Source organism: Nicotiana tabacum, chromosome 2 (genome assembly GCF_000715075.1).
Source record: "Nicotiana tabacum cultivar K326 chromosome 2, ASM71507v2, whole genome shotgun sequence".
NCBI lineage: Eukaryota > Viridiplantae > Streptophyta > Magnoliopsida > Solanales > Solanaceae > Nicotiana > Nicotiana tabacum.
Window position 1 is genome coordinate 105,966,501 of NC_134081.1, and position 72,089 is coordinate 106,038,589.

A 72,089-nucleotide genomic window follows, 5' to 3' on the forward strand; every position below is an offset into this window, starting at 1 on the left:
ATTATTTCCTCTGATTGTACTGTTTCATCTGGATTTTGATTTTTGACCTCTTGTGAGATGCTACTGCCTTCTCGAGAACTCTGGAGCAGCTGTGTTTCTGTGTTACTGACTTTTCTTTTCTTCCCTTCCTCAGTCTTCTGAGTTGCATCAGGATTCATGACTTGTGTCCTTTCCTTTGTGTCTGCAAAATTGTTAGGGTTTGACCATGTCCTACCTGGTGGACTATCATCATGATTTGTGCTAACATCTTGCGTTCTGTCTTTTCCTGTATCTGATTTTACTCCTTGTTCTGTCCTTTTCTGGTTATTGATTTGTGCCTCTGAATCTTTAACTTGTTGAACTTTATTGGTCATTTCTATCCCATGAACTTCCTCATCAGGTTTTTTCTTCACGTCCATGCCCATGTCCTTGTCTTTCTGATGGCCCATTATTTCCAGTTTACTGCCTCCAGCCCTCTCGATCCTTTCAGTTCCCATTTTTACTTTCAAGAATTTTCTGTTTCTCATGCTTGCAATTCCACGACCTTCAGGATGCATGCCACTTTCATCTGCCTGGCGCTTAGCAATTGTTTGCCGTCTCTTCCCTCTTTTTTTCCTTATGTGGTCCTTGGTTACTCTTGATGTTCCTCTGCTTGAATTCTCTTGCCTTTCTAACTTCATCACAGCTTTATCATTCACTCCAACTTCATTGCTTTGCTTTTGCACTTGATTTCTATCATCCTCAGTTTCCTTTGATGCATTGTCATTAGTGAACCGTTTGTTGTCTAGATAAGATTCTTTCTCATTCTTATAACTGTTATCATACTCTTTTTGTCCTTCATTAATGTGAGAAATGGTGTTGTTTCCTGGAACATCTTCTTGAAAAGTTTTCAGCTGCTGAGACTGCTCTTCTCCAGTTTTGCCGTTCGCGTTTTCAAATCTCTCTCCATCTTTTCCGGTGTCATCAACATGCCCGGTGAATTCCTCATTTCTCTTATGGGCAGATTCATTGACACTGCTGTCTATATCTTCGGCTGAATTTTTCTGATCTTCTCTTTTGATGGATTCATGCAACTCTTCAGTTCCTCTTCTACCATCATGTCCAGCAGCCTCAGTGGTGAAATTTGTTGCAGGATTTGGGTCATCTGCACTTACTGACCAGACCTTTACAGGTGATAATTCCAGTCGGTGTTTTAAATCCTCAATTTCAGCCTCTTTCTGTCGCAAGGTTTCAGAAAGTGATGTAACTTGTGAATCATCTGACTTTGTTTCCATGTGGTTTTCCTGAAGCATCTTAATTTCAATCTGTTTTTCCTCAAGAGCACCTTCAACTGTTCTTTGTTCTTCTTTAAGGGAAGAGATTGTCGACTTCATCTCCAAGATCCTACTATCGAGATCCATTTTCTGCGTACGAAGCAAGTGTATATCGGATTTCATGTCCTCTATTTGCCTTCTGGCCTCTTTTGTCTGTTCTCTTTCTTTCTGTCACACAGGTGAAGGATAAAATGTTAGCTTGGGTAGCATAATACGTTCGAAAGTTTGCCAATGGCAGAAGATATAACGATTGTTATTTGTCTCATTAAAAAACTCTACTGATCATGGGTGGGTTCAGCGGGTAATGAAGGGAAGGCCCACAACCTAGCTTGGTAACTGCATTACACTTGCGGTATGTCATAATTTGAAGAACTTTATTGATCATTGATTGCTCTGTACAACTATTAACACGATAGAATTAGAATTGTCATCCATCTTTTCCCTTACCAAAAGAATTAAAATGCACTTCTATTAATTCAAGAATTGATTTAACGTCCGGGCCCAGCCTGTGTTTTGTCACCTGAGTTAATTTAACATCAGATTTTGCTGAAAAATTGTTATATAAAACGTTTTTTAACTGTATACTTCTCCATTGAGAAGTACTGATTCCTGTTTATTTTGGATTTCATTTCTTAGTGAAGAAGTGAAGACTGAGTGATATATATTATGTAAATAGAACTTCGCCATGGACAAGCTCCACACCAAACACACACACACACACACACACTATATATATATATATATATATATATATATATATATATATATATATAGAGAGAGAGAGAGAGAGAGAGAGAGAGAGAGAGAGAGAGAGAGATGCAAGAGGAGTTGAAGAGCGTTGAGCTCGCGATCTTTCTCCTTGACAAAGAGGCTGCAGATGCGCCTGTCCCTGAGCTTGTGGAGAGTCATAACTCCAAAAACGGCAGCACTAAATGCGAGCAGCAGCAGAAGTCCATATGATCTTCCTTTGCTTCCTGCTGTGTTTTGACTGTGCCTCATGCTTTTGCTCTATCTATGTCCTTAAGGAAATGTGTAAAGAGTTGTGGGCAAACAAACAAGAATGGCCTTACTAATTAGCTCTTTCAGTAAATATAATTCTAATGTGTCATTCTGCTTGTCATCTCAAATTGGTTTCTCAAACTGCTCTCACGCATGCAGAAGAGCCACATAAATTGTGTAATTCTGATTTATAAAGGAACTAAGAAAGAGTAGCGAAAAACACGAGATTTTGAAGGATACATGTGCATGGCATGGGGACTGTGTACAAAGGGCAGCTCATTCTGCCCACTTTTGTCCTTTGCAGTCAATCAAATCATTCTGCATCTCTTGCGGTATAGGTTAGAGTTTCCTATTTGAAGGCAATACAGTTTTCCATACGTTACAATATTTTTGTAATTCGCACATACTCTCGTCTGTCCAAGATTTAGAAGAGTAAAATGATAGAAAACTGTAAATCTCTAGATCATTTATTGGCTGCGCACTTAAAAATAGAATACAACAACAGCTGTGCCTGATTAATCCTAAGCAAGTTGGGAATTGACTATGAATTCTAGGGGTGGCAAATAGGCGGGTTGGGCTGGATTTGGGCAGGTCAAAGATGGGTTAGGTCAATAAATGAGTCATTGTTCAACCCAGTCCAAAGTTTACTTGGGCTAAGATGAGCTAGGTCAAGATGGGCTAAACAATGGGTTATAGCCCAACCCGCCCAACTTGACCCATGTTTTAGAACCATGCTCATTTTGCATAAACAAAGTCTTTTACCTTTTATACACCTATGTATAAAAGGTAAATAAATGCTATTAGTATTTTGAGAATCAAAATATATTTTCTTAAATAACAAATTAGTATTTAAAATGTGTAAATTGAAAAATATTTTACGGGTGGGGTTTGGGGAGGGGGGGAGGTGCAGAAAAACATAAAAAACAGAAAACAGAAAATTGAAAATACAATTTTTATTTTTTGCGGGCAGGGGGTTGGGGTGAGTGGATAGTGCAGGGAAACGAAAAAACAGAAAATTGAAAATACAAAAAAAAAAAAAAAGTAAAAAAAAAATGCGGTGGTTGGGGAGGGTAGGTGGTGCAGGAAAACGAAAAAACAGAAAACAGAAAATTGAAAAATTAACAACAACAACGACCCAATAAAATCCCACTAATGAGGTCTGGGGAGGGTAGTGTGTACGCAGACCTTACCCCTACCCCGAAGGAGTAGAGAGGTTATTTCCGAAAGACCCTCGGCTCAAAAAAATAAAAAGATAAAAAGACAAAAAGGAGACAATATTAGTATCACAACAACAATCATAGGATAAATAGGAACACCATGAAATCCAGAAGAAAGATGCAAAGCAAAGGGAGACAATATTAGTAAATATTAGTATCACCACAACAATCATAAGAAAAATAGGAACACCATGAAATCTAGAAGAAAGATGCAAAGCAAAAGCGATAGCTAGTAAATAGGACATGCACTGAAAAGCGAAATAGTAAGCCACAACATAGCCACTAGATATCTTAGACAAAAACCTTACATGGCTAGTCCCACAATGGTACGAAATAAGGCACGGCTCAACTACCTCCTAACCTACAACCCTAATGCTCGACCTCCACATCTTTCTATCAAGTGACATGTCCTCGGAAATTTGGAGTCTCGCCATATCCTGCCTGATCACCTCTCCCCAATACTTCTTAGGTCGCCCTCTACCTCTTCTCGTGCCTTCCACAACCAGCTGCTCACACCTCCGTATCGGAGCATCTGGGCTTCTCCTCTGAACATGTCCGAACCATCTAAGCTTCGCTTCCCGCATCTTGTCATCAATGGGAGCCACATGCACCTTCTCCCGGATATCATCATTCCTAATCTTATCTATTCTAGTGTGCCCGCACATCCATCGCAACATCCTCATTTCTGCTACTTTCATCTTCTGGATATGTGAGTTCTTAACGGGCCAACACGCAGCCCCATACATCATGGCCGGTCTAACCACCGCTTTATAAAATTTACCTTTGAGTATCGGTGGCACTCTCTTGTCACACAGGACTCCAGATGCTAACCTCCACTTCATCCATCCTATCCCAATACGGTGTGTGACATCCTCGTCGATCTCCCCTCCCCCCTAGATAACCGAACCAAGGTACTTGAAGCTGCCTCTACTCGGGATGACCTGCGAATCAAGCCTCACATCCACGCCCTCTTCCCCTGGCTCAGCGCTGAACTTACACTCCAGGTATTCCGTCTTCGTCCTGCTCAGCTTGAAACCCTTAGACTCAAGAGCATGTCTCCAAACCTCCAGCCTCTCGTTAACACCGGCTCGCGACTCATCAATCAGAACTATGTCATCGGCGAATAACATGCACCATGGCACATCCCCTTGAATATGGTGTGTTTCATGAGTTGTATTTAGGCTATTTCATGGGTTAGAATGGGCTGCAAAAAATAATGAATTAACTTGGGCTAATGTTATAACTTATAATCCAACTCATTAATCTCTAGAGGTTAGGCGGGTTGCCTAAGCAAATTGAGGATTAACTATATGAATTCTCACGGATTATGCTACAATGAAATAGGTATGTAGTTGTAATACAATTACCATTGTTTGCATCAAATCATTGATAGTACATACCATTAATCTTCGACACAAACTTTAATCACCTATAACAACAACAACAATAACAACCCAGTATAATCCCACTAGTGGGGTCTGGGAAGGGTAATGTGTACGAAGATCTTACCCCTACCCTGGGGTAGAGAGGCTGTTTCCATAAACTTCAATCACCTAACGATAATTAATTATTATATGTATATTCTTTTAAGGATAAACATTTGGTTTGAAATATAAATTTGTTTATCCAAATTCGTGTTTAAGGTCAAAAGGTTTGGCCTTATATTTAGGAACAAGCAATTTATCTACTTGTTTCAGTACTTCACTGGTCTTTTTGTTGACCTTTATTAAGGATTAGAATAATTGGGAGCAGTAACTTAAACCCAAACCTGAAGCAAAGATATGGTTGAGTAGAACCAAACTGATCTGATACAAAAGCCTAGCTTCACTCTCAAGTATAAATCCTTTGAACTATTCTGCTCCCTGCTGACACTTGATTTTCTTTTTCCTTTAATAATTTTTACTTTGAAAGCGATATTCTTATTTCACGTATTTATGAACTATCATATGGATCTTGAATTGAATGGTTGATTGGCTGATGGAAAGAAAGAAATGTAACTGCAACACTGAGTATGCTAATATATACTCCCTCCATTCCAATTTTTGTGAACCTATTTAACTGGATACAAAGTTTAAAAAAGAAATAAAAATTTTAAAAGCGTATGGTTCTAAATAAGCTATAACATTTGTGTGACTATAACTCTTTTGAAACTTGTGGAGTTAAACATGTCACAGTGTTTGGGTGGTTATAAAAGCTTGTCTGTGATGATAAAATTAAAAGTTTAAGTTATATTTTTTTCAAATTTAGAAAGGGTTTATTCTTTTTGAAACGGAACTAAAAAAGAAATAAGTTAACATAAATTGCAACGGTTAGAGTATTATTGAGCAACAGTAAAGACACTGCTATACCGAGTATTAACACCAAAAATGTTGTGTGGGATTTGCAATGCGAAAGTTTGTCACGACCCAATTTAGGATCATGGCCGTCGCTTAGGAGCAAGTGCTCCCAAGTAAGCCTCATCGATAATTTACAGAAAATCGGACAGAGTTTTTCCTATTTTAGGACTATCCAAAAATAAACTTGTCTCAGAAATCAACAACACAACCAACCTATATCGACCAAACAAGTTATAATCCTCATTCACGAAGTATTTCCAACACAATGATACTAACTTCATCTCCAAGTATACGATAGGAAAGTCTAATACGAGTAACAAGTCTATATCAATAAAAGAATATTTATGACTCATAAAAATGACTATGGAACGGCTTTAAGAGTTTTAAGAAAGAGACTATAACAAATAAATAACAATCTTTGCTCACGCGAATAAATGCGAGGCTCACCAGGAATTGTCAACTCGTGTACTCTAACTAACGAAATTCTCGCCTGCGTCTACTGTTGTCTCTGTAAAAATAATAGCGGGGAGTGAGTCGCTAGCTCAGTGAGTAATAATACTTAATCACAACTGTTTTTAATTGGGGACAAGTCAGAAAACATGCTAGTATATCAAATAGAAAATATCATAAGAATGCTCTTTCTAAAACGGTAAATATAATCAGTCTTTTTAGTTTCCTGTAACATAAATCAATTTAATAAATCGGTAATAAACTCAGTAAACACTTTATCATAGCAAATCTTTATGTTTGGAAGGTTTCCAAGAAAGGATCATGTAATCTGTATCATTGTGTGGACCCCTTCGTAAAAGGAGTCAAATATAACTATAGGTCCCTACTAGAGGGAAAACTGTAACTGTATGCTAGTTCTACCTTCCCTCCAGCGAGGGCTATAACTGTACTCGGTAATCAGTAAATACAAGGTGCACCAGGTCTAACGAACCCGCCGTTAGCTACAGGATCCTTCAAAGTCTCCTCCCATTCATACTTTTCTTTGTAAACAGTAAATCTTCACATGGAAGCATTTTCAAAACAGTACAAGGCATTTTAATTTTTATCAAATCATGTAATCCAATTTCGGTAACGGTAATCATATCTCTAGTAACAGTAAAACATGTCTAGTAACAGGAAGAACTTTTTAAATAACTATAAGCATCTCAAGTCAACTATTCAGTACCATATCAAGTAAAGGACTTGTCCCACATGTAATTTTAAATATTTGGTAACATATTTTCTTTTTAAAATAATATGTAAACCATGCAGGGTATGAAAACACAAATTGCAGTAAGATTACTACTCACAGTACTCGTACCGAAATACCAAACTCGTCATCTCGAGCAATCCGTACGGCTTCCTTCAATCAATCTATGATTGCATCATATTGATCTCATGTTAATTTCCTTGTTCAGACTAATTCATAAGTGAATCTGAATACCCACCTCTCGGGATCACATGTTTAGTTCTCAATTCGTCAAAATTTTTGTCTATCCATACTACAGTTAACTTAATCGAGTCCATAATCTTCTAAACAAAGATCATTCATATAGTTTATTCATTGTACAAATTAATCATATGAATACTACAAAAATCAGATAATATTATTGTCCATGATATTCCTTCTTAATTGGTATTTAAATCTTTTTTTTGTACACAACGAAAGCGTACACTATGGAAAGTATCTCTAGCGAATTCCAAAGAAGGAGAAATTAATTTTTTTGTTCTAAGCCGTGGAGTATTTTCACTGAAAGCAACTACAAACTTCACCGGACCTGGTTGACCAAAACTTTAGTGATCAAAGCTTTTTATTTTCTCAAATTTTTCTTTCACGTTGGTGAAGCTTTAGGCTTCTTTTGTTTCTCAAATCCAACATTTTCTTTCTTTAGGGATTTTAGTCATCTTTTGATTCTACAGAAGTTTGAATATGGCGCTTCTCCCTTTTCAAATTCCCTAAACTTCATCTTTTAAACTCTTAATCCAATCCCAACATCTTCTCTACTCAGTTCCATAAGGAATCATGAATATAAAATAATATTGTATCAAAAGAAGAAGAAGAATTACATGTAATTACCTGGAGTTTATTGTTGAAGCTCAAGAATATATGCCGATGACGAAGTGAAACACGATATTCGGCGCTAAGAAACACTAGAAACGTTTTCTTTCTTTTCCCGTTTGATATGTGGTTGGCTAAAAGGATTTTTTGTTTTCAAACACTTTTCTAGCTTCGTCACTTTGAAGCAGATGGGCTAAGGCCCATTTAATTGCCTTCCTTCTTTATTTTATTGTCATTTTCTTTTTTTTCTTTTTTTTTTTGTCTTGTATTATCTGGTTTTTTTTTTGCAAATTATTTAACTATCCATTATTTAATAGGAAATATTATATTCTCCCCACCTTATAAAATTTGTCCCCAAATTTAAATTAAGTACATACTTGTAGACTGAAATAAGTGGAGATACTTCACTTGCATATCGTTTTTCTACTTCCTAAGTAACTTCTTCAACGGTATGGTTTCTATATAAGACTTTAACGAACACATTTTCTTTTGACCGTAGCTTTCTTACTTGTCTATCAAAAATAGTCATCGGCTCCTCCTTGTAATACAACTTCTCATCGAGCGGTATAGTCGGTGCTTCAAGCACTTGAGAGGAGTCTAATATACATTTTCTTAGCATAGAGACATGAAATACTAGATGAATAGAAAACATCTCAAGAGGAAGTGCCAAACGATAAGCCATAACTCTCACTCGGTCTAGTATCTCATACGGTCCTATAAACCTAAGGCTCAACGTGCCTATTTTTTTTTTATGAATCATATTACGTCTTTCATAGGGAAGACTTGTCGAGACACTCTGTCCTCAATTGAAAACAAACTAAATCCATCTCGTCTTATCCGAATAAAACTTTTGTCTATTTTGAGATGTATGCAATCTAATTACTAGACCTTGTCAATATTTTTTTGTACCAAGTCGAGTCCTAATAAGTTAGCCTTATCAGCTTCAAACCATCCAATAGGAGAATATCATCGTATACTATACAAGGCTCCAGAAAGTGCCACCTCAATACTGGACTAAAAGCTATCGTTATAGGCAAATTCAGCTAAATATACATACAAGCGTACAAACTACCTCCAAACTCAAAGTGCAAGCTCTCAACATATCTTTCAAGATTTCTATAGTACATTCAAACTGCCCGTCTATCTGTTAATGAAATGCGTTACTAAGATCTTCTAGTGTGCCCAATGTTTCTTGGGTAGATTTTTAAAATCGTGCAGTAAATTATGATCTTCTATCAGAAATGGTAGATAATAGACCCCAAAGAGTTGACAATTTCCCATTCATGTATATTTGTGCATATTTATCCTTGATATGAGAATCTTTAACTAGCAAAAATGCTCCTACTATGTAAGCTAATTTATAATTTTTCACATATAATTATAACCTCTAATTGTTTGAGATAGTTTTATCATAAAATTTACTATAATTCTATTTCATTTCCACTTTGAAACTCAAGTTGTTGTAGTGGTCCTGCAAGTCGCAAACACTTACCTTAACATGTTAACAAGTCAAATAGTCAGAAACAAGTAAAAAGATCTTTCTTCTTCTTTTCTCACAAATACAATTTTCTTCTAGTTATGGTACATCTTATTGGTCCCCGAATATACAGTGTAACTAGAGTTGTGAGCTCCTCAAGAATAACTTATATTAACCAATCTATATCAGGTATACATAACCCGCTACTTAGCTAAAGAATACCATCACTATCAATAGTCATATTCTTGCTTTTACTAGTTAGAACCCCATCTCGTTACTTACATAATCTCTCATCTTCGTATTGAGTAGCCTTTATGCGTTTTATCAATGGAGACTTTACTTGAACTCAAGCCAACAACGACTCTGATTATTTTTTATACTAAATCTAATGCATGTACCATTTTGTCTGTGCATACACTTAACCATAAACCTCTTTATAGGAGTTATATTGTGATGACCTGATATGTTATATTTTTAATTTTAAATTTTCTTTATGTATTTCGAGACCTCGAATAGCTCCATTCTATCTTTCTCGATTTGCGTGCGCAATCTGTATCTTTTTTCGAAAACTTTTATGTGAAAAATCAAAGAAAATATGAAATTTTGCCTTTAAAACTCATTTGAGTTGACTTCGGTAAATATTTTGAGAAAACGGATTCGGATCAGTGTTTTAACGGTTCCGGTGGGTCCGTATAGTGATTTGGGACTTGAGTGTATGTCCAGAATCAAATTTAGAAGTCCCTAGCTGGAATTATCGCCATTTGACGAAAACTAGAAATTTAAAGGTTTAAAGAATTCTTAAATTTGGCCATAATTGGATATTTGTTGATACCGGGTCCCGATTTGGGTTCCGAGAGTTCTATCAGCTTTGTAACAATATTTATGACTTATGTACAAAATTAAAAGTTATTCCGAGGTGCGTAAGCATGTTTTCCGTTAGTTTTTGAAAAACTAAAATAAAATAAAAGTTTTGATTTTATAAAGCTTGAATTTCTAAAGTTTGACCGGAATTTGACTTTTGAGCAAATGACTCCGGAATGGATTTTTTATGATGTCAATAGCTTCGTAAGGTGATTTTGGACTTAGGAGTGTGTCCGGATATTTATTTGGAAGTTCGCAATTGATTAGGCTTGAAATTAAGAAAATAGGAAGTTAAGTTTAAAAGTTTGACCGGGGAGTTGATTTTTTCATATCGGCATTAAAATCCGATTCTGAAAATTGGAATAGCTCCGTTATGCCATTTATGACTTGTGTGCAAAATTAGAGGTCAATCGGAGTTGATTTGATAGGTTTCGGGATCGAATGTAGAAGTTAAAATTTTTTAGTTTCATTAGGCTTGAATTGGGGTATAAATCGTATTTTTAGCAAAGTTTGATGTGATTTGAGGTCTCGACTAAGTTCGTATGATGTATTAGGACTTGTTGGTATATTTGGTTGGGGGCCTCGGGTGTGTTTCGGATGTGTTTCAGATCATTTTGGGCTACTTTAGATGCTGATTTTCTAATATCTGGTGTTGTTCTTCGCGTTCGCGAGGAGCCTCTCGCGTTCGCGAAGAAGGATTTGGCTTCTGGGATTTTGTTCTTCGCATTCGCGAAGAGACTCTCACGTTCACGAAGAAGGAAATCTCTGTTGTGATGGTCTAATTTTGGAGGCTCATATCTTGCAATCTATAAGGAATTTGGAGATGATCCAAAAATAAAAGTTGTAGCCCTTTGTGTCTAGTTTTCATAAAGTTAAACCATTTGTTATTTGAAATTATATACCAAAAGTTATGGTGGATACCCTTCAGGTTGTCTGGGAAGAATTTGGAAATCTCTGTTGTACAGGGCTAATTTTGGAAGTTTATATCTCGCAATCTATAAGGAATGAGGAGATGAGAAACAAATGAAAGTTATAGGCCTTGGAGTCGAGTTTTCAGAAAGTTAAACCATTTATCATTTGGAGTTTATTACAAAAGGTTATGGCCATTACACTAGAGGCTGTCGGAGAATAGTTTGAAAATGGTTGTTGGAGAATTTGTTCATCGCGAAAGCGAGGGAAGGGTCGCGAACGCGAAGAACAAACCTCTGAGCAGCAGAATAAAGTCCAAATTCGTCTCATTCTTCCATTTTTGGACCAAAGAAGCTCGGGTGAGGCGATCTTTCGAGAGTTTTTCAAGAAAAATATTGGGGTAAGAATTCCTAACTTGATTTTGGTTAAATTACATGAATCTGTTATTGTTTTTATCACTAAATTAGTGATTTGGGTTGATAATCGTAGAAATCCTCTATACTTTAATTTAAGATTTAATTGGCGATCCGTTATCGAAATTTGATAATTTTGGTATGGTTGAACTCATATCGGAATGGGTGTTCGGATTTCGTAAAAATTTTGCCGGGTTCCGAGGGGCGGGCCCCGCGCTGACTTTTTAGAATAAAATTTTAAATTGGTATTTTATTATCCGAAATTATTTTCGATGAATTTTAATGAAGTTGTACAATTAATTTTGATAGATTTGAGCTGTCCGAAGGTCAATTCAAGCAAGAAGGCGATTTTGGAATATCGACATAACTTCAAAAAAGTAAGTATCTTACCTAACCTCGAGTGGGAGAATTACCCCTTGGGCATTGAGTCTTATGTGGAAATTGTGTGATTGAAAGCCGTGTACACGAGGTGACGAGTACGTACTCAGGCTTATATGTACAAATTTTATTGGTTTAAAGTTTTAGGCCTTTTTATGTATTAAATTGGATAATTGTTGGAATTAGTAAATCCTTGAATTATCACGCCTCATTCCTTATTTGTCAAGTTTGTATTTTATATAATAATTTGGTGTTATTGTCACTAGAATTTTATGTGAATTCTGTGTGTTTGTTGATTTGATATTTTCTTGAAATTAAATTCATGATGGAATCCTTATCTGCAAATATTTATTAAATAGGTTTAAATTGATGAGTTAATATAATTATCAAGAATTTGGATTAATGAAGGCATTGCCCTATACTGAGTATTTTTCACCTCTGTTGATTGTTTTGAGGTTTTATATACGTTGTGTAGAGCCTTGGTTTATTTGTTGAAAAATTTATTGATTCTGCTACATATTTGGAATTTGGTTGTGGTCATTGGTAAATTGTGATATGAATTGTTGTATTGTGTTATGGTTTAAACACTCTTCTTAATGTTAATTATGCTTCCTACATTGCTTGTTAATGATATACATGTGCTTGGTAAGGAAGAGTGTAAAGCACAAAGGGTGATGCCGTGCCATTTGAGAGTGTAAAGCACGAAGGGTGATGTCGTGCCATTTGAGAGTATAAAGCACGAAGGTTGATGCTGTGCCATTAAGAGTGTAAAGCACGAAGGGTGATGCCGTGCCATTTCATTTATATTATCAGGTGAGGATGAGAGTAAAAGCACGAAGAGTGATGCCGTGCAATTATTTTTATATTATCATATATTCATGGCATGAATGGTGTTTCCGTGCAGGCGAGGACGAGAGACATACATTATATTGTGATATCGTTTTGTTGTGTATACATTCATGCCTTTATCTTGAGATGTTATTGTGCACCTATGTTTTCTATGTGACTTGTAGTCGTTGTTGCTTCCGGTGTGCCTCCACTTTATTTCTTTTATTGTTATTGATATTTCTCCCACCTAGTTGGTACTGTTATATGCATGCACGGTGACAAAGATATAAATACACGAAGGGTGTTACCATATAAATTGATTTGATCTACATATATATATTGGGTGAGAATGAGACAAATACATGAAGGTATTGCCATGCCATTTAATGTGATATGTTGAATATATTTCTCATGCTAGAAAAGTTAAATGAGGTGTCACATGGTAACTTTTATTTGAAAGAATTATATTAGAAAGATATTTACTTGCTATTTGAAAGATATTTACTTGAAAGAATTATATTTGAAAGATATTTACTTGAAAGAATTATATTCGGAAGATATTTATTTGAAAGAATTATAATAGAAAGATATTTATTTGAAGGAAGTATATTCGAAATATATTTATTGAAAAGGATTATATTCTAGAGACTTTTATTAAAAAACTTATAGATAAAAGATGTATATTTTGAAGGACTTGATTAATTAGTTGTACCTGTGTTTATTATTCGTTTGAGTAATATTTATGGTGTTCCTGTTGCCTTGCTGTTTAAATCACTAGTTGATTGGTATTTCTGTCACTGCTGTTTATTTTCTATTATTTTGTATGTTATATTGCACAGATTATTTGATTAGTGAGTGTCTTGACTGTACCTCGTCACTACTTCACTGAGGTTAGTCTTGATACTTACTGGGTACCGACCGTGGTGTACTCATACTATACTTCTGCATATTTTTGTGCAGAGTCAGGTATTGAAGATATCAGATTCAGACAGAGATTAGAGTATGATCGCAAGGATTCAAGGTAGGACTGCATGGTCATCGCAGTCTCTTGGAGTCTTTTCATTTTATTGTACTGTTAATTTCTTATTCGATCAGTACTGTATATTCGATCAATAAGATAATTTCATGTATTCAGTTAGAGATAATTTCATGTATTCAGTTAGAGTTCGTGACTCAGTATTACCAGTCTTGGGAGGTTGTATTAAATTTTTTTTTTTTAAAAAAAATGGCTTGAATTATGATTATAATCGGCTTACTTAGTCTTAGAGACTAAGTGCCATCACGACGCTTGTGGTGAAATTTTTGGGTCGTGACATATATGTGCCAAACTATCCCACAATTGTTTTTAATTAATTGCATTGCCTACAACAATGGACTTTCCAAGATAATATAGAATAGTGCAATTATAGTCCTTAAATAGTTTTATCCATCTATGTTGCTGAAGGTTTATACGTATTTCAGACTCTTGTAGTCTATATAAATTTCGCAAGTTTCCCAGTATAAGTAATGCCTCCAAACCTTCAAAAGCCAAAACCACTGCAACTAACTCTAAGTCATGAGTAGGATAGTGTAGGTCGTCCTTCTTGAGTTGTCTAGAAGTATAAGGTATAACACGATCATATGCATGAGGACACATCCTAATCCATCCTAAAAGCATCACAGAATATCGTGAGTCCTATAGAACCTGATGGTTAGGCTAATATTAGTATAGTTGTTAAACATGTTTTGAGTTCCTAAAGCTCTGCTCACATTCCTCTGTCCACTGGAACCTTATTTTTTGGTGTTAACTAGGTTAATGGCGCTGCTATTTCGGAAAAGTCCTATACCAAATGTCAGTAGTAGTCTGCCAGGCCAAGTAGTTGCAGATCTTTATAGGAATAGTTGATCTTTGACATTTATGAATTGTTTCTATCTTACACACATTTTACACACATAGAACCACAGAGCCCTTGTTGACCTCTAGTTGCCAACATAGAATCACCTCAAAGTATCTCCCTAATTTTCTCAAGATCCCATTTTTCTCTTCTCTCTCTCTCTTATATATATATATATATATATATATATATATATATATATATATATATATATATATATATATATATATATACACGTGTTCTTCCTGACTACGAGAATATACCAAAATATCAAAAATAAAAACTATGATCTTTTTTTTTTTTTTGAAATAACTCAATATTCATTATATCTATAAAAGCGGCTGGAGCACTAGCCAGTCCAAAAGGCATTACAAATAACTCATAATATCTTTACTGAGTTCTAGAGGTTGATATCAAAATATCTTCCTTTATTATTTTAAGCTGATAATAACTAGACTGGAGATCAATCTTTTAAAAGTGGGAGGCTCTTTGTAACTAATCAAACAAGTTATCTATAAGAGACAATAGGTACATATTATGTATCGTTATCTTATTCAATTGTCTGTAGTCGATGTACATTCTTAGGGACCTATTCTCCCCTTTTTCTTTCAAATAACATTGGTGCACCCGTTGGTGAAACACTTGGCATAATAAAACTCTTATCCAACAAGTCTTGCAATTGTTCATTTAGCTCTCTCAACTCCGTTGATGCCATATGATATAGCTTGCATATTATGTGTCAAATCAAAGGCGGCGTCTATTTTTCTTACTGGAAGTAGTCCTAGTAATCCTCATGAAAATTCTCGTACTACTGGTACCTTTTCCAAACTAAGTGTCTCATCTCTTGTATTGACCATCGTTATGAGACTCCTACCACCTTTGTTCAATAATCATTAAACATTGATAAATGATATAACTTTGCCCATTACTAGTAAATGATCTCTTTTAGTACAAAACTAATTTTATTTGGTATCTCAATCAATCTACCTTTATGTAGAAATCAAAGGTAATGTGGTAATACGATAGATAATCCACACCCATCGGCATGTCACAACATACCACATCAAGTACAAATTGGTCATCTAGAATATTTTTTCTCTAAACTCAAATTTAATAAGCTCGTATACACATGTTTACTACTGTAGGTTTTTTTTTACAAAAGTGGCAACCCAAGAAGGATTGCTCAATATTTCAAAATATTCGTGATTTTTAAATCTTCAACCCATATTAAAATCCATACTGAAACGTTTCCTAATCTCGGTCCTCTTACGTGCACGCTAACCATATCCATATTTTTCAATCTTTCCGCTAAGTATAACTTTCACATAATAGATCAAGGTTTTCGTATGTGTAGTTACTACCTTGTTTAAATGGTTAACCAATATTTTATCAAGCCTCTAAACTTAATATATTGCTTATCTATACAATTGAGAAAGTTAGGTGCTATATGTCGTTACACCCATCGTCTAAATTAATTTCTTAACTATCTTGCAGGAAAGTTCATATTAGAAACTTGTCGAGAAGGAAGTGATTCATAAATAATTTAGTGAAATCATTCGCAAATTATTTGTGTTTGTCTTGTTGGCATACCTAAGAGTATGGTATCAGTTCATGTATTCGACATGTTCTGCGGTCTATAAGTTGCTTGTTCCATAGACCATTCCATGAAATATCCTATAGCTCGTAATGTGGTAAATATTTTATCAAAAACCTTTAAGGATCGTATGAACTATCAGAAATAATATACTTGGTAGTTTCAACTTTAGGAACTTTATTAAGGATACTTTTATGTTCCCTACAATCTTCTACGTGCATGATGACTCTAGAGAACTATTCTGTTGCCCATTCTTCTCATGTCTATCTATTATTTCCATCGAGATCTCAATTTCTCTTTGCATTGAGGTAAGTACCTTTGTGATGACACTTTCCTATTGCTATGATGGTAAAACAGTACTAATTTCAGGAATGGACACGACTAAACATGTTAGCGGAAAGAAAGCTCCTCATTATGGCACAATGACCCTTTCATTGTCCTTGTCTACTATTTATGTCGCTTTCCTTTGCGGGAGACAATTGCTTGTCTAATATCATTATTTGATATCTTTGAACCTTTAGCCAAATTTTATTATTGGGTGAACCATACAGGAACAAGATAACAGTGACACGTGTAATTATTTGACCCTAACCACCACATACGTTAGGAGGAATAAGAAAGAAAGACAAGACATATCCCATCACGTCCTTGCAGAATCACGATTATGGGAATGGCCGGCTACATAATCATAATTGAGATTCTACTACCGACGTGTGCTTCATTAGTCAGAAGAATAACCTAAGCTCTGATACCAACTTTTTCACCACCCAATTTAAGATCATGACCGGCGCTTAGAAGCAAGTGCTCCCAAGTAAGCCTCATCGGTAATTTACAGAAAATCAGACAGAGTTTTCCCTGTTTTAGGACTATCCAAAAATAAACCTGTCTTAGAAATCAACAAAATAAACAACCTATATTGACCAAACAAGTTATAATCCTTATTCACGAAATATTTCCAATACAATAATACTAACTTCATCTCCAAGTATACGATAGGAAAGTCTAATACGAGTCACAAGTCTATATCAATAAAAGAATATTTATGACTCATAAAAATGAATATGGAGAGACTCTAAGAGTTTTAAGAAAGAGACTATAACAAATAAATAATAATTTTTGCCCACGCGAATAAATGTGGGGCTCACCAGGAATCGTCAACTCGTGTACTCTAACTAATAGAATCCTCGCTTGCGTCTACTGCTGTCTCTGTAAAAATAATAGCGGGGAGTGAGTAGCTAACTCAGTGAGTAATAATACTTAACCACAACTGTTTTTAATTGGGGACAAGTTAGAAAATATGCTAGTATATCAAACAGAAAATATCATAAGAATGCTCTTTCTAAAATGGTAAATATAATCAGTCTTTTCATGTGTTTTCTGTAATAGAAATCAATTTAACAAATCGGTAATAAACTCAGTAAATACTTTCTCATAGCAAATCTTTATGTTTGGGAGGTTTCCAAAAAAGGATCATATAATTTGTATCACTGTGTGGGACCCTTCGTAAAAGAAGTCAAATATAACTGCAGGTTCCTACTGGAGGAAAAACTGTAACTGTATGCTAGTTCTACCTTCCCACTAGCGAGGGCTATAACTGTACTCGGTAATCGGTAAATACAAAGTGCATCAGGTCTAACAAACTCGTCGTTAGCTACGGGATCCTTCAAAGTCTCCTCCCATTCATACTTTTCTTTGTAAACAGTAAATCTTCACATGGAAGCATTTTCAAAAAGTACAAGGCATTTTAAGTTTTATCAAATCATGTAATCCAATTTCGGTAACGGTAATCATATCTCTAGTAACAGTAAAATATGTCTAGTTACATGGAGAACTTTTTAAATAACTATAAGCATCTCAAGTTAACTATTCAGTACCATATCAAGTAAAGGACTTGTCCCACATATAATTTTAAATATTTGGTAACACATTTTATTTTTAAAATAATATGTAAACCATGCAGGGTATGAAAACACAAATTGCGGTAAGATTACTACTCACAGTACTCGTGCCGAAATACCAAACTCGTCCCCTCGAGCAATCCGTACGGCTTCCTTCAATCAATCTATGATCATATCATATTGATCTCATGTTAATTTTCTTGTTCGGGCTAATTCATAAGTGAATTTGAATACCCACCTCTCGGGATCACATGTTTAGTTCTCAATTTGTCAAATTTTTTGTTTACCCATTCTACAGTTAACTTAATCGAGTCCATAATCTTCTAAACAAAGGTCATTCATATAGTCTATTCATTGTACTATTTGGTCTCCTTAATCATATGAATACTACAAAAATCAGATAATATTATTGTCCATAATATTCCTTCTTAATTGGTATTTAAATCTTTTTTTTGTACACAACGAATGTACACTATGGAAAGTATTCTAGCGAATTCCAAAGAAGGAGAAATTGATTTTTTTGTTCTAAGCCGTGGAGTATTTTCACTGAGAGCAACTACAAGCTTCACCGGACCTGGTTGACCAAAACTTTAGTTATCAAAGCTTTTTATTTTCTCAAATTTTTCTTTCACGTTGGTGAAGCTTTAGGCTTCTTTTGTTTCTCAAATCCAACATTTTCTTTCTTTAGGGATTTTAGTCATTTTTTGATTCTACAGAAGTTTAAATATGGCGCTTTTCCCTTTTCAAATTCCCTAAACTTCATCTTTTAAACTCTTAATCCAATCCCAACATCTTCTCTACTCAGTCCCATAAGGAATCATGAATATAAAATAATATTGTATCAAAAGAAGAAGAAGAATTACATGTAATTACCTGGAGTTTATTGTTGAAGCTCAAGAATATATGCCGATGACGAAGTGAAACACGATATTCGGCGCTAAGAAACACTAGAAACGTTTTCTTTCTTTTCCCGTTTGATATGTGGTTGGCTAAAAGGATTTTTTGTTTTCAAACCCTTTTCTAGCTTCGTCACTTTGAAGCAGATGGGCTAAGGCCCACTTAATTTCCTTCCTTCTTTATTTTATTATTATTTTCTTTTTTTCCTTTTTTGTTGTTTGTCTTGTATTATCTTTTTTTATTTTTGTAATTATTTAACTATCCATTATTTAATAGAAGATATTACAAACGTTAAATTATATTGCAAGCTCAAGCAAACGAATAATTTTTGCATTCTTAAAGCCCAAGCAAACGTTTGCTCAAGCTCAATTCTTAAAGCAGGTAATATCTCCTATTCTTAAAGCCTAAGGGTGTCTTTTTTCTCTTCATTGCAAGCTCTATTATATTGTTAAACATACGTTTTTTATTTCAAATTCTTCTAGCACAAATAATTTCACATATACACAAATAAGTTATTGTGAAATATTTATGTGGGAACGGAAATGGTAAACCAAATTGTAAGTCGGTAAAAGTGTTCATACATACGGTGGAAATAACACTGTGTAGTCACTTTAAAGCATGTTGTTTAAAAGATATCTACAATTTAGAATGTATTTAAAGATTAACCAATTTGCTTAAATTTCAGGATACGATATCCTGAAGTTTAAGCTTCAAAGTTTAAATTTCAGGATATTGTGTCCTAAAATTCAAAAATTATGTCCAAATTCGAATCTTATGCCCTGAATTTTAATTTTGCAGTTCAGAAATTCAGGACACTTAGTCCTGAACTTCAAAATAGCAGCTCAAAAATTTAGGCCACTAAGTTCTGAATTCCAAATTAGCAGCTCAAAGATTCAGGATACTTAGTCCTGAAGTTTGGATAAATTGGCAAAATCTTTAAATACATTATAAATTATGAATATATTTGAAACAACAAGCTTAAAAGTGGCTACTGGTACACTTCACCCATACATTCGTTGCTCAATAAAAAATTACATTTCACTAGATGGACTTCCAAATGGGATGGGCTTTAAGAACAACTAAAGCCCACTGGACCAAAATATTAGGAAATAAACCCAGAGAGCTGGCCCAAACTCCACAAGAATAATCTCAAAAATTGTGTGTGGTGTAGAAATGTTCCATGATCAATCTCTTTCCTACACTCAACCCCAAATTCTTTCTTTTTTCTAAGAACAGTAACAAGAAAATGCTAAAGTTGATGTTGGCTTGCTGTAAAGTGTACATATCAGAAAGCAGAAACAGGGCAGCTCTTGAATCAATTGAAAAAGCTGCTAAGTTATTTCCAGAGGTTCCCATTGTTAACAAATTTGAAGATGAGATTTACAACAGAGTTGGTTACACCCTTGTCTCCAAATTATATCCCAATCCCTCAACTGAATCTTGTCCCTTAAAAAATGCTTCTTTTGCAATGGTCAAAGCTGCATTTGAGACAATTGATCTTCAACAGCATTGTGGAACTCATCCTAGGCTTGGTGTTGTGGACCATGTTTGTTTTCACCCCTTGGCTATCACTTCTTTGGAGTTAGTTGCTTCCACTGCTAAGTCTTTGGCATTTGAAGTTGGTTCTAATCTTCAAGGTTTGTCATTTATCTTTTTAGTCATACACCCCCTTATAAGTGATATTTCTGTTATAAAGATTGAATTTTGGTATTTGCATTAATGGAAAGGCTAATTGTATGTTTGGTATCTTGGAAGTGGATTTGCAGCTAAAAAAGATTGAGTCTTGGTTTTGCATCAACACAAAGATTAATTGTACGAATACTTATCTTTGGTTGATACATTTCTATCTCCGGTTCTAAATTATAACCAATCTTTAACATTCTTAGCACCTTTAGTCATAATATTTTGTGCTTAATATGATAGCGAGCATTTGAAAATTTAGCACTTACAATGGTTTGATTTGGCACCATGAAAAAACTATAGTAAATTATAAGGCTTGTTGTTTCTTTAATGTAGCTAAATGTTGATATATTAGAAAGGAATGGATCCTGTTGTATCAAATGCTATTTCATTGTTCATTCATTTAAATTGAAGAAACGGGTGTTTGTTTCGCAATAAGAGTTGTATTGGCTAATTCAATTTTTATGTGGTCTATATTTAACTAATTTGTTTGAAGGCTGCTAAAAAAGACGCAATTCTAACAAAAAATGATACTTTTTGTTAGGAATTTGAAGGGGAAAAAAAGATTATATACAAATTGAGCATAAGTTTTAAAGCACTGAATATTGAAGGGGTTAGTCAAATTAATCAACCTCCACTCTTGACTAATATTTGCTGCTATGGATTTGAAATCAGCTTGTTGAGTGGTATAAAGATCTTACTTTTGGAGGAGACACATGAAAAAAAGCTACCATTGGAATGGGATTAGGTGGAATATTTGGTGGTTGGTTGCTCTATAACGGACTATTCTGCTTTTAGCGAATAACAATACTGCATTAGTTATTTGTCCATATGATGCAACGAAGCTACCTCAATCCTTCCCTGTCACATTCATCATAGAATAATAACTTGTACTTGGTGCCTTTCCAAAAGGTAATCGGCAAGTTTAATACAATCACGTTGTATCGATCAATACTTTCCGGGGCTTATTTTTTCTCTTTTCCAGTACCTCTCTTTTAAGATGTGATCGACTAGTGTAAGGAAGCATATCTGATATGTATGGTTCTGTTTAGTTATTCCATCATTAGTTCCATTATGGGAACTTCAATCAAACCACAGAAATCATTGTGTGAGATCACATGCATAGCTCTACATAAGCTTAGGATCTAGTAGACAAGGTATTCCTTATCAAAAGAAAAGAAGAAAAAAACAAGTAGACGAGGTATCTGGACATCTGTGGATAGCTGCCCTTAATGGATCAATTTATTCAACAAAATCGATATGTTTAACACGAGCCCTTTCTTGTTTCATACTCCTCAAAAGAGCTTATATAAAGCTAGGTTTTAACTAGATCGTAGTAATAACCTCTCATACGTTCTATCGTGCCTTTAGCTAAGTGCTACTTAAAGTGTTTGAATACTAGTAGCTAGTGTCTTTTGTTGCATTTCGCTAATATTCCATGCAGAGACCTACACAAACTTGAGATCTGGTAGATAAGGTATTTGGACCAACTTTGATGGATCAAATCATACTACAGAAGCTGTTGCTTTAGATAAGATATTTATTTTTGTATCTCCTGGAGAAGAGCTGATATTAAGCAAGACTATACTAAATTGTAGAAATAACCTCTAAAACCTACTATCATAGTCTTCAATTAAGTGGAACATAAGGTCTTTGGAACTTATAACTTTGTGTCTTCATTGCATTCTACAATTTGCCAATAAATCCATATCGTGGTAATAGGATGAAGCTGTGCCTTATATTGTGAAAGTTGTTGCTGCTCTATAAATTTCAAATGTTATTAAGTGGTCTTAAACGTAGACTGCAGTCCCGACCTACTTATATGGAGCAGCACATCAAGAGGGAAGGTCACTTGATTCAATCAGAAGGGAGTTGGGATATTTCCATCCTAATTCAAGTGAGAACCAGTGGGCTGGTGGGCCAAAATCGCAGACTTTGCAATTAAAGCCCGATGAGGGTCCTTCCCGAGCAACTCAAGCAAAAGGTGTGATTACAATCGGAGCTACCAGGTGGGTTGACAACTATAACATTCCCGTCTTCACCAATGACATATCCATTGTTCGTAAAATTGCAAAGAGAGTCAGTGGAAGAGGAGGTGGACTTCCGTCAGTGCAATCCATGGCACTAACTCACGGAGGTGGCACAATTGAGGTTGCTTGCAACTTACTGGAACCAGCTAGGATTGGTGGCGACCAAGTACAGCTTGAAGTTGAGCGGCTTGCTAGGGAAGAGGGTATTGCTGTCGGAAAGGGATATTATACAGATTTCTCAGAAGAAAAAATAATTGAAAGCTACTTGAAACTAGTTCAACATTCTGACTAGAAGCTAGAGGAGCAAGTTATTCTATCCCCGTTCCTTTTTTCCTTCTCTTTTCGCTGTTTTGGCTGAGATTTTCGAAGCCTCTTGACTTTGAGCTCCAGAGGTAAGCAATATGTGTGTACGGGTAAATTCCTCCGGCTTATCTACATTTTATTATAGCACATAATATCATTATCTTACTGCATTTCTTAAACATTCTTATTCTCTTCATATACATAGAGAGAGCTGTCTAAATAAAAGGTTTCTTTCTTCATTGTAATGTGGTTGATTGGACATTCTTGATCAGGAATAGGACATGTGCAAAAGTATCAGACAAGAGATGGATATGGATTCTTAAATCCAATTTGCATGGAAAAGATTAAGCTTTGTAATAGACAGTGAGTTTGTCATAAAGCTGAATACCAAATGGTAATAGATAAGATTAGGTGCATGGAATTAATTTGTTATTTTCTGGTTAGTCCTTCTCATTGCCTTGTCACCCCAGCAACTCATTTGTTTCTTCTTGTATTCGTGTACAGTACCATGGTCTGTTCTTGACAACTGAACTTGTGACTTCAATTTCTTCCAAAATATCTTTTATCAAGATTCTGATATGATCTTTTCAAGATGATTTTTTCCAGTAATAGATTGCATATCCGTGTAATCAGAAACTATACAATCTGACTAACATATGTTTGGAAATGTTTTTCCTAAGTGTTTGCATTACATACTCAAATATTTGCCATAAGATCCATTTCATCATCACCACCACCCCCTACACCCCCCCCCCCCCCCACAACCACCCCCAAAAAAAAAGAAAAGAAAAAAAGAACTGTACTATTCCCCCGGGGGAGCTGGCATTGGGATAGGGTGGGTGAGGAGGATAAGGAAACCCCATGTAAAGCAACTTTATTATGCAATCATAGAATTCAAAAGACTATAATTTAAGTTAATGGATTACCATTTATTCAAATTTATTCAATTAAACAGGGACTAGGATTCTTTATCTTCGATTTAGTGCCTTTTGTTTACGCTAGCCTTTCACATGTTTTTGTTTGTATCCAATATCTTTCATCAGTATTTGAAACCAAGGCTGGCCCATTTCGATCAGCCATTTCATAACAAAACTGTTGCTTGACTATGTAACTAGTATTAGTACCCGTGCGGAGCGCGGACATTAATTATGTCAAATATTTAAGTTATTTGGATAGTATGTAAATAATCTTAAAATTTGCACTTTCTTATTAAATATAGATAATTAAGCTTTGCCAAATGTCAAAAGGCTTTTTTCCCTCAATGAGAGATGGGGTTGACAAAAACGTTCTAATCCAGCAATATTTTTTTTTTCTTAAACAAAATGATTGAATAATATTGAAGAAGATATGAGAAGAATGTTTAAACAATAATCGAAATAAAAACAGTCAGTTTCGCGTGAGGCTAAAAAATACTTGCTGATATTAAAGTAAGCAATATTGAACATAGCATGTGTCATGTGCCGATTTTTTTTAATATTTGTCAAAGCAGTTTTCTTTCTTCTGTTGTTTGGCTTTTGGATTAGGCTTATGGATTATTTTAAGAAAAATTGGTATTGCTTACTTAATAGGTTGATTGGAAGGAGAGCCTTTCGTATGATTTATACGTAATGGGTTCGAGTTATGGAATCTGTCGTTGACGCTTGCATCAGAATATACTGCATATGTTATACTTTTGGGTTACGATTCTTCCCCGAACTCTTTATAAACGCGAAATATTTTGTGCATGATCTACGTAATAGTTTGAATAGGATTTTCATTGTGGGGACATTTGATTTGTAATGTGTCAGCATCATTGCTGAGTCAATCAAACCAATAGCTACAAGCAAAAGCCTTGTATCCTATATAACACCTTCTTCCCCCTTTCCATTCATCATCTTCAAGAAACTATTCATCAACAAAATACAAAGATAGAAGAAAAACTCAACTTAAAGCCACAAGTCACACTTCAAAAAAGATGGATTCCAATTCAATCTCCAAGGTAAGGAGTACTCTTCTCTCTACCCCTTTTCCTCTATTGTTCTTTTTTCTCCATTGAAGTTATGCACATTTTGGGAACCTTTGGTTTCCAACTTCTAACATTGTTGTTACTGGAGTCTGAATTTTTATGTTATAGGTGTAAAATTTCTAATTTTTCTTGGTACTTTTCTTCTTTCACTTGGTCTAAATCAGCTGCTTGTCTTTCAACCTATGAATTTTCTTTCTTAGTGTTTTATGATTTTGCCTTTCCTTGTTATGACTATGAGTTATGACATGAATTGTTAGGAACATCCATTATAATTGAAGTACAAAAGATAGTTAATCCAATTTATGGATCCTATATAGAGAGTGACTGCTGAATTTTTTTTGTTGGTGGGGCATCTGTGTTCTTGTTTTCTAATTTTCCTTAATATGTACAGTAATCTTTCTCTTTTTTAAAAAAAAAAAATTAAAAAATCTCTCTATCTTTTCCATTCTTTTATTTTTTATTTTTGTCAAACCATTCCGACTCGCTCTATTTTTTAAACTAAAGGATAAGATTTCCTTTGGCTATTTACACTAAGAAAGAAAGGCCAAATTTTACTAAAGTAATTTTAATTTCTGTTTTCCTTTTTCTACTTATACATACAAATTTAAGAGTGGAAAGAAGAGAGGAGACGGAAATAGATATTGCAACAGGGAAGGGATACCGAGCGCATAACACGTGTGCACTTACTAGTACTATCTTAGTCAGACACGTGATCCTCGTTTGTCTGAACCTTTAACATTTGGGCTTCAAATTGGGCCCTTTGCTTTTGTGGAAAAGATTGTTGTCTTCTCCCAACAAATTAGCTTACCATACTAGAAGAAAAAGTTTAAAGCTGTCACATTCTAAGTTATGCAGATTAATATTTTAACTGTAAACTTGAGATATTTAGAAATTACAATTAAAAGTGAAAACTTTGAAATGTCTTTTGCCGTTGCACAATGGCATCGCATATACTCCCTCCGTCCTATTTTAACTATTGTTTTAGCTCTTTTCATTCCCATTAAGAAAAAAATTATAATTTTCTAAGTTACACCTATTAAATGCTTTTTGAGAATTGAACAGTGTTCAGAAAAACTACTACTGTTTCTTTAATATTAAGAGTATAATTGGAAACAATTAACAAATTTAGTAATTATTGCTGGACAGTTGTTTTAGCTTAATTTGGGACGGAAGGAGTAGTTCCAAAATACAAAAGAAATCTTGAGTTACAAACATTTTCTTGAAAACACTACATCACCTTGAATTGATAGTAGTGCCATTATTATTGCTAGGACAAGAAGAAAAATGTAATGCAATCTATGCTGTTATGCTGCAAGCTGTACATATCCGAATCACGCAACAAAGAAGCTCTTGAACCCATTGAGCGCGCTGCCAAACTTGATCCAGAAACAGTCATTATTAACAAATTTCAGGACCGCGATTACAATCGCGTGAACTATACTCTTGTATCGTATGTTATTCATGACAGCACAGGCTGCCCTATTTACAGCCCCTTGCATCAAACTGTGGTGTCCATGGTTGCTGCTGCCTATGACGCCATAAACCTTGAGCAGCACTCGGGTGCTCATCCTCGCCTTGGTGTCGTGGATGACATTCTCATTCATCCACTCGCGCGAGCTTCATTGGATGAAGCTGCTTGGCTTGCTAAAAAGGTTGCTGCTGATATTGGAAACCGGTTTCAAGGTTAGTAATGACCTTTTTTTTTTCAAATGATATGCTATACTGACTCGAAAATGCAAATGCATACAGTTAGAGGCAAATCTAGGATAGGTTCTATGGGTTCAACTGAACCTATTGCTTTAGGCACAAACTACGTATATATGTGTAACAAAAAGATAAAAAGTATACATCTAATAAGATCACACTCATTCTGAACCCAATGACTTTAAATCCTTGATTTACCTTTGGATGCAGTACCTGTTTATTTATATGCTGCTGCTCACCCAATGGGGAAAGCACTGGACACCATAAGGAGGGAGCTAGGATATTATCGGCCTAACTTCAGGGGCATCCAATGGGCAGGATGGGCTCAACCGGAGCATGTCCCGGTTAAACCAGATGAAGGTCCGGAAGTGGTGTCTCGAGCTAGAGGTGTCGTGATGATTGGAGCTCATCAATGGGTAGCCATGTACAACATTCCAATCATGTCGACTGATCTCTCAGCTGCTAGACGGATTGCTCAGAGGGTGAGTGCTCGAGGTGGAGGCCTCCCCACCGTGCAAACTTTAGGCCTGTTTCACGGTGAGGACTCAACTGAGATAGCTTGCATTCTGCTGGAACCAAACCAAATTGGAGCTGATCGCGTCCAGAACCATGTTGAGACACTGGCATCTCAAGAAGGCTTGGATACGGAGAAAGGGTATTTTACTGATTTGTCTCCTGAAATGATCATTGAAAGATATATGAAATTAATTTCTAATTCGGCCTGATTTATCTGTAAAAGCTGTGAATAAACTTACTCACTCTTGCTTTAAGCTTCTGTCAATAAGGGAAATCAACTCACCCATTTTTTCCTTTCATTCTAGATGCTATTTGAATGGATCTGAAACTGCATTTTGGCATATCATTCTTTCTGAGTGTAATAAAACACTGCGCGATAGAATGGTCACTTTCTAGTGGTTCATTCTCATATTCACTGTACGATTGTTGTGAGATTTGCATAAAACACATGTACAGTCAGAAATACGAAAATGACTATTTTTGGAAGTTAATAGTTTCATTACTACAAAGCCTGACCCTTATGATAGAACAAAACGAAGTGAGATGTTTTAAATAGGTCTCATAATTGAGCATGAAAACCAGTAAAGGAGAGCAAAGTGATAGCTTAGCTTCGCTGTTAGATCAAATAGCCTCTCTGAATACTGGAAGTTGGAACTAAGCCTCAAACATGGCGTCTCTAAGTTGTTACCTTTATGCCTCAGTCATATCGATAATTCAAACCAACCAAATCATGCATCCTTTTGCATGCATGTTACCATTGGAAAGTTTTTTCAATTGTAACTCAATGTCCAACTGATACTAGGTGTTAGTACTAACTTGAAAGATCATTACTGAAAAAAGAAAAGAGCAAATTTTACAATTGAAACTGTGATCTATCCATACAACCATGTACACTTGGGTCATCTTTGAACTCTCACTTGTGAGAAAACACTACATCTAAAATGGTACCTAATCTTTGCAGCCAGCAACAGCCAAGTCACTGGTCATTTCTTTGATTAGTTATATAGAGAACATCATGAACAGGGCGAAAACAACGTTAGCAATCTTAACTCTTAGTTGAGCATTGTTTACTACGAAAATCTTCAGATAGCAGTTTGTTCATTAGCTCATGCAACCTGTTGGCACCAGGACCAGGCCTAAACACCGAATCATCTCCAACCACAGAGCAGGGATCAGCTCTGTCAGATGAGCTTCCATTACACCATGCTCCTGGTGCAAAACGATTTGTACGACCAAGCAGCTCTTTATCAATCTTGTCTAAGACAGGATCATCCTTGCGAAATTTTCGAGCAAATGGTGCACTGCTATTAACCATTTTGTTGAAGTCCTTCAATGTCAGTGAAATAGGATGTTGCTTGGGAGGGGTATCCCAAGCAATGTAATGCAAATCATGGCCTATTGCAGTGCTACGAAACTCTTCGGAGTTGCAAATTACCGTGTGAAAATAGCCTTCTGGTGAAGAAACAAAATTTGTGTAGTACATGAGCAGAGTCCTTGGAAAGTTATCCCATCCCCATATGCAGTACTCCACAAAAGAGCGTGTCAGTATCACCCATGCGGAGCCTAACCACAAAAAAGAAGAATTCTGGATATAAGCATGAGATGAAAAGAAATTGCACACTGCATCCTGCTTTAATAAATTCAAAAAGAGAGAAAAATATAAACTAGGGGTTGAAGAAAAAGCCCGTGGCAAGACATCAAGTTCTGTTAATAATGTATATCATCACAAGCAGAGCAGTAATGAAAATATAAGCAAAACAGAGAATCCCAATTTTGGTTTGAGTCTCTAGTTAGTAGGTTCTCATATTTCAAAACACAAGTAAAACACGCAAACTGAAGATAACAGGTAAAGAACATAATCCATGTGACATTAGTTGGGTTCATTTCCGGCTACTAAATGAACTCGCCTGTAAACAATGTAAAAGCTGTAGGTAGTGATCGCCGTTGAGAAGTAGTGGCAATGTCAGATTTCTTAGACAAATAAAGACCAGGATCAATAATGATAGGTTTAGCTCTCTGGTTCCTGCAACACAACAACCGAACCCAAATTAACATTGCAAGTATTTTATATACAAATACAAAACATATCATGCCTGGGCACTTTAAATTGAAAAGTTAACTCACTTACAGTTTCCACCCATGAAGCAGCATGTTTTCAATGAAATTCAGATTTCTGGACAAATTAGAGAAAACATGGAGCAAATCTGCAACATTTAATAGCCAAAATGAATCTCATTTTCCATGAAAAAGAAAGGAGTAATCGAAGGAGCGAAAAAGTTCATAAATTACACAATGTCCTAGAACCTAACATTTACTATGAAATAAATTTTAAAGACCAAACAATGAAATTCTTGATTTCTTTCATATGTATTCTTGATAAAGTATCTCCCAATCAAACTTCTTTCTGTACACTTATTTAATTTGGGATAAACACCTCATGGTGGTTGAATTCATTTTTGCGGACAAAATCAGTAATAAAGGAAGTATTAGATCCTGAATTGAAAAAGTATCATGAAGCTACAGATATTGCCATACCCATGAACATAAAGGTTCATCTCCACAGAGTGTCTGATTCACATGTTACACAATAGATAAGTCTATCCACATGGGACATCTACATGGTGGATGAAAGCATAAATAGGTAAGTGCATTGGAAAGAGTAAATGCATTCCAAAACCCAAATAGAAAAGGACATTCCAAAAGACATACTTAAGACTGAAAATTGGATCCCAGTATAAGGAAATAACCATTTGCAATACTTGCTAATGTATCATTTCTAGTAATCTCTTTAATTTTTTCGCAGAAGGTTACAATGTCCACATGAGACCTGCAATCTTTTTGTTAGCAAGTTGTCTTATGATAGGGTGAAGTGCATCAGCCCCTAATAATTTTGCATTGAACATATCTCCTTGCCCTTCCTCGACCCATCCTTCCACTCGCCTTCTATGAACCAACTACCCCCCCACTCCACACCCCCCCCCCCCAACCCCTGTACCCAAAACAAAAAAAAACTGGTCCCGATTTTCTCCAATCTCCAACATATGCTCCCTATAAGCCACATCCCTACTTCTAACTTCCATACTCCACTATCTCTTTCCCCCTTGGGATCCAAAATACCACCTTATTCCCCCAATTTTCCATCTTTAAATCAAATGCAAGCGCTATGATGCAGGAATAACAGATTTGGTGAACTTTACTAGTGGGGACAAAGGAATTGGGGGAGTAAGGAAGAAGGTTTTGCAGGAACTTGTTGTTTGGTATGGTAGAGGATGAGGATGGTTAGATGATAGAGCGGCGGCAGGGTTGGGGAGGATGGTCGAAAACAAGAGGGGAGAAAAGACTGAGTAATTTGGAGGGAAAAAAAGACTCAAGGAAGTCTCGTTACGGAACTGAGAAAACACATAGTTTCATGCTTGGCTGCCCCTATATTTTCAAAGTTCACATATCCTCATGCCACAGCAATATTATTTAGGCCACATGTTCCATCTTTGGTGGCTAAACTTCTCAATACTTTTAAAGCACGGTGTTTGCTTCTGCATTATCTCCATAACATTTGATACTTTAGCTATCGCTAAACTAAACATTAAGATGGAGATATTCTCATTTCATGATAAATAATTTGGGAGTTTAGGGGAAGACAAGATGGGGAGTTCTGATGGTAAGCAACCTCCACTTTCAATCAAGAGGTTGTGAGTTCGAGTCACCCCAAGAGCAAGGTGGGGAGTTCTTGGAGGGAAGGATGCCGAGGGTCTATTGGAAACAGCCTCTACTCCAGGGTAGGTGAACAGAATTTCACAAAAATTATTTGTGCCCCTCAATCTTTATCAAGTTTGGACAAGGTGGTTGCTCTGATGGTAAGCACCCTCCACTTCCAACCAAGAGGTTGTGAGTTCGAGTCACCCCAAGAGCAAGGTGGGGAGTTCTTGGAGGGAAGGATGCCGAGGGTCATTTGGAAACAGCCTCTCTACCCCAGGGTAGGGGTAAGGTCTGCGTACACACTACCCTCCCCAGACCCCACTAGTGGGATTATACTGGGTTGTTGTTGTTGTTGTTGTTGTTGTAGGGGAAGACCTTTCCCGTCCTTGACAATCAACCTACCAAACTTCTCAATCCAACATTTTCTTGCATGTTTCTAGAACCAAAAAAATATGTTCACTTACTCCCTGCTAGATGAAGTGTGATATTCTTTCATCATTCCTCACATTATTTTCATAATACTTTTTTCTTCCTTGGCCTATCTCACTATTATTCAGCATCAGTCAAAGAAGTCTTTCCCTATTATTTTCTAAAGATGTTACAAAATAATAGATTTTTCCTTGCACTTGCCAGTATCTATCATTTTCTCCACTAAACTGAAGGGCAAAATTGGTATGGTTACAATTGTATTATGATTTGTATTTATAGGTGAGCCTTGTGCCATAACTTGAACAGGATTTTTCTATGTTCTTGCGAGGAAGGAAAAATGTAGAGGACGGTAAAAGGACAAAGTGACAATACATTGATACCAAAGGATCTTAAGTGCTAGATTTATTTAGTTTTAGATGTCGGAATAGTAGGAATATCTAGTCAAGTTTGATTGGCTGAGTGGTAAGTCGCGGAAGATTTGCATTTGCTGGAATAGAGACAATTCGCTCTGTGTATTCACTAAAAATTGGCATGAAAGAGAAATTGAGAATCAAAGAGTAAATGAGAAATAGGAGAAGAAAAATATTGATTGCTATCAATTTTTTTTGGGTATAACGAAACTCATCCACTAGAAGATGCTTCTATAGAGGAACAAGCGCATTTCACGAGTTCTATGCCGAGCCTCAAAAGTTCATTGTATAGATATGTTGCTCCTCAAATTGCATTTTCCCATCAGAAATGTGAATACTTTTAACCATATATACGTCTAAGCGAGTTTCTTAAAACAGAAAAAGAACCTTTGTAATGCAATTTTAATATTAGAGGTGATGCCCATGCATTCTTAAAGTGTTCCTTGAATTTGACTCTACATATTTATCACATCAAACTACACAATTCCAGCTCAATTCTGGTTATTCTTGATATCTCAATCGATTTCCTGGAGAACCCAAAATTTTCTTAAATCTTAACTAGCTCTAAATCAACCAAGAACCAAGAATTCTATACAGTAAAGTAAAACTGAAAGCACCAAGAATAGCCCCCTTCTTTCCTATTTTTCTGTTTTAATGCTCCTGTCACCTTCATCAAACCTCGGCTTCAGTTATTTTTCAAACTTTGAGCCACAAGATCCAAGGATTTAAAGCCCCAAGATCCCTCTTAGAGATGAAGTCATCATATGATTTATTTGGTTTAACACGAGTAAAAGCCTCACAACCAACATGAAACTATAACTAATTTCCGTAAGAAACAGCCTTTAAACATGATATGCAATTGACAGCCAAACTGACCTGCCATGCAAGGTTGATACTCTCCCAGGGCGGATGTAGCATTAAAGCTACGAGTTCAATTGAGCCCATAATTTTCGACGGGGAACATAAATTTATGTGTACAATCCACTAAAATTGCAACAAATAGTATATATGAACCCAATAGATTTAAAAATATAACAGGTTGAAAGTTAATACTAAAAACCTTAAAGATTGAACCCATAGACAATAACATCATATAAGTCCGGTGTATCACCATGGATTGCCATATAATCAGTCTTGTGTTTAGATTGGTAAAGGAAAATATACAGTGAAATGGCATGTTTTTTAACCAAATTAAAATGGAGCTTGACCTATATGTAAATTGATCTTTACTTCCATTTTGTTTTAAAGCAGAACCAATTGCATCCTTGTGGTCATGAGCTTGCAAACCTCTAACCACATTACATATTCATCTTCTTCTTTTTTTTTATAAGGATATTCATCATTTTGTTCTTAATTGTACTTTATCAGTAACTCCATCCGATATTAACAAAACCTGCTTGACTAAAGCAGAATATGAGAGAAGAAAGTCCAAATGGACTGTTACACTTGCTTTATTAATGAATATATTCCTTGACCAAAAAAAGAAAGTGGTAGTTGAAATATTTGAGAAAAGTATAGTATAAGATTGTAATGCATCTCGACATTTGGAGTGTCATAAATTTTGTCATTTAAGGAAGAAGAATTTTTTTATTAGTCCAATTAAGTGGATCGAGCACCAAAGAATTACCCGAATGTCAAACAGATCAACAATATTCCATTTATTGATTTAGTCTCCACTTCATGTGCAATCCTATGAAGCACTACAGAACAAGTTCCTAAGAATGTCTGCCAGAAGGTAGGCACACCAGCAGCGATTATGACCTAGGAACAATAGAGACTATTGAATTATTTCCCAAAAAATAGAATCTATCGAACTAAGCTCATTCATTCAATTTTTTCCTTTACTCGTTTTTAGACACCCTCCAAAAGAGAGCTTTAAGAAATAGATGATAAGCTTACTTGCAGGCCCCCTAGAGAATAGGAACTTCCTTTGTAAGCTGGTGAAAAACATGTTACCCTAACCATTTTAGTGTCTCGACACTGTAACAATAATTCAGCCAAATATATCATGCTAAATCATCCTAAAGACAGAGTCCTAAATACGCACTAATATATGGTAATAAACAATGGAGTGTCATGCTCATGCAAATTAGGCATTTTCAATGAATTTACCTAATATGCTAGGGCACTAATGACTATCTATCAATCACATCAGGCAAAACTAAGTAAATCGGTAATTATCAAATGTTCTTGCAAAGGTGAAGATGAAAGTTTAAAATGGTGTTGTCAGTCTATATCTTTGGATATTGATAGTCTATAGGAGGAAATATGTTGCAAAGGGACCTTCAAATAACCAAGTAAAAAAGATACATAGAAATATATGATCGACGACCCATAGCATATGGAAGAAAGCACACTTACCATCTTGAGTCACTAGCGGATAGTCTGAAGCACTGAGATTGATAAACCAGTCCCACTTTGAACTTTCCTTTAGCAGAATGGATATAGCTTGAAGGGTACAAGCAATCATCGTAGGGCCCTTATACGTCACTAAATTTGACTGAGCCATTACTCGAACATTCTCTACTTTGCGGAATATGGGATCATTCTTCACCGAAATTGTTAAGTTCAATCTTTCTCGAGGTGGAGCCTCAAGATCCATATGTAGAACATACTGATTTCTCGGGTGATAAACCGCTTGCAAAGTCCTCATCATTCTGTGACTGTCACCCTTTGTGCCTGATATGAGATAAGCAAATCTAGGTGGTTCACTTTTCGCAAAGCCATTTGATTGAAATGACTGGAAATCGGATTCCACAAAATATCCATCCGATTCTGCTGGCCTAGCAAAAGAAGAAACCATATCCAACTGCATTTGATCTCTTCCATATGATGATGAATATAACCCAAAAATAGTTGCTGTGAACAGAGTAATAGACACAAGCAAGCTCACAAAGAATGGTATTTTCCAATGTCTGTCGCTAAATACCCTTCCGGAATGAGAACTAAAATTTTTATCATTAAATACTCTTCCTGAATAAGAATTGGCATATTTCCTCATGCTCAACAATTGCTTCTACCAAATATTTCAAGGGAAAAAGAAGCCAAATTTCATGAGTTGGAAGCAAAAAGTTTCTAAAGACTTGAGCTTTTCCCTTTGATCTTCTCAAAGGAGAAGAAAGAAAGAAGAAAAGAATGGAACTTTAGCATCAAACTGAAAAGGATGATATGAGGGCTAATAGTAGAAATGGAGGTCAAACACTATAGAAAGTACTGAAGCTCAAAAGCTTCCAAATTTCCACCGACTAAAAAGTAAAATTCTTGGTTTTAAGTTTTACTATCCAAAGCAAACTCATTCACAATGACCATTACAAGTAAAACCAACCAACCAATAAAAGGAATGTTAAAAATGAAAGAACAAAAAAAGTGAAATAACAATGTACGACTAGACTGTGGAGTATAGAAAAAGGGGGTAAAAAAACGTATGAAAATAAATTCAAACCTAAAAATCAGATATCCAACAGGCAATAAATAGATTTCCCAGCTCAACTATTTCTCTTAAACCTCAGATCTAATAACCATTTGAGACAAGTTAGTTCAATAAATTAACTTTGTGTCTGTCTCCAAATAAAGAGGGTTCCAAGAACCTGAACAGAACATAAATCAAATAGGTGGCGATCTAACCAATAAAAGAAACTCAAAACTCAAATGGGGTTTGATTCATGAACTGATCTTTTAATAGCAAAGTCCAAGAAAATTTGCAGGAAAATGAATTGGGTTGAAATAATGGCAGCTAAAGTTTAAAGAACCCCTCTTTCTGAAAATAGCTCAATTAATGAGAACTTTCGAAAGGGGGAAAACACTCTTACAATACGCAATAAGAGGATGATTTTGATGTTGTAGGACTAGAGAGAGCTGAGCTTGGGGTTGAGGGCAGAGAGGGAGAGGTGACCGTACAGATTGCTTAAGTTGTAGGTAATTACCTAATCTTATATAATTATACACTGATTAGTACGGTATTATTGAAAAGACTGGTAATTTGGAGTTAAGAACAAGGAAGACATAGTTATTAGTACAAAGCAAAAGCTTTAAAGACACGCCTGAATATTTATTACTGTTATGATATTGAATCGTCGCTTTATATGCAAGAATTTGGAGTTTTTGGTTTTGAACGTTGTTTCCAATGTTGGTGACCCGTTGAAACTTGAGTTGAGACTCTGTTTCCCTTGATTTTAACCTTATTGATCAACTCAAGATTAAGCATACTTTACGGAGGTGATTATACATATTTTTTATTGTGTCTAATATTTTTTTCGAGACTTGACTAATTTAATTCTCACGGTCTAGAAATCTCACTTTGATATTAAAGATGACTTATTTTTAAGAATCGAACTTGAAATCTCTGATTAAGAATGATCGAATATTTATCGTCCCAATACAAACTCGAAATCTAAACTTCGAAATTTGAGGTTGCTACCGGTGGTTCTCTCGTCACTTCTTATCAGTTCATCAGCTGCAATAGCAAAATGAGTGAAACTAGAACACCATGGGGAATCCAATAAGGGTTATACAACGCAATCAATTGCTATTTGGATCCGATAAGTAAACAAATACAAATGTAAATTTCTTTGGATGTTGCATATTAGTTAGTATATGTACCAAAAAAGATAGTATGAGTTTTATTTTTCGTTTGAGCTAGAAAATTAAGTAGGTATGCATTGAGTTGTCCAGTGGCGGACCCAAGTGGTGGCTAGTAGGTTCAACTGAACCCGCTTCACAAAAAAATAATATTATGTATATGTATAAATTAGGATTAAAATTGTGTAAATTTTACATAAATATTTTATTTGAACCTACTTGACAACTACTATTTTACGACTAAATTTATATACTTCTAAGATTGAACCCGTTTGTACAAAATCTTGGGTCCACCACCGGAGTTGTCAATGTATATCACCAAATATTGATGGAAAATTGATCTCTTTTCTTAGACCAAGTATAATATTCTTTTACTCACCGTCAACAAAATAAATAATGTATGCTCCCTTTTTCTCAAAATAGGAGTATCAAATTTCACTTCTCGATAATGAAAGCAAATGATTTTTATTTATACTATTCTTAGTGTAAATTCCGAATTATTAATATTTATTTTTAAAATAAAATACAATAAAAATATATCATTTTTGATTAGCTTATATGTTAGTTAAATGAACTTTGACGAGTGAAAGTGAAAACAAATTAAAATTGATGGAACGGATACATATACTACCAATACTGAAGTAACTTTGAGATGTGGCTTAACCGCTTGAGTGCGTTAACATTTCTTAAATATTTTTTGAGGTAACGCAGCAAATTCAAAAAAATTGTACTTTGTATTCGACAACAAACTATTTAAGATGGACTCGCAAGAAAGAAAGCGAGACTAAGATTTTATTTTTCATAGTAATGACAAAGAACTTTTACCAAACTTGAAATTTGATAATTTTTTAAGTCTAAAATATTGTTTTCTTGTACAAAGAAGTTCACCAAACTACAATTTGATCAAATTATAAAATAGGTTTTGGTCATAATTATCTCGATGACATAAATTTTAGTGTTGACTACTGTAATTTTTTTAAAAAAAATTATACACCTGAGATTCACCTAACTCTTCTTCCATTGTACCTCATACCCAAACCAATCATATAAAATCAGTTTGAACTGTTTAGAAAAAACTTGGCCTGTCTCAACCTTAAAAATTAATTTATGACAGAAATATTTTGTGGTCACTTACAATTTAAATAGAAGAAAATAATATTTTAAGATTTTTTGTGTGTTATTTTCAATTTTCTTATACGTAAAAATAAAAATTTCTTATAAAAAAGCATAAAACTAAAAATAAATGTCGGTGAAAATTATCGAGAACTATATAAAGTGATAACTTTTATTTCCTCAACTAATATGGAATACTTATACAGACACGTCACAGTCCCCATACAATTTATTTTTCCATAAATATGAGAAACTATGGAATCTATTTGACCTTTGTCTGTGGGGCTTTACAACGTTATACTATATACACTTGTACTTTTGTTTGGTGGTGACCCTACTGAGTGCAGAGCAAACCGTGTGTATTTTTTGTTGGATTCTGGTAATGGAATTAATTGTGCATTGTGTGTAAAATCGACTGGTCTGATTTTTTTTATAAAAAATTTCTCACAAATAATTTTTAAAATTCGTAGAAGCTTAAAAAGAGGAGCGACAATTATCAGACAACGTTTTTGTATTGCATAAATTGTTTTCTCAAAAATAATTCTCCGAAAAGGTTTTCCAAAAATATATTCCAATCCCCACTTTATAAGTTTGATTTCAGGAAAGGTGTAATGCCGTTTTTATACAAGTTTTATAATTTAAAAATAGAAATCATATGAAAATCATACGAAAAGAGGCAATTATTATTGTAGATTATTTTGAAAACTAAGTAATATAGTCCGTGATCTTTGTCCTGATTGTTTTTTTCCCCTAGTGTTGCTTATCTTTTTTTTTTCTTCTTTAGCAAAGTATCATTTGCAACTCTGCTTCAAGGTAAGAGCTTTGGATGTGTTTTGTTCGGATGTGATTGTTATCCAGTGAGTTGGGCTTGAGCCCATCTAGCCATTTGCATTGTAAAAATGACATCAGGTAGCCACTTTAAAGGAGGATTCAAAAATAGCCAGATTTACAAGTAATAATTGAAAAATAATCACAGCTTGAAATTTAGCCACTTTTCATGTAAAGATAAATATGAACGAAAACACTATTCAAAATTCGGAAAATATTTCAGCATAATATACTGGACTTCCAGCATAGTATACTAGAGTTCCAGTATAATATACTGATCCAGCATATCCAGCATACACAAGTGCTCCAATCTCCAGTATATTATGCTGGAACTTTTCGTGTGTTGGGTTCCAGCATAATATGCTGGAAGTTCATACACAGGTGCACCAATCTCTAGTATATTATGCAGGAACTTTCCGTGTTGCAGCTAGTGGCTATTTTTTAATGACTTTGCAAACACTGGTTATTTTTCAATTACCTGTTCGAAAACTAGCTAGCACATGCTATTTTCACCTACTATTTAGGAATTAACTAATGTATCTTGAATTTTTAGTTTTCAGTTCAATCTTTTGGAGCACAAATGTCCTGAATTGTCCTGAAATTAATATTTTTAGTTCAATATTTCAAGATAAAATAAGTATTGGCTAATTCCTAAATAATAGCCCTAAGAATAGCTGTTTGTATACTTCCCCATTTCCATTTTGAAATGGGTCAAGAAATGCCGCCCGATACCACTCTAATGTACATTTATTATAGAGAATATTAAAGCACGAGACTAGATTGTGTGGAATTGCTGTTTATGTGTTGTAGGCGTGTAACTGTGAAAAAAATGCCAATGTATGAATGAAATAACTCTCTAATCCGTGAATACTAGGTACTCCGTTTGGTCTTGAAGAGGCAATAACCATTGATTATTTTGCACTAAACGACCAGAAATCATGTACAAAAGGTGATTCTCTAGTTGGTTAATTGTTCTCTTTCCCCGCGAAAAGGGCTCATCGGCGGGAAATTACATCGTAAAATAAAATGTAAAGTTATATATATATATATATATATATATATATATATGAATCCCCTTGATTTTTTCACATATTTAAATTTTTTTATTTCTTAACCCCCTGTAAAAATTTCGGTTCCGCCGCTACCCCAAAACCAGCACACACATAGTGATGTTATTTACGACACATAACGTGAAATAGCTTGTAAAATATATTAAGCTTATTATTTGCTTAATATACATGCTCTACACACATGTATAGGTTTCACATTTCAATATATGAATCTTGAGAGTTATAAATTAGATCATGGAACCTACATAGGTGTAGATATATAACATAGAAGCTAGCGCTTTTTCTTAATTTAAGTCACTATAAGCAAATAATAATGCTTATCTTTCTCATTTCTATAATTATTTGAAGAAAGCCAAAGGCATCATTATGTCAAGAAATATGAGGAAAATCTATGCAACTTAGTCAAAAACCAAAGCATGCGAGATACGCATATATGATATATGATTGGAGTTGTACTACGTGATGAATTGTCACTAAAATTTAAAAATTGTACTGGAAGTTAGTTTTCACACCCTAAAACTGGCAACGGGGGAAAAAACCATTGAACATGTCACAAATGAAACAACTATATATTTTATTTTTTACTCCATGTTGGTCAATAATTGTGACTGGAAGTTAGGTATCCATTTACTTTTTGTTTGATTGAAAAATATTTTCCATTGAATTTAAACTTTCTATCCACTTTACAGATCATTTCTCTGGCTTATCGCGGTTGATATACTAACTAAAGAAACTTTGCATTTACTGAGTAAATGTCGTACTTCTTCCTTTGGTACAGCACTTGAAATCTTTTCAATACTATCCACAAATCACAATACTAACAGTTTTATTCGGGGACCATATTTGGTAACATCCCGTCACATGACAGCACTACTTATATTTGAACGGTTAACTTTTTTTCACCCTCAATTTTTCAAACATATACTAATACTCTGGAGGGCGGAGCTAGAAGCCAAAGTACGAGTTTGGTCGCACCCAATAACTATTAGTCAAACTTTGTATTTTTATTAAGAAATTTATTAAATATATACAAAAATAAAATTCATAACTCAGTTACTAATATCGTATGTCGTTGTCCTAGAATTTGAAACCCATAAAATTCAAATCCTGGCTCCGATCTCTGAGCATATGATAATCATATTTTTTCCACTAGCTAAAAAAGAAAAGAAAATAATGAACTTTGACTACTTTTTCATAATTTCTCATTAAATCGAATGAATGAAATTAGTAAAAATCATCCTTCTCCATGCTAATTAATTGGAGTATCAAGAACAAATCCGTTTCTAATATTTCTCTCATAATTATGGAAGTTATATAAAATTAAGTGACAAAGCATATGTTTAATACGCCATAGACCTTTGTCCCCAGCGGTGCCTAAAAAAACTACCAAATAATTTTAACGATACTGTTACATAATAAAGTATTCAATACTAAAGCAGGCTAAGCTAGTTGACTAGCTAGAGTGAATATTTTCATGTGCAGCCAACTTCACCATATAAAACTTGACATGAAATCACCTATAGTTTATAAATTATAGATACAGTGAAACATCTCTATAACAGTCTCGTTTGTTCCAAATATTTTTGGATCTTATAGTGAACTGTTGTTATAGAGAATATATATTATAACATAATGAAAATTGATTCCGAAAAATTTGAATTTTATAATGAAGCGTTGTTATATATGGATGGTGTTATATAGAGGTCTAACCATAGGAGGTAATGTAGGCGCTAAAATAAAACGGGTATAATTGACTAATATCAAATAGAAAATTTTCAACAAAATATTGTAGATATATAGATATCGACTAATATCAAATAGAAAATTTTCAACAAAATATTGTAGATATATAGATAAGATTTTTCACAGAAAGGGCAGCATAAATCCCTCCCCCCACCCTTCCCCCCCAAATTTTGGTGTTTGAGCTATCAACACTCTAAATTTTTGAAGCGCTCTTATGAAAAGCTTTCGAGCATCCCCAACAAAAAAAAAATATGAAAACAAATTTAGAGGAGCTTTTAAAAAGTATACATTGCCCCTTTATTTAATTATATTTGATCAGAAGATGAATCCTTAATGATGTGGCATGCCCACAACTTCCTGACGTTGAGAAAGAAGGTTGCATTCACATTAGTATGTCACACATAATTCCTATGAGGTAGCTGTATACCGGTAAAATTGAGGCTAGGGAGTACCCCGATTTCTCGGTGAGGCAAACGAAGCAAGGACATAACTGCAGGGAATCAGAATCGAAGCCAGGAGCCTCTCGCATCAAGGCACAAGCAAAACACCTACCCTTGGAGCCATCGAGACCGCGCCATCCGGGCCCGGTTCGAGTTGCAAGACCTCGGAGAGCATTACCGAACGACCACGCACGATTAACAAAGGGGCGTGATATCCGTGTCCAACCGGATATCACGGCGTGAATCTCGACTCGTATCAGCGACATATTAGTAATTAGCAAAAAGGAAGATTTTTACCTTTTTAGAATTGTACTTAGGGTAAAACTCCCCTACTATATAAAGGGGAAGCTGATTATTCATTAAATATATTGTAACACGCATATCAAGACAATATACATTTATTTTCTCTACTTCCAAAGATCATTCTAAGTACATTTGTTTTCTCTACTTTTAAAGATCATTCTAAGTTCTTGATTTTACTCATAGTTCTTCATAAGTGTTTGGTACCGAATCGAAGGCAGGCTAAGTGCTTGGATCATAACCGAGCCTAAACTCGGTACTACTACTAGTTTGACTATTTATTCTATCTTTAATTTGCTCATCTAACGATGTTCAATCACTTGTATTGAATTAGTCCATATATCCTCAAAACGCGTATAAATTCAATTGTTATCCATTTTTAAGGGTAAACGGTTTGGCGCCCACCATGGAGCTAAGGATAATAGTAGTAATTTGATACAAATTTTCATAACACACTCTGTTTTATGCTTGTTCTTTAAGATTTTAATTTCAGGTCAACTTAAGAATGCCAAACTCTCAATCTGCTCACTTGAATGTTGATGCTAAGTCTGGCCACTATGGCGAAAACAACAATATAGTACCTAGCAACGAGGTGCCCCTTGCTGACCCTAACGGAGTCTGAGTTGCGGACCAAATTGATGCTAACTCACATGTGGCCATTGATGCAAACCTGCCGACCGACCCCGAGAACAACATTTGCAGAGGAGCTCGATCAACAGTTCGAGGTACACACGACGGTGAAGGTGACAAGATCAATCTTCGAGTGATCTTCGAAATTTTACAAGCTCAACAGGCGGCGATAGCCTAGCTGTAGAACCAAATCCGTGCCCCCAACAGAATCGAGCTCAAACCATCCCGGGAAAATACCCGAAGAAATAAACAAGTCACGGAAAGGCTGGGTGAAGTTGAGCCCAGGACCAACCCCGAAATAATAAATATGCTTGAGGAACTGACAAAGTGAGTGGAATCGGGGGAGAAGAGAATTGAGGCTAACGACAAAAAAATGAAGACCTATAACTCTAGAGTAGATCAAATCCCAAGAGCGCCCCAGATATTGAAAGGCATGTACTCCAAGAAATTTGTCCAAAAGCCTTTCCCCCCGAGCACGACACCGAAGTCAATCCCGAAGAAGTTTCGTATGCCCGAAATTCTTAATTATAATAGAACCACATATCCAAATGAACACGTGACCGTGTGCCATCAAGAGAAACAACTTAGAAGATGATGAAATTGAGTAGATTTTGGTGAAAAGATTCAGAGAAACCCTATCAAAAAGAGCAATGATATGATATCACCACTTACCACATAATTCTATTGATTTATTTGCTATGCTTGTAGATGCCTTTGTAAAAGCGCACGCCGGAGCCATCAAGGTCGAGACCAGAAAATCGGAACTTTTCAAAGTAAAACAAAGAGATAACGAAATGCTCAGGGAATTCATGTAGGGTATTCGTGTCGAGGTTTCAAATGGAATGAATGGACCTGCCTCTGATTGCGGACGCTTGGGCCGTTCAGGCGGTCACTCAAGGACTCAACCCCCAAAGCTCCTTGGCTTCACAACAGCTGAATCAGAATTTGATAGAATATCCGACGGTAACTTGGGCCGACATCCATAACAGGTACTAATAAAAAACCAAAGTCGAGGATGATCAGATCGGGGCCCCCTGCGGGTCCGATTATCCCATCAGAACTAATGACAGGTCTAAGAGAGTCATCGATCATGAATCAAGATCGAATAGGGATCGGTACCAATCGTATAGCGGAGATCGAAGGGGTAGCGGATCCGAGCGTAACCCTGCAAGAAATGAAAAAGGAATGATTGAGGCCACAATAGTCGGGGACTCATGAGAAAAAACGGTTTCGACTGGCCACTCGAGGCCAGAGAGGCACCGAGATTATCAGAATATAACTTCAATGTCATGATGCCAACATCGTATCTTCCATTGGGCGCATCAAAGATACCAAGTGGCCTCGGCCATTGCAGTCTGACCCTACCCAAAAAGACCCTAACCTGATGTGTAAGTATCATGACACTCATGGCCACATGACCGAGGACTGCCGACAACTAAGAGAAGAAGTGCCTCGGTTATTCAATAACGGTCACCTCCGGGAATTTGTGAGTGATCGAGCCAAAAATCACTTCAGGAATAGGGACTCCAACAAACGGACCGAACAAGAGGAACCTCGACACGTCATTAACATGATCATTGGTGGAATCGACGTCCCATATTGACCAATGCTAAAGCGCATTAAGGTGTCCATCACAAGGAAAAACGAACCCGAGATTATATCCCGAAAGGGACTATTTCTTTCAATGATGAGGATGCTGAAGGTATCGTGCAACCGCATAATGATGCACTAGTAATATCTGTACTCATAAATAAATCTTGAGTTAAGCGTGTGTTAATTGATCTAGGTAGCTCGGCCAATATCATCAGATCGAGGGTCGTAGAGCAGTTGGGGGTGCAAGACCAAATAGTGCCGACAGTTCGGGTTTTAAACGGATTCAACATGGTATGCGAAACTACTAAAGGGGAGATAACCCTGCCGGTGAACACCGCCAGGGCCATTTATGGAACGAAGTTCTATGTGATCGAAGGGGATATGAGGTATAATGCTCTATTCGGAAGGCCATGGATTCACAACATGAGGGCAGCGTCCTCGACACTACACCAGGCACTGAAGATCCCCCACACCGGGAGGGATCAAGACGGTTTACAGAGAGCAGCCGACCGCAAAAGAAATGTTCGCGGTCGATGAGGTGATCCCGATGTCCGCACTCTCGACATCAAAGAACACGGAGCCGGTTAGGAAGGAAGAAACTAAATAGCAATCACTGATACCATCCCCGACCGAACCGGAGAAGAAAGAATCAGGCGAGGATGATGATTACGGAATCCCTAGGTCGTTCATCGTCCCTGATGATTTCGATACCACAAAATCAACGGTCGAGGAGCTAGAGCAAGTCATATTGATCGAACACTTGCCTGATCGGAAGGTATACCTGGGCACGGGGTTAACTCTCGAGCTCAGGAAAAAACTCATTGAATTCCTTATAACTTACATAGATTGTTTCGCTTGGTCCCATCTTGATATGACAGGGATCCCGCCAGAAATAACCACTCACAAACTGAGCTTGGATCCAAAGTTCCACTCGGTTAAACAGAAGAGGAGGCCTCAGTCCAAAGTCAAGCATGCATTCATCAAACACGAGGTATCAAAACTCCTTAAAATATACTCCATTCGGGAAGTCAAGTACTCGGATTGGTTAGCTAACATAGTGGTAGTGCCTAAAAAGGGGAATAAGTTAAGAATATGCATATATTACAAGGACTTGAATAAGGCGTGCCCTAAGGACTCTTATCCTTTGCCTAACATCGATCGCATGATCGATGCGACGGCCGGGCACGAGATACTTAGCTTTCTCGATGCCTATTCCGGGTTCAACTAAATTCGGATGGACCTGGGTGATCAAGAAAAAACTTCCTTTATCACTAAATTCGGCACCTATTGTTATAACGTAATGTCGTTCGGACTAAAGAACGCTGGTGCTATCTATCAACGCCTAGTAAATCGGATGTTCGATAAACAAATAGGAAAGTCAATGGAAGTTTATATTGACGACATATTAGTTAAGTCCCTGTGAGCAGAGGACCATTTGAAATATTTGCAGGAAACCTTTAACATACTGAAGAGATACAACATGAAGATAAACCCGAAAAAATGCGTATTCGGGGTCGGATCCGGGAAATTTCTTAGATTCATGGTGTCCAACCGAGGGATTGAGATCAATCCTAAAATAAAGCTATAAAAGATATCACTGTGGTGGACAGTGTCAAAGTTGTTCAGAGGCTAACCGGGCGCATAGCTTTGGAGAAAAATAACTTTTCTTAGACCCCAGAATGCCAACAAGCTTTGGAAAAACTCAAATTATACCTTTCGAGTCCACCCTTGCTCCATACTCCGGAGGCGGATGAGCAGTTGTACCTGTACTTAGTGGTATCCGAGGTAGCGGTAAGTGGAGTCTTAGTCCAGGAAGAAGAAGGTATGCAATTTCCTATCTATTATTAGTAGGACTCTAGGCGAGGCCGAAACAAGGTATCCTCATCTGAAAAAATTGGCGCTCGCTTTGCTAAGCGCCTCCAGAAAGTTAAAACCGTATTTTCAATGCCATACTATATGTGTCGTAACTTCTTACCCACTAAGGAACATAATACACAAACCCGAGCTCTTGGTCCGGTTGGCCAAATGGACCGTAGAAATTAGCGGGTATGATATCGAATATCGACCCCGAACTGCCATTAAATCAAAAAAATTGGCAGACTTCGTGACCGACTTCGTGACCGATTTTACGCCATCCTTAATACCCGAAGTCGAAAAGGAAATTTTGTTAACATCGGGGACTTCCTGGGGGGTCTGGACCCTCTTTACGAATGGTGCCTTGAACACAAAAAGGTCCGGACTCGGCATCATGTTGAAGTCGCCTATGGGTAACGTAGTTAGGGAGTCTATTAGAACTGTGAAATTGACTAACAATGAGGCCAAGTATGAGACCATGATTTGCAGGTATTGAATTTGCTAAAAGCCTTGGGGCCGAGGTGGTCGAAGCCAAGTGCAACTCTCTTCTTGTGGTAAATCAAGTCAATGGACGTTCGAAGTAAATGAGGAATGAATACGAAGGTATTTAGACAAATTGCAGGTAATGCTGCCACTACAAGAAAATTACGTATTACATGGGGATTTTTCTGGGAATTATAAAAGAAAATTCACAGATAATTCAGTTTCTTGCGGATTTTCCTTTTTCAAAAAAAATTTGATGGAAAAACCTTCGTAGGTAAAGCATTACTTGCGGATTTTAAAAATCCCCAAATAAATTACTTGAGAATTTTGAATCCGCATGTAAATTAGCTAGGGATTTTAGATTCGCATGTGAATTACTTGCGGATATTAAAAATCCCCAAATAAATTACTTGAGAATTTTGAATCCGCATGTAAATTAGCTAGGGATTTTAGATTCGCATGTGAATTACTTGCGGATATTTAGGTATATTTTACCAAACAATCGCATGAAACTTTTGGAAAAATTTGACGAAGGATTGGAATTTTCTTGCAGATTGTCCTAGGGAAATATCTGCAAGTAAATCCCTATAAAATTCCCAGTAAATTCTTTAAAAAATTTGGGACAAAAATTTATATTGTCCGAATAATATAGTTTTATTTTTTACTAAGGCAAACCTTCAGAATATATACCCCTGATTTTTGTGTCACGTATTTATCCCCCCACTCAAAGATATTATATAGCACCACAACATTATTATGTCTTACTACTATTACTAATTAGTATTTAGTAATTATTACAACATTAAATCTTATGACTATATAAACTAGTATGTAAAGCAATGTAAAGCATTACTATGTACTAGTTACCCACTTCCTATATTTAACTTTATAAATCCCTCACTTAGAAGCTTATATCATATGAAAAGCACATACTAGATGAAGTTCACACGTTTCAGTCGATGTGGGAGCAGAGGATATTCCAACTTTTTCTTCTCTTCCCATGGAGTATTTGTTTACTAATTTATCCCTTTTATTATTTGTTTCTTTCTTCTTCTTTTTTTAAAGAGTATATTAAATAAGGATTCCATAAATCAAATAAAAAAATATTTTCAAGTAAAAACAAGTGAATAAAATTATGATTATTTTTTAATTTAAAGATATTCTTAGTTGTTTTTCTAAAATTTCATTTATAATCCTGATATAACACATTAATTTTTTATATAGAAAATACATTAACTAACAAGAATTAAACATATTGCACATTAATTAAGTAATTGGTAAGAATTGTTTCGCTAATTCCAACAATGTATGCAAGATTGCGTTATTTCAATAATGTTAGAAATTAATCAAGAGATAATAATGTTAGAAAAAAGAAAACAAGATCACTTGATACTTAAGTTTCAATACTATATTTTACAAACTAATATCAGTTAAGCAACATACTATAATTAAGTTTCATCATTCTAACTATACATGGAAGAAAAATAAGATACGTAAGATAGAAAGTTAATAAAATTAGTTATATTTTATAAATATAACTTAATTTTTTTTGCTTAGAAATTAAACTTAAACTATTTACTTATTTGCAATTTAGTATAGTTTCTAATGATATTAACTTTTTTATATCCTTTTATATCAATAATATCATTATAATTCTTAAAATAACTAGATTCATAATAATTATTTTCTTATCTGTTCAAAAATAATAACTAATTATATTATGCTCAATGACTTGTAATTAAAATTTTCAACTTAGGGACTATGTGTCCCATTTCGCTTCGAAATTAAAATCAAATACCCCGACAAGTTACAACACCACGATATAGCATAGAGGAAGCATAATTTAGGGGACCGGGGTTAAAATACTCATAATGACCGGTCGGGTCGTTACAATCTTTTTATATTAAACATATGAAAAATTTAATTCTTAAAATAATCATATTTATGATAACTATTTTGCTATTAAATTTGTTAAGAAAAAATAATAACTGGCTATATTATGCTCAATGACTTGTATATTCAATCCAACATATCTCACACAATTAAGTTTTATATAGGAACAATATTTTAACTATGTTTACCTATAAATAAATCGATAAAATATAAAATAGATATAATCAATAATGAAGGATGAATTTTACATATCATGTTTTTGTAACATTTAAAAAAATATAACTTGTAATTAAAAATAATTTTTTCTTATATTTCAAATAATATTTTTAAAGTGTATTTAAAGAATTTCAAGCTTAAATATGTGGCTATAAAATTCTCAGGTAAATTGTCAAGTTACTATATATCCAACTAAAGAAATAACTATAAAATTCCCATATAAATTATAAAAACAAATCCCCAATCAAAATCACATCAATGAAATACCCAGGTAAATTTGCAAAAATAAGTTTTCACCTAAAATCACACAAATAATCTTTAATTAATTTTTTAGGTAATAAACCTTTTAGGAAAAATCTCCAGCTAATATACAACAACAAAATTCCCAAGTAATTTCGTAGGTAATAACATCCCTAGGTAAATCCCCAAGGAATAATCCCCAGCTAAAATCGCAACAATAAATTTCTAAGTAAATCTCTAGGGAAACATCCCCAACTAATATGCAGCAACAAAATTCTCAAGTAATTTCGTAGGTAATAACATTCCCAGGTAAATTCCCAAGGAATAATCCCCAGCTAAAATCGCAACAATAAATTTCAGGTAATTCCCTAGGAAATATAATCCCTATATAAATCCCCAAGAAATAATCCCTACCTAAATCCGCAAGTAACATTACCTGGGGAAGTTCCTACGAAATTACAAAGGAAATAATTGTTTTATATTTTTTATCGTTTACCTACGAAATTACCTACGAAAATGATATTTAGGAATTATTTTCCCAAATAAAAATGGCGCCAAATGTATTTTGCGGATTTACCTGGGAAAATTGAATTGGCACGTAAATATTCTAGAGTCTAGGAATAATGAGATTTTCGCATGAAAATTTATAGGAATTATCTGCGGGAAATATTCCCAGGTAAAAGCCCCATGTAATGTAAGGTTTTCTTGTAGTGTGCATCAATTCAATGAGTGGACCTGATCACATCCAAATGCACACCTCAAAAGAGGTATGAAACGGTCGATTACAATTATAGAAATCCAACTTAGAGTCGGGGTCGAATTCACAGGGAGCTAAGATGGGAGTTAGGGGTATACATTCCAATGCGCGTGATTGAACTATCTAGATTGCACTTCCACAACAAGATTAATTTTTTATTTCTAATTTTACTCTATTGATTGCAAAATAAAGAAAGAAAACTAGAGATAATTGTTTTTGGGGCTTTTTCAAATTGATAAAAAGCCTAGGGCTGTGACCATTACTTGGGTGTTTTCCTAATGAGAAAAATACTTTAATGTTTGTTCTGTTGACTGGGGTGCGTTATAGCTATCAACTCCAAATTACCCACTCAATACCTCTCGGTTAGAGAGTGGTTTTGCCTAATTTGGTTTTCTCAAGACCAAATGGGTATCACACAAAACATTTGATAAAAGCTCAAGTCGGGTTATTACTATCTCTAGGCTGAACCCTTTAATTGGGTAAATCAATCTCTCAATTGACCCAATTCCTTGTTAGCCAAGTTATCCTAGACTAGGTCTCTCTTTCTCAAGAAGAGACTAAGTCAAATAGGTATGAACTAATGTTTGCAACCATTAATTACTCAAATTAAAGCATGAACTAAGCTAAAATAATAAATACCCAATCATAAATAAATACTAAATTAAATACCCATAAGGTTTACATACTAGGGTTGGATCACAACCCTAGTAAAAATCTAGCTACTCATACTTTGATTTGAAGAAAATGAAGAAGAAAGACTAATTAAACTCATAATGAAAGATTAAAATGGCTAAATTTATTGTAAAATACACCAAAGCAAAGTAAACTTCCAAAAATGGCAAAGAAAAACGGCTACAGTGATTATAGAGGTTCAAACTTGACCTAATTTTGTGAAACTCGTCTATTTACACAGACTGAAAATCTCAGACAAAAATACCCCTCGGGAGGTTCTACGGCCTTACAATTCCATCTACGGTCCACAGACTTCTTCATCTGACAGGAGTTGTGATTTTGCGGCCGTACAATTCTGAATTGCGGCCGCGAGGCAACATTTCTGCGGTCCGCAGATTTAGAAGTGCGACTGCAAGACACTCTTCTGCGGTTCGCAATAGTAGGATTGCGGCCACACAAATCTTATGCAGTCCGCAATTCACTGAAACTCTGGACATGGTCTTTTTGCAATCTCTCTGATCTTGACCTTTAGTCCATATTTTGCGGCCGCACAATTCATGTGCGGTCCGCAATTTATACAATTGTGTGCAGATGTTTCCCTCTTTGGTTGCGGCCATAGAATTCTTTCTACGGACCGCACATTTTATGCTTATGTGCCCTTTTTTTTTTCTTGTGCTTAGATTGCTTCTTTTTTAGTCGGATTCAATCTCGGGAGTCCAACTTCCAGTATTCCTATAATTTTGTACAATTTCATTAGTTCCGGGAGCACAATTCAATGCCTTTAGACTAAACAAAAATAAAAAGGTGCTAATAAAGTAGTCACAATCCACACTTATCAACTCCCCCAAACTTAATTCTTTGCTTGTTCTCAAGCAAATAATTTAGTTCCCACCTCTAAAAGTTAAGGGTCATTTCAGCGAATTGAAGATGAGCCGTCCACACATCAGTTGGGACCAACAATTACCCACACTACTTATGTATTATCGACAAGGCGACAAGTTAAACATTTGTGCACATATAGTTTTAGAGTGATATTTGAGCATCAAAAGATGACTTTACTCATCAAGGACTTGTTCTCTATCATGTAGGTCATGGTGGATTCCAAACTCTTCCTCCTCTACTTTACGGTTGCCTGGCTCACTTAAGAATTTTAGCACTCAATAGATTTATGAAAGGTTCACTCATCTCTCTCAAACGAATGTCGCAAGTACGACTTCAAGTACCATAGGCTTGCCCCTCATGTAAATCGCCACTAATGTAAGCTCACTCGGCTCGAGATCAAATAGGACTTCTTTTGGGATGCAATGACGGATTTTGGATAAAATATGGTTGAATGGTTATACCTTTCTTAAGCACTCCATCATTCATTTATCGGCTCATACTTTACCAATTCCTTGAGACACTTTCTTTTCCTTGGGGGACTAGAGAGACTTAACATCACTATTTCTTGATCATTACATTCATATTTCTCCATGTTTGGGATCATTTCCTTTATTTGAATCCCTTCAACTCCTCTACTTATTCATTTTGTTGCATTTTTCTTTTTGTTCTTTTCTTTTCTTTGCCTTTTCTTCTCATCATTTTTTTTTTATCTTTTTTGTGCCTTGATACCTTTTTTAAGTTTCTCGTCTCTCCCCCAAACTTACGTTTTTAGCCATTTGTTTCACATGAGTGTTAAGGAAAGCTCGGGTGCCAAGATAGGGTCACAATAGAATGGGTAAAGGCTTGTAACATGGTTTTCAAATGAGAAAGGTAAGGCTCGAAGAGGTTGACTAGGGATGACATCATTGGTAGGCAATAGAAAATTCAAACAGTCCAAGGAAAGCCTATAATCACGTCTCAAGCCAAGCAAAACTTAGGATTTCGCCTTGAAACACATTTGGGGCAAGTTCTAGACTTTTCGCACGGGTACTTGGACTAATAACAAAGCAACTTACCTCTCACACAACTGGATTGTTAAAGAGGATAGAGTCGAGGGCCCATAACGATAACATTTAAGTTTGAATATCACTATGGTTCAATTAAACCACTGGATAGTTGCCAAAGTTAACACAAGAGTCACAAAGTTACTAATTAAAGCTATTTCTTTCAAAAACCTTATTTTTAACCATAAAGACGTAGTTAAGTGTGTTGGTACCAAATGAAGCACGATTGACTCTTCGAGCATGACTCAATTAGGTCTTTTTATTCATTACTACCTAAACACAAAACGAACTCATTCCCTTAAGAAGGTTGTCACACCATCCATCGTTGGGATGAGTCACCCGGTTCACACAATAACTACCTTTGGAAAGAACCGTGGCATTAAGAAAATCAAAGGCTTATTATCCACCGAAACATAAAAAGAAGCTACTAATTCAAAAAGAAGCTACTAAATTAAACACTAACTAATAAGAAAAAAAAAATAAAGAAGCTACAAAGCAAAAACTACCGAAAGCATAACGAATATACATAATGAGGGAGAAAGAGAAGATATATACATAATGAGAGAAAAAGAAGAAAATAGTATCAAGTTATTACAAGCCAAATGTCTCAAAATCATCAAATAAGATCAAATAAACTCCACCCCCCGGATAAAAATAAGCATTGTCCCCAATGCTTACCAAAATGAGAGTAAAGGAAGGGAAAGAGTGAAGAAACTCCCTATGGCTCCTTGGACATCTTTGTGCCCCCAGCAATGTCACTGCCCTCAGTCTCATCTAATTGGATCTCACCATCCTCAGCTCTGAGTGTGACTGGGTTAGTAAACATATGACGCACTGCCTCGGCAGTGTCGACAGCAGAGTCTGGCTTCTTAGACTGGCCAACTGGTCCCACCGGTACTGATAGTGCTGCAGGATCTGGGCCTGAAGGGTGTGGGTCAGTCAACATGTCACACGGGATATCTCCGACTGCAGCAAGCTTGGTCACCTACCTTCGGAGCTTGTCCACTGACTTCTTACTAGCCTGGGACTTTCTCATCTTCTTCACTTCTTTTCCCAGCTCTTTGATCACTGACCCATGTTGTACCAAGGTAGCCATGATGGTGTTCTGGTTCTCTATGAGCTTCTTTAGTGTCTCCTCAACTGTCGGGGGAATCTTAGGTTCTTGAACTAAGGACTGTGCTGCAACAGTACTAGGTAGGTCAGATAGCTTTACAGTGGCTGTCTGCATCTAGTTGTTGAGGCTCATCAACATTTGGGAGATTCGCAGCGCAGAAATTGGAGCAGTAGGCATGGGTACCGACTTCAAAGCCGAAGTGCAAACTGTGGCAGGAACTGCAGAAGGGGTTGTGGATGATGGTGTAGGCATAACTGCGGCACTAGAGGAAGGCTCGGCCGAAGTAGATGGGATATCAACTCCCTCTGTAACTACCACAACTGGCTCATCAGACTAGCCTGCGGCGGTAGACGGTCGACCTTTCTTCTTTGGGTTGCTTGCACCTATAAGTGAGTACTAGGAGAAAGGCTTCTTCGCCCTCAACTTTTGTATCAAAATCCCTCGGCTCCACCCGCACATTTGTGAGATACTCTATGATGGTGTTGGGATACGGGTAGGAAGAATCATCCTGTCAGGCAATCACAGAGATGTTGGCCGACATCACGGCACCCACATTGATGGGGTAACCCTTTGCCTGAAAGCTCAAAGTGCTCCTATAAATAGGCACCCATGCTGTGATCCATGGCAGTGGTGGCCCAAGAGCTGCTAGAATCTCTGCTAACCAAGACCGGGCCTTATCTCTCATTGCATACTTCTCTAAATATTCTGTCGGCTCGACATCTTTGAAACCCAAGAACATGTTAAGAGTAGCTTGATCAAATCTCACTTTAAGGTTACGCACTTTGGTTACCTTTGTCCCCTTCTTAATATGAGTCACATTAGCGTAGAATTTCCTGACAAGATGTTCCTTGGCATCCACCACACTCTGGGTGATCTACATCCACCCATTGCATTCTTTGAACTGTCTTAGCACTGCCAGGTTATATTTCTCCAAATCCTTCAACTGAAGTTACCGCTCAAGAGTAAGTGACCTCACTTTCCACCATTGACGGAAGCTGGTGAAGGCGGCCAAACTGACAAAACGGTCCTCTCAAACCTCTTTCTTCTTCGTCCTTACGAGGACGGTAACTGTAGCATCTCCCCTTCTACCATTATCGGGGATGTCCTGAACTGATGTCTCTTGTACCTCAGGGACAGGTGTAGTGGAAGGATCAGAAACCTGACTAGCACTTTTCGAACTCTCGGAAGTGTTGTGTGATAATGACGGCTCTTCCCTCAGTTGAAATCTCCCTGACGGCCTGGACTGTACTGCCAGTTGTTCTTGAACAGAGGCTGAGTTGCCCTCTGATACGTCCCTAAACAGGGCGTATGAACTTGTCTCAGAGAGATCTGCACCTTTCCCTTTCCTAGCTGCTGTCTTTTTTCTGATTTCATGTTGTTGGGCACTAGGTAAGGGTCTCTTGCCTCGTCACCGAGAAGGTTCACCCCTTCCTTTCAAAGTGTCACCTCTGCCTCTAGATCGAACAACTTTTTGTACCAAGCAGAGGCGATCGTTAATTGCAATTCAAGTTCAAACATACAATGAGATATGTAAGGACACACCAGAAGACACAGTGAGGAACACTGTTGAAATATGCTTGCATGATAGCAATCTGCGGTCCACACATGTTTTCTTACGACCAAAGATTGGGCCTTGCGGACTGCCAATTCTCTCTTACGGCAGCAGATGTGAAGTGCGGTCCGCACATTTTTCATTGCGGCCGCAACTTATAAACCAAAAATATGCCTACTCTCTGATGACAGAGAATTGGATGATGTGCGGCCGCAACATGTTTTCTATGCACCGTACATTTTGTTTTGCGGTCGTACATTGAATCACAAATATGCACACTTCTCTGAAGACGGTGAAATAGCTGTTTTGCGGACGCAATGAAAATTCTACGGTCCGCATAATTTTTCTTGCAGCCGCAGACCCATTCATTCCTTGAGTAACCCTAGACTCAACTTTTGCGGACGGGATAATTTTTTGTGCGGCCGCAGATTTCAAACAATTATGAACAGGTCAGTACTTTTATCTAAGATGTGCTATTTTTGCACAAATTTTGACATAGAAACATCGTACAAGCATGAAAATCTATTGACCCATTCCCCATAGAGCATGTACTAGTTGACCCACTACAGATTTACCCCCACATGGTTGTACAATTTGAGTTCTATGACAAATGGCCTAAAAATACTTACAAAGCTACAAATTAAACTAAAAAATAAAAAATTCTAACAAGGAATTAAAGTATACCAGATATGAATAAGTTCAAGGAATAAGTGATCAACAATTTCTATTCATGGGAGCAGATGATTTAACGAGAGATTTCAATTTAGTACTAGTTGTGTGCTTAGAGAGGGAAAGGGTAACAATAGCCCTAGCCCTCTTATTTATATGCTTGAAGTTCTTAAGGGAGAAAGGGGCGAGTGCGGCCGCAAAATTTCGGTTGCGGCCCGCACTCTATTACCTGATGAGATTAAACCTTCATTTTATATGCGGTCCGCAAAATTTTATGTGCGACCGCAGATCCTTGTTAGGGACCGCATATTTTTTGTTGCGGTCGCAGATCGACCATTTTTCTGACAGACCAACAGTTATCATTTTCCATCTTCCAGTTGTGCGGTCCGCAAGTTAATTATGCGGCCGCAAAGAACTTTTGTTGCATCAACCATAATTCTATGGTCCTCACAATGCAACTACGGTCCGCAATTCTTTCAACACTTTAATCAGATTTTTGTCCATAATTCTTGTAAAGCATACACATCCCTGCAATACACTTCAAATCAACTTAGCACAAAAATAATACCTAACTACAAAAGAAAAAATAAAAGAAAAAGAAACATGGGTTGCCTCCCAAGAAGCACCTGATTTAACGTTGCAACACGACGTAGAATACCATCAGTTGAAATGAATGACCGTCATGACATGGTCATCTCCAACTTTTCCCAAATAGTACTTCACCCGGTGACCATTGACTCGGAATACCTCATTGTTTTTATTCTTCAAGTCCAATGTACCAAAATGTGTCAGACCCACAATTTCAAAAGGACCACTCCATTTAGACTTTAGCTTTCTGGGAAACATCCTCAACCTCGAGTTGAACAACAATACGAGATCGCCCACCTTAAACTCTTTATTCCAAATGTATTTGTCATGAAGATATTTCATCTTTTCTTTGTACAAGGATGATTTGTCATGAAGATATTTCATCTTTTCTTTGTACAAGGACGAAATTGCATAAGCATGATACCGGAACTCATCCAATTTATTCAAATGTGCAACCCTCAAGTTAGCGGCTACATCCCAACTAAGATTCAACTTCTTTAGAGCCCACATGGCTTTGTGATCAAGTTCCACCGGAAGATGACAAGCTTTTCCGAACACCAACCGATATGGAGACATTCCGATAGGTGTTTTATAAGCCGTCCGATAAGCCCATAATGCATTATCAAGCTTCTTAGACCAATCCGTCCGGTTAGCATTCACTGTTTTGGAAAAAATACTCTTTATCTCCTGGTTGGAGACTTCCACTTGACCGCTAGCTTGTGGATGATAAGGAGTCGTAACCTTATGAGTAACACCATACTTGCTAAGTAAAGTGTTGAAAGCCTTGTTGCAAAAATGCGACCCCTCATCACTTATGATAGCCCGCGGAGTACCAAACCTTGTGAAAATATTCTTCTTCAAAAACGCCACCACACTTCTCACCTCATTGTTAGGTAGAGCAACAACCTCAACCTATTTAGATACATAATCAAATGCGACCAAGATGTAGGTGTTTCCACAAGAACTCACAAAAGGACCCATGAAGTCAATACCCCACACATCAAAGATATCAGTCTCCAAAATGGTAGTGAGAGGCATTTCATTTTTCTTCGAGATTCCATCGGCCCGTTGACATTCATCATATCTTTTTACTACATCATTTGTATTCTTCTAAAGAGTGGGCCAATAGAAACTGCAGCTTAGCACTTTGGCCGCCGTTCTTGCTCCACCATGGTGACCACCATATGGAGAAGAATGACAAGCCCCAAGAATTTTACCTTGCTCTTGTTCCGGTACACATCTTCTAATCACCCAATCCGTACAAATCCGGAAAAGGAATTTGAAGAGAACTCATCCGGGATGATTCCACACACAAGAAAATTTGCTAGATCCGCGAACCAAGGCACTTCCTTCATTGAAATAGCTAAAGGTTGCTCATCGGGGAAGGAGTAATTGATTTCAAGGCCATCATGCAGCCTCCCCTCCTCCTTAAAACGAGACAAGTGGTCCGCTACTTGATTTTCACTCCCTTTTCTATATTGGATGCCAATATCAAACTCTTGCAGCAAAAACACCCATCTCATCAACCGAGCTTTGGAATCTTTCTTGCTCATAAGATAACGAAGTGCCGCATGATCCGTGTGGATAATAATTTTCGCACCCATCAAGTACGGGCAGAACTTCTCAATTGTAAAACACAATACAAGGAATTTTTCTCTATAACGGTATAGTTGACTTGGGCACCATTCATGTTCTTACTAGCATAGTAAACCGGATGAAAAATCTTGTTGATGCGTTGTCCCAAAACAACCCCAACCGCTAAGTCACTAGCATCACACATGAGTTCAAAAGGGACACTCCAATTAGGAGCGGTGATGATGGGAGTGGCTGTCAACTTGAGCTTTAACAGTTCAAAGGCTCTCATGCAATCATCATTGAAGTTAAACTTAGCATCTTTCTCTAGAATCTTGAACAACGGGTTCACCACCTTAGAAAAATCTTTGATGAAGCGCCGGTAAAACCCTGCGTGGCCTAAGAAACTCTGCACACCTTTCACCGAAGTTGGAGGTGGAAGTTTAGAAATCACCTCAATCTTTGCCTTGTCAACTTCAATTCCGTTCTTTGAGATTTTATGTCCAAGGACAATGCCTTCCTCGACCATGAAATGACACTTCTCCTAATTGAGCACCAAATTCGTTTCTTCACATCTTACCAACACTTTATCTATATTTGCAAGACAATCGTCAAAGGAATCCCCAACCACCGAGAAGTCATCCATGAAAACTTCAAGGTAGTCCTCCACCATGTCCGTGAAGATAGCCACTACACACCTTTAAAAAGTCGTTGGTGCATTACACAAACCAAATAGCATCCGCTTGAAGGCTAAAGTACCATAGGGATATATAAAGGCTATTTTTTCTTGATCCTACGGAGCAATAAAGATTTAGGTGTAGCCCGAATACCATAAAGAAAGCAATAGAAAGCACGACCGGCCAACCTATCAAGCATTTTGTCTAGGAAGGGAAGTGGAAAAATATCATTTCTTCTGACTTTGTTGAGCTTGCGATAGTCCATACATACTCTTCAGCCGGTCACCGTTCTTGTAAAAATCAACTCATTCTTATCATTGATGACCACATTCACGCCCCCTTCTTTAGAACACATTGAACTGGAGAAGTCCATGAACTATTGGAAATGGGGTAGACAACCCTGACATCCAACCACTTAATAATATTTTTTTTGACAACTTCTTGCATAGCCTCATTTAGTCTCCTTTGATGTTCCATAGAAGGTTTGGCACCTTTCTCCAAGTTGATCTTATGCATGCAAAATGCGGGGCTTATTCTCCGAATATCCGCCAATGTCCACCCAATAGCCTTCTTCCTCTTATGTAGCACCACCAACGTAGAATCTACCTGCACATTAGTCAAACAAGAGGAAAGAATAACCGGTAAAGTAGAACAAGGGCCAAGAAATTCATACCGAATATGTGGAGGCAAAGGCTTCAACTCCAAGGTAAGAGTCTCTTCAATGTAAGGCTTTGTACGAGGAGTTTACCTATTTTCGAGATCCAAGGATAGTTTTCATGGTGCATTATTGTATGACCACATTCCTTGCAAAGAGTTCACACATTCCATGAAGCCATCCATCTCATCATCATCAAAGTTAAGCAAGACGGCCTCCAATATATCACCAACATTGATTGTGGCACTTGTATCATCGACATTAACATCAGTCACCAAGTCCACAAAAAGAACATACCTCATTTCTATTTGGTTGCCATATGGATTTACACACATGGAAAACCACTTTTTCATCACCCACTCGGAAGGTGAGTTCTTCGGCTTCAACATCACAAAGAGCCTTCTCCGTAGCAAGGAAAGGTCTTTCAAGAATAATCGACACCTCATAATCAACTTCACAATCTAGAATGACAAAATCCGCTGGAAGAATGAATTTATCAACACGAACCAAGACATCTTCAATCACTCCCAAAGGTCTCTTCATGGTCTGATCGACCATTTGCAATCTCATAGAGATGGGTCTTGGTTGCCAAATTCCCAAGGTCTTGAAAATTGAATAGGGCATCAAATTTATACTTGTTCCAAGATCACAAAGAGCTTTAGCAAACTCGGCACTTGCAACTGTACAAGGAATTGTGAAAGCACCGGGACCTTCTAACTTAGGAGCCATTGAAGGCACAATTGCACTCACTTGATGAGTGACTTTGATAGTTTCAAAATTCATTGACCGTTTCTTCGTCACAAGATCCTTCATAAACTTTGCATAAACGGGCATTTGTTCCAAAGCTTCAACTAATGGCACATTGATTGAGAGACTCTTCATCATTTGAATGAACTTTTTGAATTGATTCTCACCATTTTGTTTGGCAAGTCTTTTGAGGATATGGATGTGGAGGCTTAGGCAATGGTGCCTTAGTTTTTTGCACTACCGATTTTGGTATGTCAATAATGTGATCCCTAGACGAGTTCACATTCTCTTGAGTCTCTTTCACATTATCGTCAATATCAATCCGAAATTCATCATTTGCTTGCACCGCATTGTTCGAGACCTCTTCTTCTTGTACCACTTGCTCATCATTCACAATTTGCTTTTGACTTGAGGTGGGTGTATTCCCACCTCTTCCACTTTTTTTAGTAACGGCTATGGCATGCCTCGTGTTGTTTCCACCCTTTGGGTTCACCACCGTGTCACTTGGTAGTACCCCATTAGGACGAGAATTGAGAGCTTGAAAGATTTTCCCAATTTGAACTTCTAAATTACGGAGATGTGTTGTGTGAGGCAAGTTGGGCATCCAAATCGGAATTCTTTTCCATCATTTACTTGAACATGTTCTCTATATGCCCCATCTCATTGGTTGAAGAACTGGGACCATGGGAAGGATAAGGAGGCTGGTTGTTCGGTTGTTGATACATCAGGGGCCTTTGAAAACCCGACCCCAGATTGCCTTGATTATTGTTCCATCTGCCTTGATTGTTACCTCCCTAATTTCCTTGATTATTGCCATTCTAATTTCCTTGATTGATGTTGTTATGCCAATTCCCTTGATTGCTTCCACCACTCCAATTTCTTTGGTTGTTAGAATTCTAATTGCCTTGATTGTTTTGAGGTCGTCATTGTTGTTGGTTTGGGACTTGAAAATTGTTTCATAGCCCTTGAAAGTTGTTCACATATTGCACCTCCTCTTCTTGGTCATTGTAAGAATCATCTTGATCAACACTACTATCCTCTTGCACAAAATTATCCACTCGATGTTGCACTTGTGGATCATTTGTTCTTCTTTTGTTCATCATCATGTTCATTCCCTCCATGCCTTTGACTTGCTTAGGATGTTGCACTTATTAAAGTTGATGTCACGACCCAAACCGATGGGCCACGACGGGTTCCCGAGTCCTACCTGTCGAACACCCTTAAACATGTGTCTAAGATATAAACATGAATAACATATGCGAGGGAAACCTGTCCAAAAGACATATGTACATATACATGCGGAATACAGTGTGTGTGTGTGTGGGAGGGGGGGGTTATCTTTATCCAAACTTAATAGTTAATTAGGTAATGTCCCGTTATCCAATAATTAACCAATTACTCACATAATTAAGAATTATCTTAAATTACTTAAAATACTACTATTTTTAAATATACTTTATACATCATACAACCATGGTCATATGGTACTTTGTATGGTACTAATCCATAAAAATTGAGTATTATAGCTCGGACCGTATTTTATCCTAAATCGGCAACCTTCAACGAAACTCATTTTCTTTAATTCGTGTACCCTTTATCCTTCATGGAACTTACTTATTGCTTGTTATAAATAGCATAAATACGTTAATCTCAAGATAAACTCATCCCCGTGTCTACATCGATTAACTGAAGACGAAACTTTAACGTACAAAAAAGCGAGATGTAACATCCTTCCCCCCTTAGAAACATTCGTCCTCGAATGTTCAACTCCCCGGGATCTATATAAATTTGGTAGAGTCGCTTTGTAACAATACTACTACTAATTCTTCCTGTAGAAACTCAATAATTCAACGCCACATAGGACCACAATCATCAATAACGACAATGGCCTCACACGACCAATGACAATAACTAACACAAGAATCCATACACATACCTTAAGGTTGTGATGTCTCAGTCAGACCCTTCTATGGAGGCAAAAATAAGTAGGGATATCTAGACCTCATGCCTTCTTCGGCCTCCCAAGTCATTTCTTCCATATTTTTGTTTCTCCAAAGTGCTTTCACCGAAGCTACGTCTTTTGTTCTCAATCTCCGAACCTGTCTGTCAAATATAGTAATGGGAGTTTCTTCATATGATAGCTGCTCTGTGACCTGAACGTAGTCAACTGACACGATTCTGGAAGGATCTCCGATATATTTACGGAGCATAGACACATAAAATACTGGATGTACAGACTCCAATTCCAAAGGCAAATCTAACTCATATGCTACCTGGCTTACCTTACGTATGATCCTATAGGGTCCAATGTACCGTGGGCTAAGTTTTTCTTTCTTACCGAACCTCATAACACCTTTCATTGGTGATATCTTTAGGAATACCCAGTTGTCAACCTGAAACTCCAAGTCTCGCCGTCGATTATCCGCATAAGACTTTTGATGGCTTTGAGCTGCTAATAGCCTTTCCTGTATAAGCTTATTTTTTCTCGATTGCATGTTGTACCAATTCTGGTCCTACTAATGTAGTTTCCCCACATCGAACCACCCTATAGGCGACCTACACTGCCGTCCGTAAAGAGCTTTGTATGGAGCCATCTGAATACTGGAATGATAGCTATTATTGTATGCAAACTCAATAAGCGGCAGATGATCATCCCAGCTACCTTTGAAATCTATCACACAAGCTCATAACATATCCTCAAGTGTCTGAATAGTACGCTCAGTCTGTCCGTCTGTCTGGGGATGAAATATTGTACTAAGACTTACCTGAGTCCCCAATCCTTTTTGGAAGGACCTCCAGAAGTTAGCTGTAAATTGAGCTCCTCTATCCGAGATAATAGATACAGGGATACCATGCAGTCGAACTATCTCCTTAATATAAAGCCTTGCATAATCCTCTACGGAATATGTTGTCCTAACGGGCAGAAAATGGGCTGACTTTATAAGCCTGTCAACAATCACCCATATCGAATCAAACTTACGCTGGGTACGAGGTAGGCCTACGATGAAATCCATTTAATTACTTCCCATTTCCAAGTCGGGATCTCCATGGCCTGTAATAATCCATCGAGCTTTTGATGCTCAATCTTAACCTGCTAACAGTTAGGACACTGAGCAACAAACTCCACTATATTCTTTTTTATTCCGTCCCACCAATATACTTCCCTGATATTATGATACATCTTTGTCGCTCTTGGATGGATAGAATAACGAGAATAGTAAGTTTCTCACATAACCTGCCGACGCAGCCCTGCAACATTAGGGACACATAATCGTCCTCGATATCTGAGGACCCCATCTTCTGTAATTTCAAACGGTGTCTTCTCCTTCTGAGGGGTGGTATCCCTATAATGAACTAACACAAGATCCTCGTACTAGCGTTCCTTTACTTCAGTTACTAAAGAGGATGTTGTTGTATCCTGAATAGTAATTCTAATATCACCTGAGTCCAGTAACCGAACTCCAAGACTAGCTAGCTGATGAATCTCATGGGTTATTCCCCTATTTTCTGGCTGTAAATATGATAGGCTACCCATAGATCTACGGCTGAGGGCGTCGGCTACTACGTTGGCCTTCCCCGGATGGTATAAAATATCAACGTCATTGTCTTTAAGTAGCTCCAACCATTTTCTTTGACGTAAATTCAATTCCTTTTACTTGAAGATATACTGGAGGCTCTTATGATCCGTATAGATATCAACATGAATGCCATACAAGTAGTGCGTCCACATCTTTAGTACATGAATCACCTCGGCTAGCTCTAAATCATGGGTCGGGTAGTTCTTCTCGTGCTTTCTTAGTTGTCTAGAAGCATAAGCTACAACCTTACTGTGCCGCATCAGCACACAACCCAATCCAATGCCTAAAGCGTCACAATAGATAACATAACCATCGGTCCCTTCTGGGAGCGTTAGAACCGGTGCTGAAGTTAATCTGTCCTTCTATGCCTGGAAACTCCGTTCGCAAGCATCAGTCCATTTAAACTTTTCTCCCTTCCGAGTCAACTTGCCTAGGTATTCTAATCTTTTACAATTCATGAAATTTCCTTTTTCAAAGGCTCAAACGTCATCCTTTATCTATCACAATTACGCCCTTATTCCATTACCAGGGCAGTATTCTACCTTTTCTAAATGCTACTAGTCTTAAACTCCTTTGAGTTATTCAGGCTATACTGAGCTTTCTATAACTTAGAGAAATCATCAACTCTCTTATTTGCATAGGCTTAATCCTGAGGACATATCCATTCCCGTTACCTTTGACTCACCTTTTCTTATCCTTGTTTATTATCAAACCTATCACGGGCCATTACGGGCGACATCCATATATATAAGTAACAATATTAAGACTTAACTCGCATAACTAATTTAGAAAAAAGGTTTATATACATAGGGGTCGACAAGACCGTAGACATATCATACCCAAAATTATACACGTGATACTGTCTACAAAACCTCTAAGAAAACATAACCATAATATGTATATATATATAAGTCGGGACAGGGCTCCCTACATCCTCATAAAACAACCTAACGTATTCAGAACCTGACTTGGTAATATTCCAAGAAGAAGTGGAGCTCAACAACCAAAAGCTGACATCTGGAGGAAGTCTACAGTAGAGGGTCCTTGCCTCATCCTATATGAGAACCTCGATCAGACACACTTCAAAGCGGAACCTTCATATCCTTATCAATTACCTTACTCCTCTTGGCCTGACTGCTATCCTCTTCCTCTACGTATCCCATAACATACACAAACGAACCTTGATTGACGGACTCCCAAGACTGTGGACTATCCGGAACCTCAGAAGAGTTGGTGTTCGCAAATACCCTCACATAGTTTTGAGCCTGAGGGGAACCCGGCTATGCCAATCCGCGCACCACTCCCCTCTTACCTTGATCAACGGGCTGTGATAATGAAACTAAGGGTCTTGGTGAGGTCGAAACTCCTCTTACCCCATCTGCTGCCGGAGTGGTCAAAACAGCTCGAACGGATGACTCATATGGATCCTCCTCAATAGAACCCATGATCTCCGATGGGTCTGACTTCATAGTATAACTTATATCTCTTTCTAACACTTTAGTAGCCTTCTGACCCGTGCTAGCGGTTTGCGCTTGTCGTCTAGTAGTAATAGGCATCACTAAAAATATAAATAAGGTAAAGATTAGGAGTGGATACTTATGACTCAGTTCTATAGCACAATCTGGATTAGAAAGAAAAGTAACCATCCTAAATATCTTGTAACTTCCTGTTTATAAGTGTGGTGTACAACACACCCATAAACAAGACTCTACGAGACACGGTCTGTAGACAACCCTAGAACAGAACTGCTCTGATACCACTTTTGTCATGACCCAAACCGATGGGCCACGACGGGTGCCTGAGTCCTACTTGTCGAACACCCTTAAACATATGTCTGAGATATAAACATGAATAACATATGCGAGGGAAGCCTATCCAAAGGACAAATGTACATATACATGCGGAATACAGTGGGCGAGCCGGCAAGGCTGCTATAGAAAACTATATACCCAGCTATACATAAATGTCTACAGACCTCTATTAGAATATACAACTGTACAAGGACGGGACTGGGCCCCGTCATACCTATATGTGTACACAAATATATCGTACTAAGATCGAAAGCAACTCCGGATCAAAAGGAGCACACCAACTTTTGCTGATCAAGGATCCTAAGGAGGGGGACCTTCAGCTTGTCTACCTGCACCTGCGAGCATGAAACGCAGGCCTAGGGAAATAGGGCGTCAGTACGAATAATGTACTGAGTATGTAAGGTATGAAAATCAGTATATAAAAGACATAGATAAAACATGGAACAAGGAATTCCACCTGTAAGTCTAAATCACTTTGTAAATCCTGAAATATTTATAATGTTATGCATGTGCATATAAATATCGTGCCATACATAGGTATAGGTGTACATAATATCATCAAGCCACTGGGGGCATCCCATCATATCATCTCGGCCACCATGGGCAACATCATCAACATATACCAGCTGATCAGGTGGTGGTGCGTATATAACGCCGTAACCTTTTTTCATATCCCATATACATATATACGCGTATATAATGCCATCTGGTCATGGATCAATGTATATGTATAAATGAATGAAATGCATGAAAATATGTTAATAATCTCAATATTCCTTTCGGATAAACTTTATCAACAAGTCAATAGCAATGGGGGAATCACTTACTTCATAATCCTAGTACGTAACGATCTAGCTAGTCAATTCAACTGACTTTACGTTTTCTGCATCTTGTACTACTATGATTATGTCTTTTGTTTGTTTTTATAAGCTATATTACAAAGTTGTGGAAATTTCCGTACTCAATAAGACTCTCACTAACCAATTCAAAATACTAAGATTTAAGAAGAATGGCCAGCTAGTCCAAAATACATATGAACGCAGTAAAAACCTTCATCAAATTTGTTGACCAATGATGTAACTCATGACAGAAATAATACAAACCAACCGGTAATACACTATAATTGGATGATATACATATATAAAATTTAAATATAGAGATCCCTAGTATTTCTATGAATAGAGTCGTTTATGAAAGCTTTGCGTTTGCTCGTTTCTTTTGTATCATTTGGATCATGTCAAAAACAAAGAAGGGATAGCCTTAACATACCTGGAGTAGGGAAAAAATACGTATGATGTTCTTGGAAAAAGTTGCACCGTACTCCTTTAGAACTACAAAATTTTACGTTGCTAAGGTTCTAATAATTCTCTTTGGATTTCTTTTGTAGGAAAGGGTTGAAGAAATCACGTTGCTAATGTCGTTGTAGGAATTTGTAGGAATTTTGTAAGAAGTCACGTTACTAACTTTGCCAAAGCTTCACATCTGATTTGTATTAAAAATGTTGGAAACGTTACTAACTTTGCCAAAGCTTCACATCTGATTATTATTAAAAAATGTTGGAATTGATGTGTCTTATAATTAGCATTTTAGGTTGCCACCTAATCAAAATGACTAAGAGTCATTTGCTTAAGGTGTGGCTTGCTGCCACATGGGGGGGAGAATTTAGTCTTTATCCAAATTTATTAGTTAATTAGGTAATATCCTGTTACCCGATAATTAATCAATCACTCACATAATTAAGAATCATCTTAAATTACTTAAATACTACTTTTTTTAATATACTTTATATATCATACTACCATGGTCATATGGTACTTTGTATGGTACTAGTCCATAAATATCGGGTATTATAGCTCGGACTGTATTTTATCCTAAATCAGCAACCTTCAACGAAACTTATTTTCTTTAATTGGTGTGCCCTTTATCCAACATGGCACTTACTTATCGCTTGTTATAAATAGCATAAACACATTAACCTCGAGATAACCTCATCCCTACATCTACGTCGATTAACTGAAGACTAAACTTTAACGTACGAAAACGCGAGATGTAACAGTTGAGCCTTTGCTAGTTGATTTATGGTGGTAGTCAATTCGACTATGGCTTGCCCATGGTCATGCAACTCTTTGGCAAGGTGGATCACGTTAGGATCACATTGTGGAACATTAGCTCGGGATTGCCATGCCGATGATGTTTTCGCCATTTCATCTAAAATCTCACACGCCTCTGCATAAGGCATAGTCATGAAGTTTCCACCGGCAAGTTGATTCACTACACATTGGTTGGCTGTGTTGATCCCACGATAGAATGTTTGTTGAATCATGTTCTCCGTCATATCGTTGTTGGGACATTCCTTAACCATTGTTCGATAGCGTTCCCATATCTCATGTAGTGGTTCATTTGGCTCTTGCTTAAATGCCAAAATCTTATCCTGAAGTGTAGCCATGTGCCCCGGAGAGAATAACTTAGAAATAAACTTTTTCGCCAACTCATCTCAAGTGTGAATGGAATGGTTAGGCAAACGTTCCAACCAATCTAAAGCTTTTCTCCGTAGAGAGAAGGGAAAAAGCCTTAGCCTCAATACATCCTCAGAGACATTTTTTTCTCCCCCAACAAGTGTCCACAAATCCCCTCAAATGTTTGTATGCATTTTGACTCGGAGCAGCGGTGAAGAAACCTCATTGCTCTAGCAAAGTGAGCATCATGTTGGTAAGTTGAAAGTTGCCCACCCTAATACAGAGAGGGACTATTGCACTTGCATATCTTTCATTGGGTAACACTCGGTGTGGAGCCGCTCGTGGTGGAGATGGGGGTGGAATGGTCACATTGTCATGAGGCACTCAGCCTCTTCTATTGGATTGAGGTTCAAGAGGAACCTCATCCATTTGGTCATCCTCAACGTTCACATCTCCCAAAGCAATATTTTCGAGCTCATTGTTTGCCATGATTGTATCTACAAATTCTCAAACAAGTTAGTAACACGGAAGGAAAAGAAGATACTCCAAAAACACACCCAAATATATAGCTAACACCATTTTAACTCCCCCGGCAACGACGCCAAAAATTAATCGCGTCCAAATGCATACCTCAAAAGAGGTATGAAATGGTTGATTGTAATTATAGAAACCCATCTAAGAATCGGGGTCGAATCCACAGGGAGATAAGATGGGAGTTAGGGGTATATATTTCAATGCGCGTGATTTATCTAAATTGCACTTCCACAACAAGATTGGTTTTCTATTTCTAATTTTATTCTATTGATTGCAAAATAAAGAAAGAAAACTAGAGATAATTGTTTTTGGAATTTTTCTAAATGGATAAAAAGCCTAGGTTTGTGACCATTACCTAGGTATTTGCCTAATGAGAAAAAAATTTAATGCTTGTTCTGTAGACTGGGGTGTATCATAGCTATCAACTCTAAATTACCCACTCAATAACTCTCGGTCAGAGAGTGGTTTTGCCCAATTTGGCTTTCTCAAGATCAAATGGGTATCACACAAAACAGTTGATAAAAGCTCAAGTCGGGTTATTACTATCTCTAGGTTGAACCCTTTAATTGGGTAAATCAATCTCTCAATTGACCCAATTCCTTGTTAGCCAAGTTATTCTAGACTAGGTCTCTCTTTCTCAAGAAGAGACTAAGTCAAATAGGCATGAACTAATGTTTACAACAATTAATTCCTCAAACTAAAACATGAACTAAGCTAAATAACAAACACTCAATCATAAACAATCACTAAATTAATTACCCATAAGGTTTACATACTAGGGTTGGGTCACAGCCCAGTAAACATCTAGCTACTCATACTTTGGTTTAAAGAAAATGAAGAAGAAAGACTAATTAAACTCATAATGAAAGATTAAAAAGGCTAAATCTATTGTAAAATACACCAAAGCAAAGTAAACTTAAAAGAACAATGGCTACAGTGATTACAGAGGTTCAAACTTAACCTAATTTTGTGAACTCGTCTATTTATACAAGGCTAAAAATTTCGGACAAAAATACCTCTCGGGAGGTTCTACGGTCGCACAATTCCATGTGCGGTCCGCAAACTTCTTCATTTGGCAGGAGCTTGGATTCTGCGGCCGCACAATTTTGAACTACGACCGTAAGGCAATATTTTTGCAGTTCACAGATTTAGAAGTGCGGCCGCAAGGCACTCTTCTGCGGTCTGCAATAGTAGGATTACGACCGCAAGACAATCTCTGTGGCCGCACAAATCTTGAGCGGTCCGCAATTCACTGAAGCTCTGGACTTGGTCTTTTTGCAATCTCTCTGATCTTGCCCTTTAGCCCATATTTTGCGGCCGCACAATTCATGTGCAGTTTACAATTAGCACAATTGTCTGCAGATTTTTCCCTCTTTGGTTGTAGTCGTAGATGGAATTCTGTGGCCTCTGAATTCCTTCTGCGGAACGCACATTTTATTCTTTTGTGCCCTTTTATTTCTTTGTGCTTAGACTACTCCTTTTTGAGTCGGATTTCATCTCGGGGGCCCAACTTCCAATATTCCTGCAATTTTGTACAATTTTATTAGTTCTAGGAGCACAATTCAATACCTTTAGACTAAAACAAAAGTTAAAAGGCGCTAATAAGTAGTCATAATCCCCTTTTATCAGGACCCTATAACACGTACCCCTAGATCAAAATAGCAAGGCCGATGCTCTGGCTAACTTGGGGTTATCGGTTGATGATGATGAATTCAGCGTAGGGACGGTCGTATAGCTCATGAAATCGGTAGTTGAGGAAGGCCATGCCGAAATAAACTCAACAAGTTCAACTTGAGATTGGAGAAACAAGTACATAGACTATTTAAAGACTGGGAAGTTGCCCTCGGATCCTAAATAATCGAGAGCTCTACGCACGAAGGCAGCCATGTTCAGCCTGTCCGAAGGGACTCTGTTCAGAAGAACATTCGATGACCTGCTCGCCATATGCTTGGGACCGAGAGATATCGGATATGTTTTCAGAGAAGTTCACGAAGGCACCTATGGAAACTATTCGGGGGAAAATATTTGGTTCATAAGATAATCAGGGTCGGCTACTAATGGATCGACATGGATAAAGATGCAAAGGACTTTGTACGAAGATGCGACGACTGTCAGAGACACGCACTGATGATCCATCAGCTCGAAGAGCTACTACATTCGGTCTTATCACCTTGGCCGTTCATGAAGTGGGGAATGGACATTGTCGGCCCCCTACTATGGGCACCTGGTAAGTCTCTACTCATACTATTTATAACCGATTATTTTTCTAAGTGGGTCGAAGATCAAGCGTTCGAGATGGTCCAGGGAAAAAAAGTCGTTGACTTCATTTGGGACCACATAATATGCCGGTTCGGGATATCGACATAGATAGTGTGTGATAATGTGAAGCAGTTCATCGGCAGCAAGGTAAACAAATTTTTCGATGATCACAAGATCAAAAAGATCTTGTCAACACCCTATCACCCCAGCGGGAACGGATAGGCGGAATCAATAAACAAGACCATACTTCAAAACCTAAAGAAGAGGTTGACTGATGCCAAAGAAAAATGGAAGGAAATTCTGCTCAAAGTTTTGTGGGCATATCATACGACCTCGAAGTCTAGTACCGGGGCCACTCCATTTACGATGCCAAAGTACTAATATCGGTCGAAGTGGGAGAACCGAGCCTTATGTTTCGATATGCGACCGAAGAATCAAACGTTAAGGCCATGAGCTCTAGCTTGGAACTATTGGATGAAAGGTGCGAGGCCGCCCTAGTCCAGTTAACCGCCCAAAAACAGCGGATAGAAAGGTATTACAACCGAAGAGCCAACCTTTGACACTTCAATATCGGAGACTTGGTGTTAAGAAAAGTCATATTGCACACCCGGAACCCGAACGAGGGGAAGCTGGGGCCGAATTGGGAAGGACCATATCGAGTCGTTGGGATTACTGATAAAGGCTCGTATAAACTCAAAGCAGGAAACAGTGCACACCTACCGAACAACTGGAACGTGATGCACTTAAAATGATACTATTCCTAAGGTACGATCTCACTTACCTTTTTATAATATTATGAATCGCACTAACACTTGCAGACAACAGCCAAAAGAGAATATGACTATTAGGTGTGAAAGCACATGTTGCACTCTTTTTCCCTTGAATCGGTTTTGTCCCAAATGAATTTTTCGGTAAGGTTTTTAACGAGGCAACAGTAAATCGTGCTAACTTAGAATCAAAGACCAATTTTAAATCGGAGTCAATGGTCGCAAAAACAGTATCCGAGCCCTCTCAAGATCGACCTCGAATACTGGGAGCTATGACCTTCGGGTTAAGCTTCTTAGCAAGGAAAGAAGAAAACTTTGTGCTCGAACAACCTAGGACCGGTGGTTAGGATTTATTATAAGGGCCAAACGGTCAAGTAAACAATGCCCACGTAGGCCACCTTAGCCATAATACAAGCTTTTACATGCTTTCAATCATGTACTTTATATACAGTAATGAATGAAAGTTTCCACCTTGCTATTACGTATTTTTGCCTTTTAAAGCATCGAGCCTAAGGGCTATTCCTACTCGGGGATTATCAATCCCAAAGGCTACCCCTATCAGAGCCCAAGGTCTACCCCACTTGGGGACTGTCATCCGAAATAATTTCGGGCAACGCGGGTTATCAAAACCTGGAGGCACAAAACCTATTAGGTAGTGCCTAAACCCAAAAGGCTATGACCGCCCTAAAAATAATGGCTCGGAGACGTCCGAAGTCCGTAATTAAAATGTAAGGTCTTCAATAAAAATTCAAAATCTTCCAAAAGGTTACCCTCTACAAAAGCATCGTCTAAGAACACTTAAGCATTTTAGAAAACTTCCGCTCACTTCGAGTTTTCAAAGCTTCGAGCAAATAAAAAATTGTATCGTGGTCAGGTTCAGTTTGGAACTCCGAAAAACAAACGGCTTATTACTATATTTGATTCTATGCTAAGGCATTAGAAATATTTGCAAGAATAGAAATTGTGAAAAGATGCTAAAAAA

General features: G+C 37.0%; 3 protein-coding genes across 4 annotated transcripts; 2 read left to right on the plus strand and 1 right to left on the minus strand.

The window, feature by feature from the left end:
- Positions 1 to 20,192: 20,192 nt before the first annotated feature.
- Positions 20,193 to 23,971, plus strand: LOC107776454 (formiminotransferase cyclodeaminase-like protein). 2 transcript variants are annotated; one of them, XR_001645981.2, is made up of 3 exons: positions 20,193 to 20,657; positions 22,508 to 23,122; positions 23,306 to 23,971. XR_001645981.2 is itself a non-coding variant. In XM_016596349.2 (2 exons), exons 1-2 carry the CDS (start codon positions 20,201 to 20,203, stop codon positions 23,020 to 23,022), a joined length of 972 nt encoding a protein of 323 aa, XP_016451835.1. In that variant the 5' UTR covers positions 20,193 to 20,200; the 3' UTR covers positions 23,023 to 23,971. The 2 variants fall into 2 exon arrangements, 1 of the variants encoding a protein (XP_016451835.1); XM_016596349.2 differs by having other exon boundaries at positions 22,508 to 23,971.
- Positions 23,972 to 24,856: 885 nt separating this feature from the next.
- Positions 24,857 to 27,557, plus strand: LOC107776453 (formiminotransferase cyclodeaminase-like protein). Its single transcript, XM_016596348.2, has 3 exons — positions 24,857 to 25,011; positions 26,310 to 26,721; positions 26,953 to 27,557. Exons 1-3 carry the CDS (start codon positions 24,988 to 24,990, stop codon positions 27,465 to 27,467), a joined length of 951 nt encoding a protein of 316 aa, XP_016451834.1. The 5' UTR covers positions 24,857 to 24,987; the 3' UTR covers positions 27,468 to 27,557.
- Positions 27,558 to 28,066: 509 nt separating this feature from the next.
- On the minus strand, positions 28,067 to 35,848 carry LOC107776452 (beta-glucuronosyltransferase GlcAT14A). The gene is made up of 4 exons (XM_016596347.2): positions 34,155 to 35,848; positions 29,387 to 29,462; positions 29,166 to 29,281; positions 28,067 to 28,821 (listed from the first exon to the last, which is right to left on the minus strand). Exons 1-4 carry the CDS (start codon positions 34,792 to 34,794, stop codon positions 28,304 to 28,306), a joined length of 1,350 nt encoding a protein of 449 aa, XP_016451833.1. The 5' UTR covers positions 34,795 to 35,848; the 3' UTR covers positions 28,067 to 28,303.
- Between the last annotated feature and the right edge of the window lie 36,241 nt (positions 35,849 to 72,089).

Excerpts from the sequence above, each read along its gene's own strand:
- LOC107776453 (XM_016596348.2), top strand. The coding sequence starts at position 24,988 with ATGGATTCCAATTCAATCTCCAAG. Across the intron at positions 25,012-26,309 it reads ATTCCAATTCAATCTCCAAG|GACAAGAAGAAAAATGTAAT; the intron begins GTAAGGAGTACT and ends TATTATTGCTAG. Across the intron at positions 26,722-26,952 it reads TATTGGAAACCGGTTTCAAG|TACCTGTTTATTTATATGCT; the intron begins GTTAGTAATGAC and ends CTTTGGATGCAG.
- LOC107776452 (XM_016596347.2), bottom strand. The coding sequence starts at position 34,794 with ATGAGGAAATATGCCAATTCTTATTCAGGAAGAGTATTTAATGATAAA. Across the intron at positions 29,463-34,154 it reads TCCGCTAGTGACTCAAGATG|ATTTGCTCCATGTTTTCTCT; the intron begins GTAAGTGTGCTT and ends TAAATGTTGCAG. Across the intron at positions 29,282-29,386 it reads CTGCTTCATGGGTGGAAACT|GAACCAGAGAGCTAAACCTA; the intron begins GTAAGTGAGTTA and ends GTTGTGTTGCAG.
- LOC107776454 (XM_016596349.2), top strand. The coding sequence starts at position 20,201 with ATGATCAATCTCTTTCCTACACTCAACCCCAAATTCTTTCTTTTTTCT. Across the intron at positions 20,658-22,507 it reads AGTTGGTTCTAATCTTCAAG|TCCCGACCTACTTATATGGA; the intron begins GTTTGTCATTTA and ends CGTAGACTGCAG.